The sequence below is a fragment of the Nicotiana sylvestris genome, chromosome 5, assembly GCF_000393655.2.
Source record: "Nicotiana sylvestris chromosome 5, ASM39365v2, whole genome shotgun sequence".
NCBI classification, from domain to species: Eukaryota; Viridiplantae; Streptophyta; class Magnoliopsida; order Solanales; family Solanaceae; genus Nicotiana; species Nicotiana sylvestris.
Genome location: NC_091061.1, coordinates 14,266,092 through 14,338,180, shown reverse-complemented (window position 1 = coordinate 14,338,180; position 72,089 = coordinate 14,266,092). Strand labels below are relative to the sequence as shown.

At 37.8% G+C, this 72,089-nt stretch overlaps 1 protein-coding gene across 2 annotated transcripts; it reads left to right on the top strand.

The window, feature by feature from the left end:
• Positions 1-52,617: 52,617 nt before the first annotated feature.
• On the top strand, positions 52,618-56,843 carry LOC104246138 (uncharacterized). 2 transcript variants are annotated; one of them, XM_009801894.2, is made up of 3 exons: positions 52,618-53,018; positions 53,965-54,716; positions 56,271-56,843. In XM_009801894.2, the coding sequence occupies exons 1-3, from the start codon at positions 52,713-52,715 to the stop codon at positions 56,662-56,664; spliced, it is 1,452 nt and encodes a 483-aa protein (XP_009800196.1). In that variant the 5' UTR covers positions 52,618-52,712; the 3' UTR covers positions 56,665-56,843. The 2 variants fall into 2 exon arrangements, with proteins under 2 accessions (XP_009800196.1, XP_009800197.1); XM_009801895.2 differs by having other exon boundaries at positions 52,655-52,854.
• Positions 56,844-72,089: the final 15,246 nt, after the last annotated feature.

The window sequence follows — 72,089 nt, the reverse complement described above, 5'->3', positions numbered from 1 at the left end:
TTCCTTTTCCTAAGGAAGTTGGACTTGTTGTCCAAAGTAGTTTAGGACTTTATTTCCTTATTTTTTTAGGCACAATTTAGTGACCCCCTCTCTATATAAAGGGGTGTCTTATTTGTTTTTAGACTTAGATTATTCAGACTATTATTAATAAAAATTGTGAGATTTTTCTTGCACTCTTGTGTGGCTACTCTTGGATTTATTCTTCAACTTTCAAGACTCAATTTAAGGTGGTAAGATTAAACTCTTTCGAAATCTTATATCACTTCTAGGTATTCAAGAAAGGTGATAAGTTTAGGCTTATTGTTGTTCTTATTATTCTAAAGGGTCGGGTTTCACAATCTATCTCATGTTTTTATTTCTCTACTAAAGGCGATTAGTTCTTCGTTAGCGAATTATTGTTATTAGGATTCAACTTCAAGAATAGACTTTTTGAATTCAAGAAACTCTTTCTTGAATTCAATCTATCTTTAATTTTCTCCTTTTTCGTTTCTCTATTTTCTTTTAGCTTCTGCGCGTTTCTTGATTTTCTTTAGTAATTCTTGAATCCCCTATTGTGTTGTTATCAAGTGGTATCAGAGCATAGGCTAATCAAGATTTCAATGTTGATAATCTTGGGAGGCTATTGAGCAAAAAAAAAATCAACCCAAAAAAGTGTTATTGCTCAATATTATTTTTAGAATTCAAGTATTATTTGATTTCCAAGTCAAGAAAGGAAATAAGAAAAGGGTATCCTTGTTCTTGAAGATTAAGAAAACTTCTTTCATTATTCTTGTGGGCTTTGGGTTTCCTAAAATTCTTTTCTTTTTTTCTACTAATCAATTCTTATTCTTCCTAGGTTTGGTCATTGACTTTCCTTTCTTTTTCTAACTCCATATTCTTATCACTAAGGTTGTGACTAGTAAGGTTTATTAATAAATCTAAAGATTAACGACCAAGAGTTGCTTTGAGTGGAAAACGGTAAGAGAGGTAAGAGCATTAGAAGGAAAATGCCAAATTTGAAGAGATACATAATTCTTCTAATCTTTGTTCAAGATGTTTCAAACAGGTAGTTATAGTGAAAGGAGGCGAGCTATGACTCAACAACTTGAAAAGTCAAACATACATTATAGCGAATGGAAGAAAGACAATCATAAAGTTATTTTTCAAACAAGAGCTGAAGTGATGTCTACGATTTGTGCCCTTAGAATTGACAAAGAGATTGTCTATAACTCAATTAGCACTTATATGGTTGTGAAATTGAACTTGCCTTGTATTGAGCATATTGAATCGTACATGTTGGGAGGAGTAAAGGTAGATAAAAGAGTGTTATTAGTATTCTCTATTGGAAGGTATGAGGATGTGATCTGGTGTGATGTGATTCCCATGAATAATTATCATATATTGTTGGGAAAACCATGGTATGACTATAGAAGAGCTTCATATAACATGGAAAAAAATGGATACTCTTTTGAGGTTAACGGTAGTAAACTCATTCTTGGACCTTTGACTCCCTCATAAATTGTGAAGATAAAAAAAATTGTTAAAGAAAATATGGAAAATTATGATAGAGAAAATAATGAGAGGAGTAAAGGAGTGAATGTTGACATACCAAGAGAGGAAGAAGGAGAGGTTGTGTTGAGTAAAGAGAGTGGGATGTCAAAGAAGGAAAAGAGTGAGCCTGAGAAGAAAAAAAAAGAGAAGGCCATGAGATAGAAAAAGGCTTTGAGGTAGAGATAGAGAAAAAAGATGGTTTGAGTGAAGACAAAAAAGAAAACCTTGGTGAGAGAAAAGAGGATAAGGATGAGGAAAAAGTTAGTTTTGTGTTAAAAGCCAAAGAGAGTATAAGCAAGAAAAAAAATTCTTTACTTCCTAACCCATTAACTCTTTCTTGTTTTTGTTCTTGTGATTTTGTGCAGCCACGTATTGAAAGACATTTTGAAAGGGGAGGTGAGGCTCAAGAGATGGTGGCAAAGGATCCAATTGGATTCCAAGAAACATCCTCTGAAGAAGGTCCAAATCAGGCAACTTTTGGACCAATTTAGCACCTAAAATGTGTCCAAACTTGCAGCCCATGAAGCCCTACATAAAGCCATATTTTTATAGCATAAAAAGGACTTACTTGATGTCCTAGAATGGTAAAATAGTCGTGCTAGATGCTTAGCGCAATTTGGTGCCAAGTTACTTGCAAATTTCATTCAAGATTTCCAAGATTTTCAAGATTCTATCCAAGATTGGTTTGGGACTTATTTTCATATGTTATGGGACTAAATTTATTGCTTTCCTAGTTATTTAAGGTTATATTTTCCTTTTACTAAGATCTTTGGAATTATTTTCTAAGAATGACTTGGTTTTTGCTTCCTAGTATTTTTCGTTTCCTAAGGAAGTTGGACTTGTTATCCGAAGTAGTTTAGGACTTTATTTCCTTATTTTTTAGGTACAATTTCGTGACCCCCTCTTTATATAAATGGGTGTCTTATTTGTTTTTAGACTTAGATTATTCAGACTATTATAAATAAAAATTGTGAGATATTTCTTGCACTCTTGTGTGTGGCTACCCTTGGATTTATTCTTCAACCTTCAAGATTCAACTTAAGGTGGTAAGATTAAACTCTTTCGAAATCTTAGATCACTTCTAGGTATTCAAGAAAGGTAATAAGTTTAGGCTTATTGTTATTCTTGTTATTCTAAAGGGTTGAGTTTCACAATCTATTTCTTGTTTTTAAGCCTCTACCAAAGGCGGTTAGTTCTTCGTTAGCTAATTGTTATTGTTAGGATTCAATTTCAAGAATAGACTTCTTGAATTCAAGAAACTTTTTCTTGAATTCAATCTATCTTTAATTTCCGCTTTTTTCGTTTCTTTATTTTCTTTTAGCTTTTGCACGTTTCTTGATTTTCTTTAGTAATTCTTGTATTCCTTATCGTGTTGTTATTAGTCCCCTTCTACTGATCCTGCCAGCACTACTAACTATCATGCTGCAGCGCATCCTGCAATAAAAAGGCGATGTGATGAGGATGATCCTTGTAGCGTAACCGGGGGCATGGGATGCACCTCAGGCCAGCGGCTGCATTAAAGCACACAGGCTATGGGACACATTGATTTCTTCTTCTTTTTTTGTATTTTATGTAAACATTATTTTATGTAAATAATAACAACAATTTTTTATGTTTACCTTATATGCGCGTTATGTTTTTATTTCCCAAGTTCTTCTTTATTTTAATACTACAACACAAACACAAACATAGCAACTTAACATAATTTAAATTCAGTACAACTAATGAAAATAGATGACACGGAATACATAAAGATAAAATACTACACTCAACACATACATGTTATTGTTTAGTCACACCTAGTATTCTCTGCTCCAACCACTTAAGTTTCTCTTCCAGCTTATTTTTTTCTTCTTCTGGCTCTTTTAGTTTCTCCTTCAACTGCATAATTTTTCATTTATACATAATCTCATCTGGTTTGTATCTTTTGGTCAAATCAGGATAATACTGCAAAGTTTGTTTGTAGCATTTCTGCTTAAACAGTTCATCAAGCCATACCTCAAAATTGCAATAATTTCCGTTGTTGCCTCCAAACTTGTTCACACACATCCAATATCCGTGGCCAACTTGACCATCATCCCAACAATCCGCCACTATACAACATTTTCCACAATGGCACATTGGTACATAAATGCGTTCAGACATTTGTTAAAGCGGAAAAAAAACTTGCTTTTATGGAAAGTTTTGATATTTGTTATGGCTAAGCGCAGAAAATAACTAGAATGCGCACGTTATTTATAGGAAATGCAACACGCATAACGTAGTATTTATGTTACGTCTCGCATTTTCGTACACTAAAAATTTCATCTTCAGTTAATTGACGTAGACTCGGGAATGATATTATCTTGAGATTAACGTATTTATGCTATTTATAATAAGCGATAAGTAAGTGTCATGAAGGATAAAGGGTACATGAATTAAAGAAAACGAGTTTTGTTGAAAGTGGCCAATTTGGGATAAAATGTGGGTCGAGCGATAATATTCGTTAATTTGGAACTAGTACCATGCAAGGTACCACATGACCACGATAGTGTAATATATAAATTACATTAAAAATGATGAAGAGTAGTATTTTTACGTAATTTGAGATAATATTTAAATTATACGGGTAATTGATTAATTACTGGATAACGGGACATTACCCAGTTAACTAATAAGTGGATAAAAATTAATGAATTAAACGTGGCAAGAAGCCACAAAATTGAAAATGACTAAGTAGTCATTTTTGCCAGATGACTCCTTATGAATACAACCAAGACATGACTTAGATTTAAGTCTTAACAAATAAGACTTGTGATCATTATCTAGGAGACTTAGTAAGCAATTCATGAGATGAAAGCACATTCTATCTTTGGTTTCAAACCAAAGACGTTAGAAGCAGAGTCATTTCATCCAACGTTCAAATCCATATGAATCAAAAGGAATCCAAACATTATTCCTTCCAAACTTCAAAGAAGCAGAAAATGTTTTCCTCTCAATTTCAAGAAACCAAAATTGTTATTTCGTTCCAAAATATTTAGGAACCAGAAACAATTTTTGTCCATGAATTTCTAAGGAGCAGAGGCAAATTTTGTTCAATCAACGAAGGTTTTCCAATGAAATATTATACGGAGTTTTCCCTACCCCAGGTATGTTAAGGCGCTCCCTTCTTTCTTTTGGCATGGTCTAAATTATACTGGAGAAACGAGCAAACACACAGTTTCCACAGATTACTCTATTCATAGAAATAGTAGGGGTGTCTATATTCTTGATTCCCCATGAAAAATATTATTATCTTCTATTCATGGGTCTCAGAACAATACACAGTTGAAAAAGTTTATCCAGGAGGAATAATGAAATTATTACGTATTTTTCATGCATTTCACTTATTTATACATGTGCATTGACCCATGACCAGATGGAATTATATATGCATATATATGTAAATATATGTATATGGGAAATGGGAAAAAGTTATAGCATTATATATGCACCACCACCTGATCAGTTGGTATATATTGATTATGTGCCCACAGTGGCCAAGACGATATGATGGGATGCCCTCAGCAGCTTGATGATATTATGTACACCCATACCTATGCATGACATGATATTTATACGCATGTGCATGACGTTATAAACGTTTTAGAATTTACAAATTATTTAAATTTAAAGACATGTTTCTATATTCCATGTTTCATCTATGTTGGTTACGTACTAATTTTCACGCTTACATACTCAGAACATTTTTCGTACTGACGCCCTATTTTACGGGGCCTACATTATATGCCCGCAGGTGCAGATAGGTAAGATGGCAGTCCCCCTCCTTAGGATACCTGATCAGCGAGAGTTTGCGTGCTCCACTTGATCCGGAGCTACTTTGATTTTGGTACGATACGTTTGTGTGTGTGTGTATATATATATATATATATATATATATATATATATATATAGGTATGACGTGGCTCAGTCTCGTCTTTGTATAGCTGTGTTTCTATTAGAGGTCTGTAGATAGTATGTCTAGTTGGGTTGTATATAGCATTGACGGCTTTCAGTTTTGGATGTGTAGTTGTCTATAGCAGCCTTGCCGGCTCGCCCACTATATTCTACCAGTATACGTACATATGCCTTGAAGGCAGGTTTCTTTCTTGTATATTATTTTTGTAATTCAGCGGCTGTTATTCAGGTTCACATCTTAGACGCATGCTTAGGGTTGTTTGAGAGGTAGGACTCAGGCACCCGCCGCGGCCCATTGGTTTGGATCGTGATAAAAGTGGTATCAAAGCAGTTCTGTCCTAGGGTTATCTTCAGACCGTGTCTAGTAGAGTCTTGTTTATGGGTATGTTGTGCACCACACTTATAGACAGGAGGCTACAAGACATATAGGATGTTATCCTCTCTTCTTATCTTAGATCGTGCAATATAAGCATTAGTGTTCTAACGATGTGTTACGTTTTTAGTGATGCCTCCAAACACTACAACCGCTAGCACGAGTCAGAAGGCTATGAAGGTGTTAGAAAGAGATATAAGTAATACTATAGAGTCAGACCCATCGGAGATCATGGGTTCTATTGAGGAGGATCCATATGAATCATATGTTCGAGCTGTTTCGACCACTCCGGTAGCAGATAGGGTGAGAGAAGTTCCGACCTCATCAAGACCCTAAGTTTCATTATCACAGCCCATTGATCACGGTATGAGGGGAGTAGTGCATGGATTGGAACATCTGGGATTCCCTCATGCTCAAAACTATGTCAAGGTATTTGCGGACACCAGCTCTTCAGAGATTCCAGATAGTCCACAGTCTTGAGAGTCCGTCAATCAAGGTTTGTCGGTGTATGTTATGGGATACGTAGAGGAAGAATATAGTAGTCGGGCCAAGATGAGGAAGTTAACTGATAAGGACATGAAGATTCCACTTCAAAGTGTACCCGATCGAGGCTCTCATATAGGATGAGGCAAGGACCCTCTATTCTAGACTTCCTCCAGATGTTAGCTTTTAGTTGGTAAGCTCCACTTCTTCTTGGAATATTACCAATTCACAGTTCGGCACGTGTTAGGTTTTTTTTATAAGTACGTGGGGAGCTCTATCCCCACTTGTACATATATTATGGTTATGCCTACTTAGAGGTTTTGTAGACATTATCATGTATATAGTTTTGGGTATGAAATTTCTCTGTCTTGGTCAACCCCTATAACGACCCGGCTAGTCGTTTTAAGAATTAACACCTCGATCCCCTATTAACTGCTTTTCCCGTGTTTGTTTCTGTTATTGTGCGTTTCCGAGAGGAATTATTTGGAGTTTCGAAGAGTTTTAGGACACTTAGTCCCTAAATGAGAGCTTGGATTTTTGGAAATTTGGCCGTAGTTAGAACAGTGTGAAGATGATCTTGGAATGGAATTTTGATGGTTTCGTTAGCTCCGTTGGGTGATTTCGGGTTTAGGGGCGTGTTTGGATTGCGTTTTGGAGGTCCATAGCTAATTAGGCTTGAAATGCCGAAAGTTGAATTTTTTAAGTTTCCGATTCGATAGTGAGATTTTGATCCGAGTGCCAGAATGGAATTTCATAAGTTGGAGTAGCTCTGTAGCGTAGAATGTGATGTATGTGCAAAATTTCAGGTCATGCGGATGAGGTTTGATAGACTTTTTGATCGAAAGTGTGATTTGAGAGTTTTTGGAATTCTTAGGCTTGAATCCGATGAAAAATTGGTGTTTTGATGTTGTTTTGAGCGTTCTGAAAATTGGAAAAAGTTTGACTGATGTTTTAGGATTGGTTGGCATGTTTGTTTGAGGTCCCAAGGGCAACGAGTGTGTTTCAGATGCTCAATGGGTCATTCTAGAACTTGTTGGAATTGCTGAACTGTTGGTATCTGGTTTCGTTATATGTGATCGCAATAGTGGGACTGCGATCACATAGGTTTGTTCGTAAGGTTGCAGAATTTTTACTATGCGATCGCCAAGATTGGTCCGCGATCGCGAAGTGTGATAAGCCAAAGCAGTGCGGTCGCGTGAGGCTGTATGCGAACGGACAGTATGGGCGCGTGTGGGGAGGGGTTGAGTGGTTACTCTATGCGAACGTAGTTGGGTGTATGAAATCGCATAGAGGGAGGAGAGCCAGTGTTATGCGAACGCATGTGATGGATCGTGATCGCAATGAAGGATTTATTAAAAAGCTGGGCAGTGTTTTAAAAGCCCAATCTGTGACCCTTCTTCATTTTTCCACCATTTTTGAACGGGATTGAAACTTTTGAGGGAGATGTTTGAGGAAACCAAAGGGTAATCACTGGAGGTAATATTTTAGACTTCATAAATCATTTATATATGAATAAAGGTCTAATTAATGGTGAAATATTAGAAAAAATTAGTACAAAATGGGTAATTAGGGCTTGACATTAAGAGACTTTAAATAGGTATTTGAGGGTCGATTGAACACCGATTTCAGTGTTCTTGTTACGTATAGACTCGTGAGAGTGTGAGAATTCTGAAAATATAAATTTTACCCAATTCTGAGATGTGTGCCCGAGGGGCATTTTGGTTATTTTACCTAATTTTGCATATTAGCTAAGAATTTGTTTGTAAAATCAGTTACTTGAAGTGTTATTTACACTATGCAATTGAATTAAATAGATTTCGGCCATTTGGAGTCAGGTACTCATGGCAAGAACGTGGTTTCAGATTGATTTTGAGCCGGTTCGAGGTAAGCGGCTTGCCTAACCTTGTATGGGGAAAACTCCCCTTAGGATTTGGTATTATTGATATTTGAAATGCCTTGTACGTGAGGTGACGAGTACTACTTGTGCTAATTATTGAAAATACGGTCTTCTTTAAGTAATTTTAATTGTGTTTCTTTTTCCTATTTATACTACTTGCAATTTAAGCATGTTGTTAGCTTAGGGAAAGTATGTCTAATTAACGTAATTACTTTACTTGCTCAACCTACCTTATTTGGATTATGTGCAGCATGCTAGGCTAGAAGTACCCGTTTTACCTTAGTATGGAATTTGAAATGAATTGTGCATTCTTCGTGTTGTTGCTGTGTGTTTACTTTGACAATACGGGACATTATCCTGGTAGATCCCCCTGCACATTTACTTTGGAACTACGGGACTGCACCCGGTAGATTCCCCCTATACTAGATATTTACATTTTGGACTACGGATCGGATTTCCGGTAGATCCCCCGCGCATTATGATTTGGACTACGCGGCTGCACCCGGGAGATCCACTGGATATTATTTTTGGGGACTATAGAACAGTATCCTAAGAGATCCCCAATTGTTATCTCTGTGTTGAGCTATATTCCTTTCCGTGATTATTGTGATTCTGTTCTAGTTGTTGTTGTTCTTTCAATTCTATGTTATTTCTTACTATTGCACTTAATTATATTTTTTTATTCTACACTATTATACCTTATATTTCATTTAATCTCAATACAACCCTGACTTTACTCATCACTACCCGACCGAGGTTAGGCTTAGCACTTACTAAGTACCACTATGGGGTGCTCATGCCCTTTCTGTGGATGTTTTCATGTGCAGATCCAGGTACTTCCATTCAATCTTATCACGCTGGAGACGAGGTGCCTGTAGAGATTCCGAGGTATATCTATCGCGTCAACAGACCGAAGAGACCCTTTCTACTCTCTCTTTTTGTATTAGCCCTTCTGTACTTTCGTTTCTTTGTTAGATATTCTGGAATTAGATGCTTGTAGACATTCAAATCACAAGCCAGTTTATTAGAGTCTCGCGGATCAGTATGGAGACGTCTGTACCTATCTACGAGAGGCTATGTAACTATTAGGAAAATTCCACTTCATTTGACTTCCCTGTCGTGTGAGATTATTGACATCACCAATTCTAAACCTCTGTCTTCAATTCTCTCACAGATGGTGAGGCCATGTACTACCGGAGATGACCAGACACCCGCGCGAGCTGCTACCGAGGAGCCACAAACAGCTCTAGCCTGATCCCAGGCACCTGATACGCCTACTACTACTCCAACACTTCAGGAGACCTTAGCATAGTTCCTAAGCATGTTTGGTACATTGGTTCAGGCAGGGTTGATTCAGGCTGTACCAACTACTTCACAGATCAGGGGAGGGACCCAGACTCCCGACGCCCCCACTCCAGAGTAGCGAGTTCACATTGGTCGGGTTCTAGGTGTCATGGTAACACAGCTTGTGGTCCCAATCTGGCGGGTGGAGAGGACCTCTCGCCGAGTAGAGGACAGGTGGGTCTAGGAGAGAGAAGACAGACGAGTTTAGGAGAGAGAGTGTAGGGAAGCAAGGAGACCTTGTAGACCGGAGAGACAAACTGGTCCTTATTTTGGAGGAAGAGTACGACATGGTAGAGGTTTTGTGGGTTAGCCAGCTCAGTTTGCATGTCAGACTTCACACAGTGTTTCAGGTGTTCAGGGGTCTCAGAGTACCCGTACCGCACAGTTTCCACTGCCACATCAACCGCGAGGTTGATTTGAGTGTGGTGACACACGCCATGTGGTGAGGGATTGTCCTAGACTTTGGAGGAGTGCACCTCTACAGACTTCTCAACCACAACGTGCCCTACAGAGTTCTCAAGTTATGATTACAACATTAGTTGCTACCCCACCTACTTAGCCAGCTATAGGTAGAGGTCGGGGAGGTAGAGGTCGCCCTAGAGGGGGAGGCCAGGCCAGATACTATGCCCTTCTTGCCCGTACCAAGGTTGTTGCCTCCAATTCTATCACCACAGGTATTATACTAGTTTATCACAAAGATGCATCGGTTCTATTCGATCCAGGCTCCACTTATTCTTATGTGTCTTCTTATTTTGCTTCACATTTGGGTGTACCTCGGGATTCTTTAAGTTCTACTATTTATGTTTCTACTCCTGTGGAAGATTCTCTTTTTGTGGACCACGTTTATCGGTCATGTTTGGTTGCTCTTAGTGGTTTTGAGACTAGAGCCAATTTATTGTTACTCAGCATGGTAAATTTTGATGTTATCTTGGGCATGGACTGGTTGTCGCCCCATTATGCTATTCTTGATTGTCATGCCAAAACCGTGACGCTGGCTATGCCAAGTGTACCGCATGTTGAGAGGAGGGGTGCTTTAGATCACACTCCCAAAAGAGTTATTTCTTTCCTTAAGGCTCAGTGAATGGTTGAGAAGGGTTGTGATGCATATCTAGCTTATGTGAGAGATGCCAGTATTGATACCCCTACAGTTGATTCAGTCCCAGTAGTACGGGATTTTTTTGATGTGTTTCCAACTGATCTTCCGGGCATGTCGCCCGATAGAGATATTGATTTTGGCATTGATATGTTCTCGGGCACTCAGCCAATTTCTATTCCTCCATATTGTATGGCTCCTCCTTAGTTGAAGGAGTTGAAGGATCAGTTACAGGAATTCTTGATAAGGGTTTCATTCGGCCTAGTGTGTCACCTTGGGGTGCACCAATTCTATTTGTGAAGAAGAAGGATGGCACTATGAGGATGTGCATTGATTATAGGCAGTTGAATAAAGTAACAATTAAGAAGAAGTATCATCTGCCTCGCATTGATGATTTGTTTGACCAGCTTCAGGGAGTGAGGGTGTTCTCCAAGATTGATCTTCGTTCAGGTTATCACCAGTTGAAGATCATGGACTCGGATATTCTTAAGACAGCTTTCAGGACCCGATAAGATCATTATGAGTTCTTGGTGATGTCTTTTGGGTTGACCAATGCCCCAGCAATGTTCATGCATTTGATGAACAGCGTGTTCTGGCCTTATCTTGACTCGTTTGTCAAAGTTTTATTGATGATATTCTGGTGTACTCGCGTAGTCAGGAGTAGTACACGGAGCATTTGAGAGTTGTGTTTTAGAGATTAAGGGAGGAGAAGCTTTATGCAAAGTTCTCCAAGTGTGAGTTTTGGCTAAGTTCAGTGGCTTCTTGGAGCATGTGGTGTCCAGTGAGGGTATTCAGGTGGATCCGAAGAAGATAAAGGTAGTTCAGAGTTGGCCCAGACCGTCCTCAGCTACATAGATTCGCAGCTTTCTTGGTTTGGCGGGTTATTACTGCCAGTTTGTTCAGGGATTCTCATCTATCGCATCGCCCTTGACCAAGTTGACTCAAAAATGTGCTCTATTCAGGTGGTCGGATGAGTGTGAGGAGAGATTTCAAAAGCTCAAGACAGCGTTGACCACAACTCTAGTGTTAGTTTTACCATAAGCTTCAGGTTCATATATGGTGTATTGTGATTCTTCGAGAGTTGGTATTGGGTGTGTGTTGATGCAGGAGGGTAGAGTTATTGCTTATGCTTCGTGTCAGTTGAAGCCCCATGAGAAGAACTACCCTGTTCATGATTTGGAGTTGGTTTCCATTGTTCACGCATTGAAGATTTGGAGGCATTATTTGTATGGTATGTCTTGTGACATATTTGTTGATCATCGTATCCTCCAGCACTTGTTCAAGCAGAACGGTCTCAATTTGAGGCAGCGAAGATGGTTGGAGTTGCTAAAGGATTATGATATTACTATTTTGTACCATCTGGGGAAGGCCACTATGGTGGCCGATGCCTTGAGTAGGAAGGCGGTGAGTATGGGGAGTTTAGCATATAATCCAGTTGGGGAGAGACCTCTTGCAATTGATGTTCAGGCCTTGGCCAATCGGTTCGTGAGGTTAGATATTTCGGAGCCCAGTCGGGTATTAGCTTGAGTGGTTTCTCGGTCTTCCTTATTTGATCGTATCAGGGAGCACCGGTATGATGACCCTCATTTGCTTGTCCTTAAGGACAAGGTTCAGCATGGTGATGCCAGAGATGTGACTATTGGTGATAATGGGGTATTGAGGATGCCGGGTCGGATTTGTGTACACAATATTGATGGGCTTCGGGAGTTGATTCTAGAGGAGGCCTATAGTTCGCAGTATCCCATCCATCCGAGTGCCACAACGATGTACCAGGATTTGAGGCAGCACTATTGATATAGGTGGATAAAGAAAGATATAGTTGGTTTTATAGCTCGGTGCCTTAATTTTTAGCAGGTGAAGTATGAGCACCAGAGACCGGGTGGGTTGCTTTAGTAGATAGAGGTTCCGGAGTGGAAGTGGGAGCGGATCACCATGGACTTTGTAGGTGGGCTCCCATGGATTTTGAGAAAGTTCTATACTATTTTGGTGATTGTGGATCGGCTGACCAACCGCGCACTTCATTCCTGTGTGTACTACCTATTCTTCGAAGAGGTTGGCAGAGATTTATATTGGGAGATTGTTTGTCTGCATGGTATTCCAGTATCCATCATTTTAGATAGAGGTACTCAGTTCACATTACGGTTCTGGAGGGCCGTACAACATAAATTGAGCACTCGGGTAGAGTTGAGTACAACATTTCACCCTCAGACGAACGAACAGTCTGAGCACACTATTCATATTCTTTAGGATATGCTCCATGCATGTGTGATTTATTTTGAAGGGTCTTGGGATCAGTTTTTGCCGTGGGCGGAGTTTGCCTACAAAAACAGCTATCAATCCAACATTCAAATGGCACTGTATAAGGCTTTATATGGTAGGCGGTGTAGATCTCCGGTAGGTTAGTTTGAGCCGGGAGAGGCCATATTATTAGGCACAGACTTGGTTCAGATGCTTTGGAGAAGGTTAAGGTGATTCAGGATAGACACCATACAGCCTAGTCCATATAGAAGAGTTACACGGACCGGAAGGTTCGTGATGTTTCCTATATAGTTGGAGAGCGGGTTCTGCTTCGGGTTTTGCCTATGATGGGCATTATGAGGTTTGGGAAGAAAGAGAAGTTGAGTCCGAGCACTACTAAAAAAACCAGGGTTTAGCGACGGACAAAATCTGTAGCTAAACAGAAAAATCCGTTGCTAATCTCATTTAGCGACGGATTAGCGATGGATTATCAAAAGATTTTTCTAGCAACGAGCATTTTAGCGACAGATTAGCGACGACGTTCGTAGCTAAATCCAGTTTTTTTTGTAGTGGAGGTTTATTAGTCCTTTTGAGATATTGAGACGTGTTGGGGAGGTTGCTTATGAGCTTGCCTTACCTCCTAGCTTGGTAGGAGTTCATCCGGTAATTCATATTTCGATGCTCCGGAGGTATCACGGTGATCCGTCGTACGTGTTGGGTTTTAGTTTAGTTCAATTGGACAAGGATCTATCTTATGTTAAGGAGCCAGTGGCAATATTGGGCAGGCAGGTTCGAAAGCTGAGATGAAAGAAAATTGCTTCAGTAAAGATTCAGTGGCGGGGACCTGGGAGACCAAGCAGGATATGCGCAGCCGTTACCCTCATATTTTCACTACTTCAGGTACGTCCATATGCTCGTTCAAGGACAAACAAATGTTTAAGTGTGGGAGGATGTAATGGCCCAGCCGATCGTTTTAAGAAATAAAGCCCCGATCCTCTATTAATTGCTTTTCCCGTATTTATTTCTATTATTGTGAGTTGCCGGGAGAAATTATTTGAAGTTTTGGAAATTTGACCATAGTCGGAACAGTGTAAAGACGAGCTCAGAATGGAATTTTGATGGTTCCGTTAGCTCCTTTAGGTGATTTTGGGTTTAGGGGCGTGTTCGGATTATGTTTTGGAGGTCCGTAGCTAATTTAGGCTTGAAATGCCGAAAGTTGAATTTTATAAGTTTCCGGTTCGATAGTGAGATTTTGATTCGAGGGTCGGGATGGAATTCCGTAAGTTGGAGTAGCTCCGTAGCATTGAATGTGATGTGTGTGTAAAATTTTAGGTCATTCGGACTAGGTTTGATAGACTTTTTGATCGAAAGCGTGATTTGAGAGTTTTTGGAATTCTTAGGCTTGAATTCGATGAAAAATTGGTGTTTTGATGTTGTTTTGAGCGTTCTAAAGATTGGAACAAGTTTGAATGATGTTATAGGATTGGTTGGCATGTTTGGTTTAGGTCCCAAGGGCCTCGGGTGTGTTTCAGATGCTCAACGGGTCATTTTGGAACTTGTTGGAATTGCTGAACTACTGGTATCTGGTTTCCTTATATGCAATCGCAATAGTGGGGCTGCGATCGTATAGGTTTGTTGGTGAGGAGGCAGAATTTGTGCTATGCGATCGCCAGGAATGGTCAGTGATCGCAAAGTGTGAGAAGCCAAAGCAGTGCAGTCGCATGAGGTTGTACGTGAACGCACCGTGTGGGCGCGTGTGGCAGGGGGGTTTGAGTGGTTACTCTATGCGAACGTGGTTGGGTGTATGCGATCGCATAGAGGGAAGAGAACCAGTGCTATGCTAATGCATGTGATGGATCGCGATCGCAATGAAGGATTTGTTAAAAAGCTGGGTAGTGTTTTAAAAGCCCAATCCGCGACCCTTCTTCATTTTCCACCATTTTTGAACGGGATTGAAGCTTTTGAGTGAGATTTTTGAGGAAAGCAAAGGGGAATCACTTAGAGGTAACATTTTTGACTTCATAATTCATTTATATGTGATTAAAGATCTAATTACTGGTGAAAAATTAGGAAAAATTAGTGCAAAATGGGTAATTAGGGCTTGAGATTAAGAGACCTCAAAATGGGTATTTGAGGAGTCAATTGAACTCCAATTTCAGTGTTTTTGTTATGTATAGACTCGTGAGAGTGTGAGGATTTTAAAAATGTAAAGTTTACCCGATTCCAAGATACGGTCTTGAGGGGAGTTTTGGTTATTTTATCTAATTTCACGTATTAGCATAGAATTTATTTGTAGAATCAGTTAATTGAAATATTAATTACATTATGCAATTGAATTGAATAGATTTGGGCTATTTGGAGTCGAGTACTCGTGGCAAGAACATGATTTCGGATTGATTTTAAGCCGGCCCAAGGTAAGTGGCTTGCCTAACCTTGTGGGGGGGAAACTCCCCTTAGGATTTGGTATTATTGATATTTGAAATGTCTTGTACGTGAGGTGACGAGTGCGTACTTGTGCTAATTGTTGAAAATTTAATTTTATTTAAGTATATTTAATTGTGTTTCTTTTTTCTTTTTATACTATTTGCAATTTAAGCCTATTGTTAGCTTAGGGAAAGCATGTCTAATTGACTTAATTGCTTTACTTGCTCAACCTGCCTTATTTGGTTTATGTGCAGCATGCTAGGCTAGAAGTACCTGTTTTACCTTAGTATGGAATTTGAAATGAATTATGCATTCTTCGCGTTGTTGTTGTGTGTTTACTTTGGGACTATGGGACGGAATCCAAGTAGATCCCCCCTCCCCCTGTCTGTTTACTTTGGGACTACGGATTTGTATTCTGGTAGATCCCCTTGCACATTTACTTTGGAACTACGGGACTGCACCTAGTAGATTCCCCATGTACTGGATATTTACATTTGGAACTACGGATCGGATTTTTTGTAGATCCCCCGTGCATTATGAGTTGGACTATGGGACTGCACCCGGGAGATCCACTGGATATTTATTTTTGGGGACTACAGGACGGTATCCTGAGAGATCCCCGATTGTTATCTCTGTGTTGAGTTGTATTCCTTTCCGTGATTATTGTGACTCTATTCTAGTTATTGTTGTTCTTTCTATTCTATGTTATTTCTTATTGTTGCATGTAATTATACTGTCTTATTCTACACTGTTATATTTTATATTTCATTTAATCTCAATAGGGCCCTGACTTTCCTCGTCACTACCCGATCGAGGTTAGGCTTGGCACTTACTGAGTACCGTTGTGGTATACTCATGCCCTTTATGCGCATGTTTTTCATGTACAGATCCAGTTACTTCCACTTAGTCTTATCATTCTTAAGATAAGGCGCCTGTTGAGACTCCGAGGTATATCTTCCGCGTCCGCAGACCAAAAAGCCCTTTCTACTCTCCCTTTTATATCAGCCCTTCTGTACTTTCGTTTCTTTGTTAGATATTCTGGAGTTAGATGCTTGTAGACATTCAAAGACTTGTGATCATGAGATTCCGTGTTTTGGGAAATGTTATTAGTTTCGGAGTTTTTATTGTGTACGTCAAGCGGCACTTTAAAATATTGTTTTATTTCACTATTTCAGTTTTTAATTATTTCTTCCGCAAATTGGGTTATTTTCCGCATTGTTAGGCTTACTTAGTCGTAGAGACTAGGTGCCGTCACGATGGTTCACGGAGGGTGAACCAGGATCGTGACAACCCTTATGTATATAAACCTTTTTTTTAAATTAGTTATGCGAGTTATGTTTTAATATTGATACCTATATATACGAATGTAGTCTGAAATGACCCCTGATAGATTTGAGAATAAACAAGGATAAGGTACGTGGTGCTCGGTTGGTAAAACTTGATATTATAATAGGTATGGATTGATTAGCCTTTTGTTATGCTAACATCAAATATAGATCAAAGGTGGTTTGATTTCAGTTTACAGGAAAGCCTATTTTAGAATGGAAAAGTAATACCGCATCGCCAAGAAGCAAATTTATCTCCTATCTCAAGGCAAGGAAGTTAATCAGAAAGGACTATATTTATCACTGAGTTTGGGTTTGGGATGTGGAAGTAGAGTTACCAACCATTCAGTCCATCCCTGTGGTGAATGAGTTTCCTAATATTTTCCCCGGTGAGCTTCCGGGTCTCCCGCCAGAGCGATAAATTGAGTTTGCCATTGACCTACTACCGGATACTCATCCAATATCTATTCCTCCCTATAGAATGGCCACCACAGAGCTGAAAGAGTTGAAAGAACAATTAAAGGACTTACTTGAAAAAGGCTTTATCAAACCTAGTACATCACCGTAGGGAGCACCTGTGTTGTTTGTGAGGAATAAAGATGATTCCTTACAAATGTGTATTGATTATAGACAGTTGAATAAGGTAACGATCAAGAATAAATACCCACTATCGAGAATTGATGATTTATTTGATCGGTTACAAGTTGTCAAGTGTTTTTCAAATATAGACTTGAGGTCCGGGTACCATCAGGTAAGGGTTAAGGAAGAAGATATTCCGAAGGTAACATACAGGACCAGGTATGGGCACATCAAGTTTCATATTATGACGTTCAGTTAAACCAATACCCAGCAGTATTCATAAATTAGATAAACCGTGTGTTCAGACCCTTTTTAGACTTGTTTGTAATCATATTTATTGATGATATATTGGTATATTCTCGTTCAGAGGCTGAGCATGCAGATCAACTACATATTGTGCTCAGAGTTCTACAAAAAGGGAAGTTGTATGCAAAATTTTCGAAATGTGAATTCTGGTTGAACTTTGTAGCTTTCCTTGGGCATGTTATTTCGGGTGAAGGTATCCAGGTGGATACACAAAAGATTGAGGTAGTAAAGACTTGGCCTAGACCCACAACATCGATGAAGGTTCGTAGCTTCTCCATTTGGCAGGTCATTACAGGAAATTTGTAACGGAATTTTCTTCTCTTCTAAGGACCTTCGACCAAAGTGGTATGTGGTGTCTCGCTTAATATTCTGGAATAACATAAGGAAATCTATGATGCAAGTAAGTTGAAGAAAGGTTGCAAATAAATATAAATAGATATGTGTAGGTCGCAAGCTAAAGTATGGTAGAGCGACAAGGTTCTAGGAAGACAAGAGGAAGGATAAGAAAAGATGAGTAAAAAGGTAACAAGAATGGATAAGTCCTTGGGAATAAGTTCATAAGAGAGCTGATGGTTTCTCTAAGTTATAGAAGGCTCAGTATAGCCCGAATGACTCGAATGAGTCTAAGACTAGTAACGTTTAGAATAGATGAAATGTTGCCCTAATAGTGGGATAAGGGCGCAATTGTGATGGATAAAAGATGAAGTTTAGGCCTCTGAAGAGGGGAATTTCCTAAATTGTACAAGATTAGGATAACCATGTAAGTTAAATCATAAGGGAACTAGGTTTTAATTGACCAACGCTTGCAAACGGAGTTTCCAGGCCTTAAAGGACATATTAACTTCAGCACCGGTTCTAATGCTCCCAGAAGGGATAGATGGTTATGTGATCTATTGTGACGTTTCAGGCGTTGGGTTGGGTTGTGTGCTGATGCAGCATAGTAAGGTTGTGGCTTATGCTTCTATACAACTAAGAAAGCACGAGAAGAACTACCCGACCCACGATTTAGAGTTAGCTGTGGTGATTCATGCACTAAAGATGTAGAGGCACTACTTGTATGGCATTCATGATGATATCTATACGGACCATAGGAGCCTCCAATACATCTTCAAGCAAAAGGAATTGAATCTTCATCAAAGGAGATGGTTGGAGCTACTTAAAGATTGTGACGTTGATATTTTATACCATCTGGGGAAGGTGAACGTAGTAGCCAATGCCCTCAGCTGTAGATCTACTGTAGCCTGTCGTATTTACATCCAAAAAAGAGGGGAATAGCCCATGAGGTTTATTAGCTAGCTAGTCTTGGAGTTTGGTTACTAGACTTAGGTGATATTTCTTCAGGATACGGTAACATCCTCTTTAGTAACTGAAGTAAAGGAACGCCAGTACGAGGATCCTGTGTTAATTCATTATAGAGATACCACTGTTCAGAAGGAGAAGACGCAGTTTAAAATATGTGCCTAATGTTGCAAGGCTGCATCGGCAGGTTATGGGAGAAACTCACTATTCTCGTTATTCTATCCATCCAGGAGCAACAAAGATGTATCATGATATCAGGAAAGTATACTGGTGGGACAGAATGAAAAAAGATATAGCAGAGTTTGTTGCTCAGTGTCCTAACTATCAGCAGGTTTATTGGGGTTGGCTAGTGAAAAGGGAATGGGGTGATTATGCATGCTTTAGCTAGCAGAAGGGTAGATAACATGTCTATAGGATCTATTTCGATTCAAACGTGTTTATTAGATAATATGCCTATAGGATCTGCTTTAGTTTTATAAATTCTGCATGCATCACTTTCACACAATTAGAAGTCGTACCTATAGGATCCAAAATCAGTCTCATAATTAGATATCATTCCTAAAGGGTGTAAAGTAATTGAAGTCCAGTTTCCATTACGGCATGTATTTAAATTCGTCTCCTTAGAAATCATGCCTATAGGGATTTCGCTTTGATTTAACAAATCATGTTTGCTTCATCTCATGTTCAATTAGAAATCATGCCTATAAGATCGAAATCAGCTTTTAATAATTAGATATCATGCCTATAGGATTTAAAATCAACTGTAATAGAAATCAAGCCTATGGAATCAGAAACTAGTTTAGTTAAAAACTAGTTTGACTCGTACCTATCTCCCAAATCAGATTAAATAACCTCCTCTTTCGTGCTAATCAATATCACTAGAAAGCACGCCTATAGAGTCCAAATCGCATGTTTAAATATTGTTTACTGCTTTATTGATAATAGATATCATGCCCATAAAACATCACTATCACACGCCTAGGCAAGACTTAGGTAATAATTCGAATGAAATTGAAATTGCCTCTGTTTAAACAGCAACTGCTACAACCAGCAGGCAGGCCTGATTCGGACTTCTTATCTGAGTTATGTAATAAATTTGGTTCTGCTTCAATAACTCAAACACCCTGCTTTAGTATTTTAAATTCAGACTTTAACTGTGTTTAAGTCATGCTATTTATATGCATTATTTGCGGAGGTATACATGAGCCTTCTAATTGTATACATATTTCCCCTTAAAATACAGTCCTACGTGTTTTGTAGGTCGCCTTAGCCTTTTTATCTTTAAACCCAAGAATCATCCCAAAACCTTCCCCTTATAGGAATAGTAGTCCTAAATTCCTCCAGGAATTATAGGAATAGGACGGGTAACAGCATGCAATAGAGGTCGAGACCAATCCTCGCTTTATTATTTTAACGGGGTGGGAAGGGTAGATATGGATATGATGACCGGTGCGCTAATACTACGTGTATCCCCTCTTTTGAGTAGTGTCATACCGGGTATTGCATTGAGGTGATCCATATTACAAACAAACCTAGGACCCCTTTTATATTCACAAGCATGTTTTTGTTGTATCTTTTTTTAATCGTTTTCCAAACGTTTGTGTATTTAAACTTAATCCCCTATTACTTGAGCCTTTATTTATTTACCTGTTAATTGCATAAATTCAAAAAAAACTATCTGGCCGGGAACCACACTAGTGGATCCTGAGGGATGCCTAACACTTTCCCCTTGGGATAATTTCAAACCCTTACCCAATCTCATGTTATCAAACATAGTTGTAGTTGAACCTTATAGGTGCCCTAATGTACCTTTAAATCGTTAGGTGGCGACTTTTCAAATATCCAATTCCCAAAAAGGAAATGAGTCATCACACCCCATGAATGTCGAAACCCGAAACTCCTCTCCGACGGAAGGGAAAAAGGGGGGCACGACACATGGCTGATAAACTCGACGACAACGTAAGTCTGTAAGCCACCTCTACCACTTGATCAAGAATCTCAAACGGGCCAATGAACCTAGGTTTAAGCTTTCCCTTCTTTACAAATCTCATCACGCTCTTTGTAGGGGATACCCGAAGCAACACCCGTTCGCCGACCATGAATGCCACATCACGAACCTTACGGTCGACATAACTCTTTTGTATGGACTAAGCTGTACGAAGCCTATCCTAAATGATCCTGACCTTGTCCAAGACATCCTGTACTAGATCCGTACCCAACAACTGAGCCTCTCCCGGCTCAAACCACCCAACCGGCAATCGACACCGCCTACCATATAAAGCCTCATATGGAGCCATTTGAATGCTCGACTAGTAACTGTTGTTGTAGGCAAACTCCGCTAAAGAAAAAAACTGATCCCACGAGCCTCCAAAGTCAATAATACAAGCTCGAAGAATATCCTCCAAAATCTAAATAGTACGCTCGGACTGCCCGTTCATCTTAGGATAAAATGTTGTGTTCAACTCGACCCGTGTGCCTAACTCACGCTGAATTGCCCTCCAGAAATGTGAGGTAAACTGCGTACCTTGATCAGAAATGATAGACACGGGCACACTATAAAGACGAACAATCTCACGGATATAGATCTCAGCTAACCTCTTGGAAGAATAAGAGACTGCCACAGGAATGAAATGCGCTGACTTGGTCTGCCTATCAACAATAAGCCACATTGCATCGAACTTCCTCTAAGTCCATGAGAGTCCAACAACAAAGTCCATAGTGATATGCTCCCACTTACACTCGGGAAGCTTAATCCTCTAAAACAAACCACCAGGTCTCTAATGATTGTACTTTACCTGCTGACAATTCAAACACCGAGCCAAATATGCAACAATATCCTTCTTCATCATCCTCCACCGATAATGCTGATGCAAATTCTGATATATCTTAGCGGCGCCCGGATGAATAGAGTACCGGGAACTATGGGCCTCCTCTAGAATCAACTCTCGAAGTCTATCCACATTAGGCACACAAATACGACTCTGCATCCTCAAAACCCCATCATCCCCAATTGTGACATGCTTGGCACCACTCTGCTGCACCGTGTCCTTTAGGACACACAAATGGGAATCATCATGCTGCCAATCTCGAATATGCTCCAATAATGAAGAATGAGCGACTATGCAAGCTAACACGCAGCTGGGCTTAGAGACATCCAACCTCACGAACTGATTGGCCAATGCCTGAACATCCAAAGCAAGCGGCCTCTCACCGACCAAAATATACGCAAGACTGCCATACTGGCTAACTTTCTACCTAAAGCATCGGCCACTACATTGGCCTTCCCTGAATGATATAAGATAGTGATATCATAGTCCTTCAGTAGCTCCAACCGCCTTCTCTCCCTCAAGTTTAGCTCCTTCTTCTTGAACAAGTATTGCAAACTCTTGTGATCTATGAACACCTCACATGATACGCCATATAAATAGTGCCTCCAAATCTTCAATACGTGAACAATGGCTGCTAACTCCAAATCATGAACTAGTAATTCTTCTCATGAATCTTCAGTTGTCTCGAGCAATGACCTTGCCATCCTGCATCAACACTGCACCAAGTCCAATACGAGATGCGTCACAATAAACTGTATATGGACCTGAACCTATAGGCAAAACCAACATTGTGTCGTAGTCAAAGCTATCTTGAGCTTTTGAAAGCATGCCTCACACTCGTCCGACCACCAGAACTAGGCACCCTTCTGGGTCAACCTGGTCATCGGGGCTGCAATAGATGAGAACCCCTCCACAAACTGACGGTAATAACCGGCCAAACCCAAGAAACTCTAGATCTCTGTAGCTTATATGGGTCTAGCTAGTCCTTGACTACCTCTATCTTCTTTGGATCTACCTAAATACCCTCTGCTGATACAACATGACCCAAGAAAGCAACTGATCCCAACCAAAACTCGCACTTCGAAAACTTAGCATACACCTACCTATCTCTCAAAGTCTGAAGAACAACTCTCAAATGCTGCTCATGCTCCTTCCGGCTGTGGGAATAAATCAAAATATCATCAATAAAGACTATCACGAATGAATCCAAGTAAGGCTTGAACACTCGGTTCATCAAATCCATGAAAGTTGCTGGGGCATTTGTCAACCCAAATGGAATCACCAAGAACTCATAGTGCCCGTACCGAGTGCGAAAAGTTGTCTTAGGGATATCGGATGCCCTAATCCTCAACTAATGGTAGCCAGATCTCAAGTCAATCTTCGACCTTAGCACCCTGAAGCTGATCAAACAAACCATCAATCATCGGTAATGGATACTTATTCTTGATGGTAACCTTGTTCAACTGACTGTAATCTATACATATTCTCATCGATCCGTCCTTCTTCTTAACAAACAACACTAGCGCACCCCAAGGCGAGACACTAGGTCTAATAAAGCCCTTATCAAGCAAGTCTTGCAACTGCTCCTTCAATTCCTTCAACTCAGGCGGGGCCATATGATACGGCAGAATAGAAATGGGCTGAGTAACCAGAGCAAAATCAATTCAGAAGTTAATATCCCTTTCTGGTGGCATATTCGGCAGGTCCAAAGGAAAAACCTCAGGAAACTCACAAACAACAGGCATAGAATCCATAGAAGAAACCTCAGCACTAGAATCACGAACATATGCTAAATAGACCAAACACTCCTTCTCGACCATATGTCGAGCCTTCATATATGAGATAACACTATGAGTAGAATGAACAAGAGTCCCTCTCCACTCTAAACGAGGCAACCCCGGAAAGGCTAAGGTCACAGTCTTGGCATGACTGTCCAAGATAGCATGGTAAGGTGATAACCAGTCCATCCCCAATATGAGATCAAAATCAACCATATCCAAAAGTAACAAATCTACACGAGTCTCAAGACCCCAAATCACAACTATACATGAACGATGGACACGATCTACCATAATAGAATCACCCACCGATGTAGACACATATATAGGAGCACTCAAGGAATCACTAGGCATGACCAGATACAGTGCAAAATAAGATGACACATAGGAGTATGTAGTTCCTGGATCAAATAGAACTGAAGCATCTCTACTACAAACCAGAACAGTACCTGTGATAACTGCATCAAAAGCCTCAGTCTCACGCCTGGCTGGAAGAGCATAACATCGGGGTTGGGCCGCACTCTGAACTACATCTCTGGGATGGCCTGCTGCTGATTAGCCTCTACCTCTAGCGGCCTGACCTCCACCTCTAATACCTCACCTACACCTCTAGCACCTCTACCTCCACCTCTATCTGGCTGAGCGGACTGTGGAACACTCGGTGCCTAAACCATGGCACGGGAACCCTGATGCTGAGTGCTACTCGATGCTTGAGGGAAAAATCTAGAAATATGTCCCATATTTCCACAAGTATAACAAGCCCTCGGCTACTGAGACTGCTCACCCTGATGACCTAAATGACCACCCCTAAAATCTGGAGCGGGGTTGCACTAATAGGAGCTGGTGGTGCACTATAGGACTGATGATCAGAATACTGCATATAAGAACTATGGCCACTTGAAGCACCGTGTGAAACCTGAAGTGCTGACTAAAAAGGCCTAGGAGGATTGCCTCTACAAAAGAATCCCTGCCTCCAAACGAGGCACCACTAAATCTGCCTGAATGACGAAGCCTCTTGTTAGACCCCTGACTACCCCCTGTGACAGAACCATCTCAACCCTCCTGGCCATATTAGCCACATCTTGAAAGGAAATCTCACTCCCCGTCTCCTTATCCATCTGAAGTTGAATAGGCTAAATGAGTCCCTCAATGAACCTCCTTACTCTCTCTCTCTCTCTCTCTCTCTCTATGGGAAGTATAAGAAGAGCATGACGGGACAAATTAATAAACCTTGTCTCGTACTGAGTAACAATCATAGAACCCTGCTGGAGACACTCAAACTCCCTCCAATAGCTCTCCCTCTGAGTGATCGGAAGAAAATTCTCCAAAAATAGCTAAGAAAACTGATCCCAAGTCAAAGCTAGTGACCCAACTAGTCTAGACAAATAATAATCTCTCCACCATGTCTTGGCGGATCTAGATAAATGAAAAGCAGCAAAGTCAACCTCATTGGTCTCTACTATCCCTATGTTCCTAAGAACCTCATGACAACTTTCTAAATAATCCTGGGGATCCTCAGAAGATGCATCGTTATAAGTGGTAGTGAAGAGCTTGGTGAACCTGTCCAATCTCCACAAAGTATCAGCAGACATTACTGGCCCCTCTTCGGTCTGTGCCATAATACTAGGTTGAACTACCCCAACTAGCTGAGCTTTTGGGGTCATAAACTGGGGAGCCATCTACTCTGGAGTGGAGTAGCAGGAGTCTGGGCTCCTCCTCCAACCTGAGAGGCGGCTGGTGCCACAAGAAGTAAGCCTGCCTAGGCGACACTCTCCATAAATCCCACTAGACGGACCAGAGCTGGCCCTACTGGAACTAACTGGGCTGGAACCTCCTCATCAAACTCAACTTGAGGCTCCGCCGCTGGTGCTGCTGCTCGAGCTTTGGGCTGAGCTCTGCCTTTACCTCGGGCCCTAGCATGGCCTCGGCCTCTGACCCTTGTAGGAGCTGCTACTGGGGGATCGGGCTGCTGGTCAACTGATGAAGCTATACGTGTTCTCACCATCTATGAGAGAACATAGTAGAAGTTCAATTAGCATTGAGAAATCAAATCGCACGATAAGAAAGAATAGATGTGAAGTTTTTCCTAACTCTATAGCCTCTTGGGGATAATTACAGACTTCTCCATACCGATCCCTCAGACTCTACTAAGCTTGTCTGTGAATTGCGAGACATAAGCAACCTAGAGCTCTGATACCAACTTGTCACAACCCGGATTTCCCATCCTCAGGAATCGTGATAGCGCCTACTAATGAAAGCTAGGCAAGCCAATCATTCCAGCTATTTACCTTTTTCCATTTTTTAATCCTTTAACAGTTATGAATCAACATTTTATAAATAGCGGAATTAAATAAGAGGATGAAGAAAATTAACCATTTAAGTATTATCAATACAAATACTTAAACATAGACTACCCAGAACTGGTGTCATAATTTCACAGACTGTCTAGGAATACTACATATAATAGTCCTAAAGATAAATACAACGATGTCTCTGAAATACATAAAAAATAGAATGGAAGGATAGAAGGAGACGCCAAGGCCTACTGATGCATACAGGACTAATTCGGGTCTCCGAATGGACTGAAGGCAGCAACCCCAAGCTAAGGTCCGTATGCTCCAATACCAGGATCTTTACAAAAAAGTGTAGAGTGTAGTATCAGCACAACCGACCCCATATGTTGGTAAGTGCCTAGCCTAACCTTGGCGAAGTAGTGACAAGGCTGGACCAGACTACCAAATAAACCTGTGCAGTTAAATCATATACAGCGGAAAAATAAAGGGAAAACTTTACAATTAAAGACAGGAAGGGGGAATCATGCTGCAGGGAACAACAAGTATCAGCAGAAAACCAACAGTAAAATGTAGAGATCATCACAACTCAATTATCACCAAAAATATAGAAATCAAAGACAAGTGAACGACATCACCCTTCGTGCTTTTACTCTTGTCCGCACCATAAAAATCAATATAATTGGCACGTCATCACTCTTCGTGCTTTTACCTCACATAATCATGGCACGGAATGATCCTTCATGCATTATCACTTATATCATGTGACAAAAGTGTACATCGCGCGGCACGGCATCGCCCTTCATGCTTTAACACTATCTCACAAATATCATGCATGGCATCACCCTTCGTGCCTTAACACTCTCTAACAATATCATGCACGGCATCACCCTTTGTGTTTTAACACTCTTCCTATCCAAACAACAATCACAAAGAAATAAGGGCAAGGGAATCAATAAAATCACAACACAATCCCGGCAAGGGAACAATAGTATAACAACCATATCCCGGCAAGGGAAACAATATCAAAAGCAATAACATCCCGGCAAGGGAGATAACATCAAAAGTAACAACATCCTGGTAAGGAGACAATATCATAAACCTATTCTCTTTTTCACATTTACTTCACAACTCAATTCACAACTTAAGCCAATGCTCTACAACGTTCAATTGCCAATAATATTCCCACAAATCCTTTTACAACTTTAGTCAACGCTCTTCAATGTTCAATTACCAATATTACTTCCACAAGCCTTATTCAACAATAGATATCATCATATAAAACATAAACGGAGTCACATTATTCATAGTATAAGACTCACGGGCATTCTTGATTCTAATGTATAGATACTCGTCACCATGCATATACGTCGTACTCAACAATTAACACATAGCAAATAGGACACAACTCCTAATCCCTCAAGCTAAGGTTAGACCAAACACTTACCTCGATGCCACGAACACAATTCAAGCCTCAACTACCACTTTACCTCTTGATTCCACCACCAATTCGCTTGTATCTAGCAACAAGTTACTTAACTATATCAATAAATGCTAAACGAATCAATTCTAATGCATGAAAATAAGTTTTCTAAAGTTTTTTCCAAAAAGTCAAAAATCAATCCCGAACCCACATGGTCAAAACCCGAGGTTCGAACCAAAATCCGATTACCCATTTACCCATAAACTCAAATATATAATTTGTTTTGAAATAGGACCTCAAATCGAGGTCCAAATCCCCAAAAATCAAAAATCCCATGTTCTACCCAAAACACCTAATTTCCCCCATGAAAGTCATTGATTGTGAGTTGAAATCACGTAAAACGATGGATTATATTGAAAGAAATGAGTTAGAAATGACTTATAAATGATTTAGAAGAGTAGTTTTCTTTGAAAAATCGCCCAAAGGTGTTTAAGTTTTGAGAAGGTTTGAAAAATGAATGAAAATGCATCTAAGTCTCAGTTAACTGGTCTCTGATGTCACAATTGCTACTAGAGTTCGTAATTACGAACCCTGAAGAAGAATGCTTTCTTCACAAATGCGAAGAAATTGTCGCATTTGAGACCACTCAAAAATCTAGAAGGCTTCGCATTTGCGAGATATATGCTACGTTTGCGACTCTGTTCCTTCCGCATTTGAGATCAAATGGTAGCATTTGTGATCAAGGCCTGCCCAGACCATCTTTGCATTTGCGATAAATCTTTTCATTTGCGATCCAGGCGAAACTTGCAGACCTGCAACACACCAGCAATTTCCTAAGTCTAAATTTCACTCTATGACCTATCCAAAACTTACCCGAGCCCTCCGGGCTCTAAACCAAACATGCACACAAGTCCAAAAATTTCATACGGTATTGCTCTTACGATCAAATCATCAAAATAAAATCAATAACTATGAATTTAGTATCAAAATCAAAGAAAATCTCATGAACTCTTAAGTTCAAGTTTTAACAGCCGATGGTCCGATTCACGTCATATCAAGTCCATTTCTTACCAAACTTTACAGGCTCAACTTAAATCCCATATAAGACGTGTACCAGGCTTCGGAACTAAAATACGGGCCCGAAACCATCAAATTCAATTACATTCAAATTTCCAAAAAACTCTAAAAATTTAAGTTACACAATTTTCTTTAAAAATTTATTTCTCGGGCTTGGGACCTCGGAATTCAATTCTGGGCATACGCCCAAGTCCCATATTTTCAAATTATGGCTCCAGGTCCATTTATCCAAAATATTAACTGAAGTAAACCTAAATTTATTTTAAAAGCAAAATTCATCATTTTTCATAGATTTTCACATAATGGCTTTTCGGACACATGTCCAGATTGTGCACGCAAATCGAGGTGTGATAAAAAGGAGGTTTTAAGGCCTTGGAACACAGAATTTATTTCCAAAATAAGTGATAACTTTTTGGGTCCTCACACTATTGAAGCAAAAGTTACAAATTAACCTGCTTTAGATTCATGTATGCCCAATTTAAAAGATGAAACCATAATCATCTTAAATGACTTAAAAGTGAAGTATCTGTTTCTCATTACTGTCAAAATGCAATTATTGTTTCATCATATATATCGTATGAAAAGTCAAGAGAGGAAAACAAGATTCCCCATATTATAGTTCTTGGCCATCAAAAGTCTAAATGCCAACCAAGATCAAAATAAAAAAATATAGCCCAGCTTATTTCATGAATTCCTCCTTAGTTACATGATAATTAACGGCTTGAAGAAAACTTATATATATTCAACATTTTTACACCCTTTAGAAATTTGTTTCTACAAATTTTACAGATTTTCATTCTAATTAACACTGAAGCTTGATATTCTCACTTTTTTATGAACAGAACACGACTTTATTTACATCATGTATAAGCAAATAATGAATTAAGTATTTCTATTTTCTTTGATTTTGATTTCATATTGTAATGACTTGATCGATCATTTTGAGCATTTGCACTTCGCTCGATAGTTTGAGGGCATAAGTAGCTCCGTATGATGTATTATGACTTATGTGAATCATTGGTTTTGTTTTTCAAGTTATTCAGAATCGATTTAAAAGAATGAATTTCATTGTTGAAGCTTTAAGTTGGAAAAGTTGACCCAGTTTGACTTTTTAGCATTTGAATTCAAATTGAAGTTTTGATGATTCCTTTAGGTCTGGATTGTGATTTTGGAAAGGGGGTATGCCGGAATTTGTAATTGGATATTTCTAGAAGGATCCGACACTAATTGGCGAAAGTTGGAAATTTGAAGGTTTGTAAAGTTCATAAGTTTGACCGGAAGTTGACTTGGAGGATTTCAAACTCGGATTGAGGTTTCGGGAATTGGAATAGTTTTGTTATATTATTTGGTACTTGTGTGCAAAATTTGAGTTCATTCCGGGTTGATTTGATATATTCCGGCGCGAGTTTTGGAAGTTGAAAGTTCAAAGTTCATTTAAGTTTGATTTGAGGTGCAATTTGTTGTTACAATGTTTTTATATGCAATTTGATGCCTCGAGTAGGTTATCCTTATGTTATTTGACTAGTTGGTATATTCAGAAGGGGTACCGAGTGGCTCGGGGGAATTTCAGACGAGGTTCGGTTCGATTGGATCATTTTTGGTTGGGCTGCTTGGCAGGGCTTCTGATGTAACTGCACCTGTGAAATCATGGGTGCAGGCCAGAGCCGCAAAAAAAGCATCATAATCGCAGAAGCGAAAGTGCTACTGGGAGTAGGAGTCCGCAGAAGGGGAGGTTTCTTCGTATCTAAGAAGGTGTGATGCGGTGAGTTTGGGCGTAGAAGCGATTGTGAGTGCAGAAATGTAATTTAGACTCGCACTTGCGTCTGCACAGTAGCGGAGTTTTTACCACAGGTGCGAAGGCAAGCCTCTAGTACTCCTTCGTTGAAGTATGATTTTGGTCATAAAAGCAACACCGTAGAAGCAGCTAATGTGTCGCAGGTGTGAAAATGTTGGGCAGAAGCTATAAATCGAGGTTTTTTGGTTCTTTCATCATATTTTAAGATTTCGGGCTCGAAGTGAACCAATTTTGGAGGTAAATTTCATCACAAGGATTGAGGTAAGTATTATTTATTCGATTTTGATTATATTTCGTAATTCTACCTTCGTTTTTGATAATCAAATTACGAATTTCAAAGAGAAATTGGGTGTTTTAGCCAAAAGTTTCATAGAGTGAGTTTTTGAGTTTTAAGCATCAATTCGGAGTCAAATTTTAGTGAAACTAGTGTTGTTAGACTCGTAATTAAATGGATTGTCGGATTTTATAAGTTTTGTCAAGTTCCGAGTTGCGGGCCCGGGTAGAACTTTTTGGTCGATTTTGGGCTTTTGATTAAAGATTCGACCTTTATAAACTGAGTTTGTTTCCTTTGGCATTATTTGATGTATTTGAGTTTCTTGTGACTAGTTTCAAACCATTCGGAGGTAGGTACGCGCATGATGGCATTTTAGGGCATCGTTTGGCTTGCCAGTGTTGGATTTGCCTTATTCGAGGTAAGTAACACTTCTAAACTTGGTACTGAGGGTATGAAACCTCGAATTACATGTTATGTGTTTGGTGTTGAGGTGCCGCACATGCTAGATGATGGTCATGTGACCGTGCACCGTGTGAATTGTGACTCCGTTATTTCTATGGTACTGTGTAGTTATATGATCTTATCTGTAACCATGAAATCTCTATATACTAGAGCTTTTGAGATGTGATTCATGTTAGAAACTTTGTCTAGGCTGCATGCTTATTCTGTCGGGACCCACCGAGGTCATTTCTAATGTTGATTTATTTGCTTACATTGCAATTACATACTCAGTCATCGCATTCATTTGCATACCACATCTCAATCTCTGTCACAATTTATTGATACATCACATCATCATTTTTGGGCTGATTTTCATGACATTGTGAGCCGTATAGACTGGAGAGATTGATGATTGAGCAAGGTCAGGGGCTTGATTGTGAGGATATTAATTTATGATGGGAGCGGGCTGCACGCTGCAACAGATGTTATTGATTCATGCCATGATTGGCTTATTATAGCTCTTGGGTTGAAGGAGCCCCTCTAGAGTCTGTACACACCCAAGTGAGCGCAAGTACCTACTGAGTGCGAGTGCTGAGCGATTGGGTGGATTGAGTGACTATGAGGACTGAGTGACTGGGAGGACTGAGTGACTGGAATGACTGACTGACTTGATACTCTGAGAATAAGCATCTAGTTTTATCACTAAGTTACATCGTATTTGACATGTACACTTGACATACAAATATAGAGATGCATTTTTCTCATGTTGTACGGTATCACGTCATTCGTACTTCCCCTACACATTGACATGTAGGCTTAGAGATGTACTTTTCTCATGCGATTTGATAATGAAACATCTTGTCTATTATTGAAAAGTTTTGGAAAAAATCATAGTTTTACAAACCTACTCATATTTTGGTAATTTCAATAAAAGAATTGGGTTTTCAATGATATACTTGAAAAGTATGACTATTTTCTAGAACTATGAACGAGCCGAGCATTTTACTCATACTACACTTTTGCACCTTGCATGTAGATTTTTTTGGATGTTTGTTGTTGTGTATGACGGAAGCTAGCATTGAAGATGTACCTACATTCCCGTTATAACTGCCTCTTGTTCATGGTAGCCCTAGACTTATGAAAATCTAGTTATGTATATTCGGACAGATGATGTATTTATTTCATACTAGCTTTGTAAACTCTAAATCTTAGAAACCCATTATTTGTACTACTAGTTCTTGGAAATTCTTGTATAAAAGTAGTTTTATTATCATTTCTTTCTTAAAAAATCTCATTAATTTGGATAGCTGTTAATTGGCTTACCTAGAAGGTTGGGTTAGGTGCCATCACGACTAGTTAGATTTTGGGCTGTGACAAGTTGGTATCAGAGCTATAAGTTCATAGGTTCTATAAGTCATGAGCAAGTATAGTAGAGTCTTGCAGATCGGTATAATGACGTCCATACCTATCTTCGAAAGGCTACAGGGCATTTAGGATAATTTTCCATCTTTCTTTCCTTATCATGTAGAATTGATTTAGCTTGAAACATAACTCTTTGAATTCCTTCCACACATTCGTCCGCGCATGTGAGTGCTCGGTATCAGTTGTACGTCGATAGCTTATGATTACATGGATGATGTGAGATATGATTTATGTGCGTTGATGGTGGTCCAGTCTAGAGAACTTGAGGCCGGGTTTTGATTGTAGCTTGAGCAAGGGGATTGTGCACGTGATTTTTGTCATGACCCAAAAATCCACTAAAGGTCGTGATGGCGCCGGACATCACTGTCAGGCAAGCTAACAACAATTTACTAGCAATTTCTCATTTATTTATTCTGAAATCATTTCCTTTAAATAATTAAATAATAAATAATAAACTCCACTGAATAAATGAGTATATCTTTATAAAATTTAACTACTGAAAAATCTTGTAATCATCCCAGAATCCGGTGTCACAAGTGCATGAGCATCTACTAGTGAATGAAATAAAATACAACGACTGTCCGGAATACAAGTAGATAGAAACGAAAATACTATACAGTACTTTGAAGGAGACTCTGCTGACTACGGGGTGTCTTGAAAATGCAACTCACCTTAGTCTCCGTACTAACTATGCCGCTATGCCTCTAAGCCACTAGCCACACATAAACCTGTGCAACAAAAATGCACAGCAAGTGTAGTATGAGTATGAAAACAACATGTACCCAATGAGTATCCTGTCTAATCTTGAAGAAATAGAGACGAGAGGTCGACTTCGATACTTACTAGTGGTCCAATAGTAATATATTATTAATGCGAGTAATCATGTAGTTATTAAGAACTGCAGTAATTTCAAATAAGTCACGAACAGGTAAAAGTTTCTTTTTGTATTAAAAATCTCCGGATTCATAATCTATTAATTTTCAATTATCTCGAGCCAGGGAGGGCAAATATCAATATTGATAAATCTCAAGGCAAGCAATGCAAGCATGCTCAAATTATGCCGAGGTCGTACGGCCCGATCCAATAATATTTGAATTATGCACTACTAGAGGGTCGAATGGCACGAACAATAGATGCATCTATTTAATCTGCTGAGGCGTTCGGGCCTTTCCAAAATTAAACACATACAAATAGTCAATCAAGAAGTCACAAGGAATAATTATCCAAAGAAAAGCCAATTCTCTTTTAAAAATTTTATAAAAAAATAAAGTTCAATCCTTTTAGGAATTCATTTACCAATTCGATAGAATTTAAGCAATTCATCTGTCAATAAGGTTATAAATATTTCAAGTATAGCATGCTTTTGGGCCCTAGACTACCCGGACTTACATATAATAGTAGCTACGCACGGACGCACATCACCTCGTGCGTACGTAGCCCCCACAAATAGGAGCACATAACCAATTATTTCACCTATAGGGACAATTTTGTGATGACCCGGCCAGTCGTCTCATGAGTTACCACTCTGTTTCCCTATTTTTGCTTTGTTATGCTTCATTATCTGTGTCTTGTGATATCGGGTTGGTCGGATTAAGTCCGAAAGGAGTTTGGTGAAGTTTGAGATACTTAGTCTCTTTTAAGAAGGTTTAAGTTAGAAAAGTCAACCGAATGTTGACTTATGTGTTAGAGGGCTCGGATGTGAGTTATGATGGTTCGATTAGCTTTAGGAGGTGATTTATGGCTTAGGAGTGTGATCAAAATAGGTTTCGGAGGTTCGGAGTAGAATTAGGCTTGAATTGGCGAAGTTGATATTTTGGCAATTTCCGGTTGATAGGTGAGATTTTGATATAAGGATCGGAATAGAATTCCGAGAGTTGCAGTAGCTTTGTTATGTCATTTGGGATGTGTGTGCAAAATTTCAGGTCATTCGGACGTGGTTTGGTTGGGTTTATGATCAAAAGCGTATTTCAAAAGATTTTAGAAACTTAGGCCTGAATTCGATGTGATTTGGTAGATTTGATATTGTTTGAGGTATTTGGATGATTGGAGCAAGTTTGAATAAGGTATTGAGTTATATTGGTGCTTTCGATTGAGGTCCCGGGGGCCTCAGGGTGATTTCAAATGGTTAACGAAAGAGTTGAAGTGTAATTGCAGCTACTGAAGTTGTTGCTTCTGGTGTTTTCACACCTGCGGTTTGGGGACCGCAGGTGCAGTGTCACATATGTGGGGGAAGAACCGCGGAAGCCGTTTTGGGATAAAAGTCTGGGACCGTAGATGCGGTAGAGGGCCCGCACCTGCCGAGCCACAGATGCGGTTTTGGCCCCTTAAGAGAATTCCGAAGAAGCGGAGGGTAGACCGCAAATGCGGTACCGCAGATGCGGTTAAAGTGTCGCAAATGTGCAAAGGACTAGGGAGAAGGTATATATTTCTTCCTTCGTGATTTTTGAAAGGTTTAACAATTTTTGAACTCGGAATTGGGAGCTTTGGGCGATCTTGAAGAGAGAAATAATTATTTTGGACTTAAAACACATTTCTATGGTAGAATTTCATGAATTAAGGCTGTAATTAATGGGATTAAAGGGTTAAAATGGAGGATTAGGGCTTGAGTTTAAGAGACATTTAATGGAGGATTTGATGGGTCATTTGAACTCCGATTTTTGTATTCTTGGTATGTATGGACTTGTGGGGAGATGAGGAATCTATTGGTGTAAAATTTCTGAGTTTCAAGAAGTGGGCTCGGGGCTCGAGTTTTACTAATTTCGGGATTTTTGATATTTTTTGATTGTTTTTGCGTGGGCTTTGTTCCCTTGGCATATTGTGACGTATTCGTTCTGATTTTGGATAGATTCGATGCGAGTGGAGGCCGATTTGAGAGGCAAAGATGTCGTGGAGTAGTATTTTCATCAGTTCGAGGTAATTAACCATTGTAAATCTGGAACTGAGGGTACAAAACCCTAGTATTTGACTTGTTTTGATAAATGCGGTGATGCACATGCTAGGTGACGAGTGTGTGGGCGTGCACTGGAAGGGATTGTGATTTGTTCCGTCCCGTAGCGACTATTAAGCCGAGTATTTAATTTGGAATCTTATATTATTCCGTACTTTAGTCATTTATACTGTATTATGGGTTGTATGCCATGTTTGGGGCCTTGTGCCGACCTGTTGAGACCCTTAGGGGCATTTTTACTATTTTTCCTCACTTTACTTGTTGAAAGCATATCCTCAGTCATGTTTTACCTGTTTAAATGTTTAAAGCTTTTACCACTCCACTTCTAAATGTGAGGACTGTTTGGGATAAGTTCCCTAATTTCTATTGTTATGACCTAGAGGCCGTGAGGTTAATGACTGAGAGAGGTTGAGATCGGGCTGCATGCCGCAACGGTTACTATGATTTATGTCATTATGAGGTATATATGAGTTGAGTGCTGAAAGTGAGTACTAAGTGACGAGAGTTGAGTCCCGAGTGACTGAGAGGCTGCCCGAAGGCCCATATTCTGAGTGATTCTTTGCCCGAGAGGCCCTGTTATGCTGTTTTCACTATTTCACTCTTCTTTTTAACTAAGCCTCTATTGGAAATACTGCTAAGAATATGATTTCAAGTTTTAAACTAAAGGTGTAGATTTTATGACGAAACTGGTTTTAAACTGTTAAGTTGAGCTATTATCCTGTTGCTATTTCCAGTTATATGTTTTAATTGCTCGTCACTATCTTCAGTCTTTATTTACTTTAGTTACTTACTGAGTTGGCGTACTCACGTTACTCCCTGTACCATGTGTTCAGATCCAGGAGCCTGTGTGGCCGAGTGAGCATTCTTCAGCTGGTTCAGCTTCTGTTGGGGGATTCCGAGGTAGCTGCATGACGTTCGCAACCCTGAATTCTCCCCTCTATCTTATTATTTCTGCATTTCTAGACTATCTATTTAGTAGGTTATTCAGACTGGTAATTAGAGGCTCTAGACTCGTGACACCAGATCATTTCGGCTGTGTAGTTATTATCATTTTGACTTCCGCATATTTTCTGTTATTCTACACGTTTTTATGAAATCAGTATTTAAAACTCGTGTTGAAATGGTTTATTACTAACAGAATGGGTTGTGGTTAGTTGACTAGTTGGCTTGCCTAGTAATGTGATAGGCGTCATCACGACCGGTATTTGGGATCGAGACAAGTTGGTATCAGAGCCTAGGTTACATAGGCCTCGCGAGTCATGAGCCGATTTAGAAGAGTCTCGTGGATTGGTACGGAGACGTCTGTATTTATCCTTGAGAGGCTGTAGAACCTTTAGGAAAAACTTCATATTCTTGAAACTCTTGTCGTGCGAACTTGTTGCTCCGAGTATTAAACTTCTATTATTCTATTCTCTCACAGATGGTGAGGACACGAGCTACCGAACGAGGTGGACAACCACCAGTACTACCAGTTGAGGCCACCAGAGGCCGAGGTTGCGGTCCAGGCTATGGCAGGGGCAGAGCAGCTAGAGTAGCACCGGCAGACCCACCAGCTGCCCCAGTTCCCGATCAGGTCCCAGTTGTGGACGCTGCAGCAGCACTAGTGCAGGCACCAGCTGTGCCTATCATGATTTCAGGCCTTCAGGAGGCCTTAGCTCAGATCTTGCCAGTGTGTATCGGTTTGGCACAGGCGGTTTTAGCTACTACGACCGCAGCTACTTCCCAGGCTGGGGGAGGCACCCAGACTCCTATTGCTCGCACACCTGAGTAGGTAGTGCAAGGATTACAGACATCGGGGGTACCTCCAGCTTAGCCAGTTGCACCAACTCAGGAGTTTGTAGTACCAGCTATGCCTGATGATGAACAGAGTCGACTTGAGAGGTTTGGTAGGCTCCAGCCTCCGTCATTTAGTGGTGTAGAGGGCGAGAATGCCCAGGGTTTTCTAGATAAGTGCTATCAGATGTTTCGGACAGTAGGGATTCTTGAGACTAGTGGTGTGGCATTTACCACCTTTCAGTTTTCTAGGGCTGCCTTCACTTGGTGGGAGGCGTATAAGAGGCGTAGGCCTATTGGTGCAGCGCCACTTACTTGGTAGCAGTTCTCTATTCTTTTTCTAGAGAAGTATGTACCACAGTCGCGCCAAGAGGAGCCGTGAAGACAGTTTGAGCAGCTACGTTAGGGGGAGATTACGGTGACGCAGTATGAGATACGATTCTATGAGTTAGCCCATAATGTGGTTTGGATGGTTCCCACAGATCGAGAGGAGGATTAGAAGGTTTGTTGATTGCCTCACGTATCATCTTCGGATTCTCATGACTAGAGAGAGGATGACAGGGGCTACTTTGAGGAGGTTATTGATATTGCCCGTGAGGTTGAGATGGTTCACCGGCATGAGCGAGAGGAGAGGGAGTCCAAGAGGCCTCGGGGATCTGGTAGTTTCAGCAGTGCTCCTTCGAGGGGTCAGTTCCAGCAGGGCAGAGGTCGTTCCTCCAGACAGGACCATTCAGCTCACCCAGGTTACTGTGGGGCATCTTTGGGTCATGGTTATCATGGATCTTAGCAGGGCCAGTCATCACTTAGTGCCCTCTCAGCTCAGAGCTCATCTCGTGCTCTATCAGTCCAGGGTTCTTCCATGCCAGGTCCTTCTACTGGTCATTCTGGTGCCAGGGGTTCCTTTCAATTCCTATCTCCAACACCGGGGAGTTGTTATGAGTGTAGAGAGTTTAGGCATATGAGGAGGTAGAGTCCTCGTCTTCGTGATGGTCAGTCTAAACAGAGGGATTAGCCCTCGACTTCTGCTCCAGTTACTTCACCACCCACCCAGCTAGGGGTGGAGGTCAGGTAGTCAGGGGCCGCCCTAGAGGGGGAGGTCGATCAGGTGGTGGTCAGGCTCGTTTCTGTGCCCTTACAGGTAGATCAGATGTTGCTGCTTCAGATGCTGTAATTTTAGGTATTGTTTCAGTCTGCCATAGAGATGCCTCTAATTATTTGATCCCGGTTCCACCTTTTCTTATGTGTCCTCGTATTTTGCTCATTATTTGGGTACACCCTATGAGTTTCTTGCCTTACTTGTTCATGTATCTACCCCAGTGGGCGATACCGTTGTTGCATACCATGTGTACCGGTCGTGTATGGTGACTATTGGGGGTCTGGAGACCTGAGTAGATCTGTTATTATTGAGCATGGTGGATTTTGATGTCATTTTGGGCATGGATTGGTTATATACGTGTCGTGCTATTCTGGACTGTCATGCTAAGACAGTCACTTTGGCTATGCCGAGTGTGCCACGAATTGAGTGGCGAGGTGTAACTGATTATGTCCCTACTAGAGTGATCTCTTTCTTGAAGGCCCAGCGTATGATTGGGAAGGGTTGTCTTTCATATCTAGCATTTGTAAGGGATGTCGATCTGAGACTCCCAGTATTGATTCCATTCCAGTTGTGAGGGATTTTCCCGATGTGTTTCCTGCAGACCTGTCGGGCATGCCACCGGACAGGGATATTGATTTTGGTATTGACCTGGTGCCAGACACTCAACCCATTTCTATTCCGTCGTATCGTATGGCACTAGCGGAGTTGAAGGAGTTAAAGGAGCAGCTTCAGGGACTCCTTGATAAAGGGTTCATTCAGCCTAGTGTGTCACCTTGGGGTGTGCCAGTCCTGTTTGTGAAGAAGAAGGATGGCGCAATGAGAATGTGCATTGATTATAGGCAGTTGAACAAGGTAACAATTAAAAACTAGTATCCTTTGCCTCGCATTGATAATTTGTTTGACCAGCTTTAGGGAGCGAGAGTGTTCTCCAAGATTGATCTCCGTTCGGGCTATCACTAGTTAAAGATTAGGGATTTAGATATACTTAAGACGGCTTTCACGACTTGATATGGTCATTACAAGTTCTTGGTGATGTCTTTTGGGCTGACCAATGCCCCAGCAGCGTTCATGCATTTGATGAACAGCATGTTCCGGCCTTATCTTGATTCATTTGCCATAGTCTTCATTGACGATATTCTGGTGTATTTGCGTAGTCAGGAGGAGCACGTGGAGAATTTCAGTGTGGTATTGCAGAGATTGAGTGAGGAGAAACTTTATGCAAAATTCTCCAAGTGTGAGTTTTGGCTTAGTTCAATGGATTTCTTGGGGCATGTGGTGTCCAGCGAGGGTATTCAGGTTGATCCAAAGATGATAGAGGCGGTTTACAGTTGACCTAGGCCATCCTCAGCCACAGAGATCCGCAACTTTCTTGGTTTGGCAGGCTATTATTGCTAGTTTGTTCAGGGATTCTCATATATCACATTGCCCTTGACCAAGTTGACTAAGAAGGGTGCTCCATTTGTATGGTCGAACGAGTATGAGGAGAGCTTTCAAAAGCTTAAGACAGCTTTAACCACAGCTCCAGTATTGGTCTTGCCATCAGTTTCAGGTTCCTATACTGTGTATTGTGATGCTTCGAGAGTTAGGATTGGTTGTGTGTTGATGCAGGAGGGTAGAGTTATTGCATATGCTTCTCGTCAGTTGAAGCCCCATGAGTAGAACTATCTCGTTCATGATTTGGAGTTGGCTGCCATAGTTCATGCATTGAAGATTTGGAGGCATTACTTGTATGGCGTATCTTGTGAGGTGTTCACTGATCATTGCAGTCTTCAGGATTTGTTCAAGCAAAAGGATCTTAATTTGAGGCAGCGGAGATGGTTGGAGTTGCTTAAGTATTATGATATTACTATATAGTACCATCCGGGAAAGGCCAATGTGGTGGCCGATGACTTGAGTCGAAAGGCAATGAGTATGGGGAGTTTGGCATATATTCCAGTTGGGGAGAGACCTCTTGCAGTTGATGTTCAGGCCTTGGCCAATCGGTTTGTGAGATTAGATATTTCAGAGCCCAGTCGAGTATTAGCTTGTGTGGTTTCTCGGTCTTTCTTATATGAGCGCATCAGAGAGTGCCAGTATGTTGATCCGCATTTACTTGTCCTTAGGGACAGAGTTCAGCATGATGATGCTAGGAATGTGACCATTGGTGATGATAGGGTGTTGAGGATGCAGGGCCAGATTTGCATGCCCAATCTGGATAGGCTTCGGGAGTTGATTCTGGATGAGGCCCATAGCTCGTGGTATTCCATTCATTCGGGCACCACGAATATATATCAGGATTTTAGGTAGCACTATTGGTGGAGAAGAATGAAGAAAGATATTGTGGGATTTGTGGCTCGGTGCCTCAATTGTCAGCAGGTGAAATATGAGCATCAGAGATCGGGTGGTTTGCTTCAGCAGATGGATATTCCTGAGTGAAAGTGAGAGAGGATCACTATGGACTTTGTTGTTGGACTTCCACAGACTTTGAAGAAGTTTGACGCTATTTGGGTGATTGTGGATCGGCTGACCAAGTCCGCGCACTTCATTCCTGTGTGTACTACCTATTCTTTAGAGCGGTTGGCAGGGATCTATATCTGAGAGATTGTTCACTTGCATGGTATCCCAGTTGCCATCATTTCAGATAGAGGTACTTAGTTTACTTTGCAGTTTTGGAGAGCCGTGCAGAGAGAGTTGGGTACTCAGGTAGAGTTGAGCACAGTTTTTCACCCTCAGACGGACGGGCAGTCTAAGCGTACTATTCAGATATTGGAGGACATGTTGCGTACTTGTGTTATTGATTTCGGAGGATCATGGGATGAGTTTCTACAGCTTGCAGAGTTTGCTTATAACAACAGCTACCAGTCGAGTATTCAGATGGCTCCATATGAGGCTTTGTATGGGAGGCGGTGTAGATCTCCAGTTGGTTGGTTCGAGCCCGGTGAGGCTACGCTATTGGGGACTGATTTGGTACAGGATGCTTTGGAGAAGGTGAAGGTTATTCAGGAGAGTCTTCGTACAGTGCAGTCGAGGCAAAAGAGTTATGCTGATAGGAAGTTTCGAGATGTGTCCTACATGGTTGGTGAGAAGGTTCTATTGAAGGTTTCACCCATGAAGGGTGTTATGAGATTTGGGAAGAAAGGGAAATTGAGTCCTCGGTTCATTGGGCCTTTTGAGGTTCTTCAGAGTATTGGGGGAGGTGGCTTATGAGCTTGCTTTGCCACCCAGCTTGTCGAGTGTGCATCCGATATTCCATGTTTCTATGCTACGAAAGTATATGGGGGATCCGTCTCATGTTTTGGACTTCATCACGGTTCAGTTGGATAATGATTTGACCTATGATGTGGATCTAGTATCCATATTGGGTCGTCAGATTCGGAAGTTGAGGTCAAAGAATATAGCTTCAGTGAAAGTGCAATGGAGAGGTTGGCTCGTGGAGGAGGCTACCTGGGAGATCGAGCAGGAGATGCAGAGCAGATATCCTCACCTGTTTGAGGCTTCAGGTATACTTCTTGACTCTTTCGAGGATGAACGTTTGTTTATGTTGGGGAGGATGTGATGACCCGACCAATCATCTCATGCGTTACCGCTCCGTTTTCCCTATTTCTGCTTTGTTATGCTTCGTTATCTGTGTCTTATGGTATCGGGTTGATCAGATTGAGTACAGAAGGAGTTTGGTTAAGTTTGAGACACTTAGTCTCTTTTAAGAAGGTTTAAGTTAGAAAAGTCAACTGGATGTTGACTTATGTATTAGAGGGCTCAGATGTGAGTTCCGATGGTTCGGTTAGCTTCGGGAGCTGATTTATGACATAGGAGTTTGATCGTAATGGATTTCTTAGGTTCGGAGTATAATTAGGCTTGAATTGGCGAAGTTGATATTTTGGCAATTTCCGATTGATAGGTGAGATCTTGATATAAGGGTCGGAATGGAATTCCGAGAGTTGTAGTAGCTTTGTTATGTCATTTGGGATGTGTGTGCAAAATTTTAGGCCATTCAGACGTGGTTTGGTTGGGTTTTTGATCAAAAGCATATTTCGAAAGATTTTAGAAACTTAGGCCTAAATCCGATGTGATTTGGGAGATTTGATGTTGTTTGAGGTGTTTTGATGATTGGAGCAAGTTTGAATAAGGTATTGGGTTATGTTGGTGCTTTTGGTTGAGGTCCCGGGGGCCTCGAGGTGATTTCAGATGGTTAACCAAAGAGTTGAAGTATAATTGCAGCTACTGAAGTTGTTGTTTCCGGTGTTTTCGCACCTGCGGTTTGGGGACCGCATGTGCAGTGTCGCATATGCGGGGGAAGAACCGCAGAAGCAGTTTTAGGATAAAAGTTTGGGGCCGCCGATGCAGTAGAGAGCCCGCACCTGTGGAGTCGCGGATGAGGCGAGCGCATCGCAGATGCGGTTTTGGTCCCTTAAGGGAATTCCACAGAAGCGGAGGGTAGACCGCAAATGCAGTACCGCAGATGCGGTTAAAGTGTCGCAGATGCGAAAAGGACTAGGCAAAAAGTATATATTTTTTCCTTCGCGATTTTTGAAGGGTTTAACATTTCTGAACTCGGAATTGGGAGCTTTGGGCGATTTTGAACAGAGAAATCAAAGAGAGTTTGAGGTATGGATTTTGGACTTAAAACACATTTCTATGGTAGAATTTCATGGATTAATGCTGTAATTAATGGGATTAAAGGGTTAAAAATGGAGGATTAAGGCTTGAGTTTAAGAGACCTTTAATGGAGGATTTGAGGGGTCATTTGAACTCCAATTTTTGTATTCTTGGTATGTATGGACTCGTGGGGAGATGAGGAATCTATTGGTGTAAAAAAATTTGAGTTTAGAGAAGTGGGCCCGGGGCTCGGGTTTTACTAATTTTTGGTACTTTTCGATTGTTTTTGCTTGGGCTTTGTTCCCTTGGCATATTGTGACGTATTCGTTCTGATTTTGGATATATTCGACGCGAGTGGAGGCCGATTCGGAGGCAAAGGTGTCACGAAGTAATATTTTCATTGGTTCGAGGTAAGTAACCATTGTAAATCTGGAACTGAGGGTACAAAACCCCGATATTTGACTTGTTTTGATAAATGCGGTGACGCACATGCTAAGTGACGAGCGTGTGGGAGTGCACCGGTAGGGATTGTGACTTGGTCTATCTCGTAGCGGCTATTAATCCATGTATTTGATTTCGAAACTTATATTATTTTGTATTTTAGTCATTTATATTGTATTATGGGTTGTATGCCGTGTTTGGGGCCCTGTGCCGACCTGTTGAGACCCTTAGGGGCATTTTTACTGTTTTTCCTCACTTTACTTGCTGAAAGCATATCCTCAGTCATGTTTTACCTGTTTAAATGTTTAAAGATGATTTTATCACTCCACTTCTAAATGTGAGGACTGTTTGGGCTGAGTTCCCTAATTTCTATTGTTATGACCGAGAGGTTGTGAGGTTAATGACTGAGAGATGCAGCGATACTTATATGGATCGGGATGCATGCAGCAGCGATATATATATTAGATCGGGTTGCACGCCGCAGCGATATGACGCTTGGGTTGTAGGAGCCCCTTCGGAGTCTGCACACCTCCAGTGAGCGTAGTCGACTATAAATACATGGATCGGGCTACACGCCGCAGCGGTTACTATGATTTCTGTCATTATGAGTTATATATGAGCCGAGTGCTGAAAGTGAGTACTAAGTGACGAGAGTTGAGTCCCGAGTGACTGAGAGGTTACCCGAGGGGCCATATTTTGAGTGATTCCTTGCCCGAGAGGCTTTGTTATGTTGTTTTCACTGTTTCACTCTTCTTTTTAACAAAGCCTCTGTTGGAAATACTGCTAAGAATATGATTTAAAGTTTTAAACTGAAGGTGTGGATTTTATGACGAAACTGGTTTTAAACTGTTAAGTTGAGCTATTATCCTGTTGCTATTTCCAGTTATATGTTTTAACTGGTCGTCACTATCTTCAGTGTTTATTTACTTTAGTTACTTACTAAGTTGGCATACTCACGTTACTCCCTGCACCATGTGTGCAGATCCAGTAGCCCGTGTGGCCGAGTGAGCATTCTTTAGCTGGTTCAGCTTCTGTTGGGGGATTCCGAGGTAGCTGCATGGCGTTCGCAACCCTGAATTCTCCCCTCTATCTTATTATTTTCCGCATTTCTAGACTATCTATGTAGTAGGTTGTTCAGACTTGTAATTAGAGGCTCTAGACTCGTGACACTAGATCATTTGGGCTGTGTAGTTATTGTCATTTTAACTTCCGCATATTTTCTATTATGCTACACATTTATTATGAATTTAGTATTTAAAAGTCGTGTTAAAATGGTTTATTACTAAAGGAATGGATTATGGTTAGTTGACTGGTTGGCTTGCCTAGTAATGTGATAGGCGCCATCACGACTGGTATTTGGTGTCGTGACAAATTCCCTCTTACAATGTTAGAAAGGAGACTCACCTCGCTCCAAAGATCCATAACCGGCATTCCACGCACTTCCAAAGACCCACATCGATGCTAAATGCTCCAAAATTAGTCAATAATTATTCAAATCCATTAATATATGTTCAATTTCTAATTATAATCCAATTTATAATAATTCCTAACCCCGATCGAAAAATTGACAAAATTTCCCTCGGGCCCACATGCCCGGATTCCGAAAATTTTCGAAGATATAGTTTACCCATGAACTCACGAACTCTAATATATGATTTTCTCTTAATTTCATATCCAAAATTACGGTCAAAATCCAAGAATATGAATTTTCTAGGTTTTCCTCAAACCCCCAAATTTCTACCAATTTACATGCTAAAATCCATACATAATCAATATATTTAACTCAAGATGGGTGGGGTTAGCTTACCTTGTCGTTGATGATGAAATCCCCCTGTTGAAACCCTCTAAGAATCGCCCAAGTCAAGAGAAAAATGAGAGAAAACGGCCAAATCCTAATTTTTAAAACACTCACTGCCTCCAATCCTTTCGCATATGCGGTCTATTGACTGTTTCTACGGTCCCGAAGGTGTGGACCAATTGCCGCTTCTATGGTCTTCCCCCAAGCCTTCAACTTCCGCATCTGTGCTTCTCCTTCTGCATGTGCGGTCCTGCATCTGCGGCAAAATGATCGCATCTGCGGTCCCAGCCCAGCTGTCCATTTCTGCTTTTACGGCACAAAGGTCACTTCCGCGGCCCTAGTTTCGCAGGTTCAGTTACACCAGCAACTAGCAACTTCAGCCTTCTCCAAAATTCCATTTTCGATCCGTTAACCACTCGGAATCCACCCGAGGCCCTCGGGACCCCAACCAATCATACCAACCAGTCCCAAAACACAGTACAGACTTGCTCGAGGCCTCAAATCATGACAAACAATGCTAAAACCACGAATCGACCTGTAATCCAAGCTTTATGAACTTTAGAATTTCAAACTTCTACTTTCGATGTTTAAACTTATCAAATCACGTCCGATTGACTTCAAGTTTTATGCACCAACCATATTTGACATTACGGACATACTCCAACTTTCGGAATCAGATTCCGCCCCCAATATCAAAAAGTCCACTTCCGGTCAAACTTCTCAAAAACCTTCAATTTCTATCTTTAGCCAAATAACCCCAAAATGGCCCACGGACCTCCGAATTCACTTTCGATCACGCTCCCAACACCTGAATCACCATACAGAGCTACTCCTAGACTCGAAATCCCAAACAGACATCGATAACACTGAAATGTACTTCAACCCAAACTTATAAAATTTCTTCCAAAATGCTAACTTCCACAATAGGCACAATTGGGAATTTTCAGGATTTGTATATGGCTAGAATCTGAGATTTACTTGGATGGTTCAATGTAGGCCTTTGTGCTAGATTCCAAGCAAATCCAAAAGAGTCTCACTTGACGGCTGTCAAGAGAATCTTGAGATACCTAAAAGGCACCACTGATGCTGGTTATATAGGTTTTCTTGCGAATAGAAAGATCACGTCAGGTATGACATACTTTCTTGGCTCATGTCTTGTGTCTTGGGCCACCAAAAAGTCAAACTTTTTGGCCTTGTCTACTGTTGAAGCTGAGTATGTGGATGCTACCTCATGTTGTGCTCAATTTTTGTGTATCAAACAATAATTGATGGACTTTGAAATTGATGTAGGTTGTATCCCCATCTTTTGTGACAATACTAGTATGACCAAGAACCCAGTTCATCACAAAGGAACTAAGCACATAGTTGTTAGGCATCAATTTTGGAGGGATAACTATGAGAAAGGTTTGATCACTGTGGAATTTTGCGCTACTGACAAGCAAATAGCTGACATCTTTATAAAAGCTCTAAGTGGAGATCACTTTAAAAGGAACATGTTAGAATTAGAGATCATTAAGATCACCTAAAAGGAACTTGTTCTAACTCAATAATTTGTTAGATAATTTGTTAATTTTGTAAATAATTAGATTAGATATTGCTAGATCTCATGCTTTCATTAAGTATACTCTTGTGCCATGTGCTAAAATATCTCACTGATCTCTAATGATATTACCCTTATTTTCTTGAAAAATTCAGTGGTATGTATTCTCCACTTCACATATTTTGAAATAACTGTAATTGGATCATGGTAAAAAAGGGAGTGTCGTTTAATCCCAACCTCCTTTAAGCCTATCCGTTACAAACAATCCAGTTTCACTAAGTAGTCCCACGTGCCATAGTTGCCTAGAATCTAGGGAAGAGTCCCACATCTATTCAAACTGACATTCCCATGATGATTAGACTTCTAAACTCCGAAAAGCAGTTGTTACCCACTCCAACTCTTCCCTCTTTAAATTTATTGGACTTTAGCCATTAGTTCACTTCTGATCTTGAAGAAAATTCAATATGCCAAAATTCTCTCAACTTTCTCTCATCTCTTCTACACTCATCTAATGGGAAACCCTTCTGAAAATCCCAAAGTGACAGAAAACCCTTCTTCACCACCCAAAGAACTATCACCCACATATTCAACCACCCCTACCCCCAAGAAAGGACATGTTAAGATGATTGTTCGTAAAGCGGTCGCTGGCAGTGAACAAATCAAGAAAATAAATGAGAAATTGAAAGCAAGCCAGATAGAGAAGTCCCAAAAATTAGATGAATCTTCAAGTCTGCAACTGAGGGGGAAGAACCCATTTTCATCTGAAATAGAACAAGTATCTTCTAGGCTAGAAATCTCATCTGAAGTTATTTCTGATGTGGCTAAAATTATGGAGAAATGGTTAGTTCTTGTTGGTACTATTTCTAGTGTAGAGTCTGAATCTACTAAAACTGGTGGTAAAAATAAAAAGGGAAAAGAAAAAGATAGTGAGGGTAAAACATGAGATGTAAGGAGAAAGGGAGAAGTTAAAATTGCCCGGCCTAGAAAACCTACCTACCTCACTTGCCATCACCAAGAAATTTGTGGACAGACACTTAGAGCTACAACCCAGGGCTGTTTATAAAAGTGAAATGAAACATGCCCACAAAGACTCTTTGAATTTGTCAACAAAGTAGTTCTGCCTAGACATGAGAGAAGGCATATTGCTACTTTTATGGACCTGGTCCTTATAGAGTGCTTGGATAGTGGGAGGCAGATCAACTGACCGGAGTTTATAATCCAGCTCCTCTATAGGGTAGTTTCTGGCACTAAAAATCATGTCATACCCTATGTGTTTATACTCACTGCTCTGTTTGCTCACTTCAAGGTTCACCTAAAGAAATGTGATGTTAGCACAAGTAAAGATCAGTTTGGGGCCAACACTTTGATTGCCTGTAAATATGAAATCCTTGCTGCTCCCAATGAACCTAGTTCATCCAACAGGGTACCTTGTAAGTAGCAAAGTGAGAGCTTTGGAGCAGAGAATGGAGCTAAGGATTCTGAGATTGAGAGGCTGAAAAACAGGTTGGCTGAAGTAGAAATTAAGAGGGATACTCTCATGTCTGAGCTTGCAAAGGAGAAAGAGAAGAATGAAGGCATTCTTCAAGACATGTTGAAGCTGCTTCAGGACAGTAACCAAGAACCTGATCCTTCCAAGCTTTATACTCTTCCTAGCCTAGTTTGTAACCAGTGACCCGAGCGAGATGTTTCTTTTTGGCTTTTTTTTGTTCATGGTTCAATACCTTTATTTCTTTTTATGCTTTGTGGATGAATCTTATCAATGATGATCAGCGCTTTTGTTCTAATCATTTGTTGATATTTCTTAGATGACTAATATCCTTAAATTGATAAGAAAACTTGAATTCTTGATTGCATTTGAAGTAGCCTCAGTAGCAATGAGTAAGATCTGCTAAAATCTGGTTATACAACTTAATTATGCAACTTTTCGATGATGCCAAAAGAGGAAAGATAGGTTGTGCTTTTTCTTTGGATTGTGATATTTATACCTAATGAACCTGGTCATTGATGATTTGTGACTTTAAAATGGAAAGTATTCTAACATTGTGTTGATGATGAGTTGAGTTGAAATAAGTTTCTTTCTTATGAAAAGCACAGAGTTTGTCATCATCAAAAAGGGGAAATTTGTTAGCTTGAGTAAGTTTTTCTTTGATGATTGACAAAGGAACACATTCATGAACCACGTCCATATACAGTGTACACAGGACACATGCAGATTCAAGCACAAGTCATGCACGTGAATGAGATAAGCATAAGTGGTTATATCTAATGCGTGCACGTGAATGAGATAAGCATAAGCGATTATATGTTATGTGTCATTCTTTCCTCAGTGCAGTCTCGGCCTTTCTGAGTTAGGGGGTTTCTTTCTCTCTCTTCGAAAAGTGTTTCTCTACATTGTCTCTTTCCTTATTACCCCACCCCAGCAGTAAGGTGTGGCTTAGGTCAACTAATACAAAAATCTATTTTCGTTCGATCGACAGAATCAATTGTACTTTCACTACTGTGGACCGGTTTTCATAGAGAACCTTTGGGCAACAACAACTATTGGCTAATTGATAAGGAAAAGGGCTCCTTACTTTAAGAGAAATCTATCCTAAATAAGGGAGGAGTTAGAGGTTGAAGATAACTAGAACTCTTCCACCATTGAAGAGTATAGCATTAGAACCTTAGTTATGTCTTACTCTACTAACTCTATAAATATCAGTGGTATTCTCTTTTATAGGTGACAAAAAAATACTGAAGTTAAGCAAGAAGTGAGAGCAAAATAGCAAGAAATTTTGCAAGCAATTCCTCTGTGTTTCAAATGTACAAACCTGAAGCTACATGAACCAGATAAAAAATCAGTTCCAAGTGTCTGTATTTTATTCTAGTTCAATTGTAGTAGGGCTTTTGAGTTGTACCTTTCAGCTTTCTCTAGAAGCATTTGTACTAGGTACTTTGAGTTGTATTGTTCAAGTTAGAATTAACTTGAAGTTGTCACAACAGCCTGAGGCTGGTTTTCACAAAGGATTAGTGGTAATCTTTAGGTTTACAAGAGTTTTGTAAAAACTGTTGTTTGGCTTAGTGATATAGTAAAGTGTTGGCAAAAATCCCACTGGAAAGTAGGTCGTGGTTTTTCACCTTTTTAGTCGGGTGTTGTCCACGTAAAAATACATGTTTTCTTTACTTTTTGTATTTATTATTCCACAACTGTAAGGAACTCGTAGATGAACTAGGTCCTTCTATAATCTATGCACATAAAAAATTGGACATCGCACAAATCACTCCCCCTCTTACGTGATATTGAAGCATAAAATATCATACTTCCTCCGTCTGAAATTATCTGTCGTGTTTCTCTTTTACACGCCCCTTAAAAATATTAATTAGGAGGGGACTATTTTACCCTTATTTATTAACATATGTACTTATTATTCTATCCATCCCATTGACAATCTTTCACACACTACATGTGTGAGTCCAATTCTCAATGTTTTACCCTTACTCTTCAATTCTCTCATGTAATAATAGAAATAATAAAAGATTCAAATACTAACGAATAATTTTCAGAAATTAAGTTTTTTTTTCTTTTTGGTAAATAATTTTTTTTATCAGGGAAAGATGTTGTTATACAAATAGAAACCCCTACAGCATGATCAGGAAACTCAAGTTGTAGTAAACTACTCAAATTGGTATATTTATAACTTGTATCTCCTATTACAACAGTCACAGCTACCAATTCATTGTTCCCCATTTGCTAGAAATATTAATTATAGAAGAGGGCTATAAAATGCCCCTAAGGTATTAAAATGACTCAATTTTTCCCTTCTTCCACCTATTGCGCCATAAATGCCCTTGACGTTAGTTTTTGTCTTAAAAATGCCCTTTACACTAATTGCTGACTTTTTGATCGAGTGAAATTTTATAAAATACATGTGGCACTATTCTATTGGTTCGTATTTTACGGATAATTTTTCTTAGACCCGTATCTGCCCTAAATATTTGACTATCCCATAAAACATTATCTTCTTCTCAACAACTCCAATGTCCAACTATTTCTCCTCCAAAATCAACTTATCATCTGTGCCTTTTTATTTTTCTCCCTACTCTTTTTCATTAAACCCATCAATCTCTTTTACCACAATCAACATGTTTAGAACAATCCTTTTATTCTTTTGCTTAGTTCTTCTAGAGAATCCCAGAAGTTGATTAGTTATAGACTTAGTACATCAGTCATGGCTAAATTCTTGTCATACATAACGCTTACAAATCAACGGATTAATCAAGATTTTAAATATATTGTCTTATTTCTTAAATACTATTAATAAACAAAAATTCATTCTTTGATAGAACACCACCCAGAGCTACAAAAAAAAAAGGAAACTTGAAGCCAGAACTGATACTTAGAGCAGATCCAAAAAAAAAAAATTCTCAAAACTAAAATCTTTTTATACTTTAATTACACTACAAACTTATTACTATACCCTTATAAAAAATATATTTGAATAATATATTGTAAATGAGCTTAGAAAGTAAAGTCTCACTTGACAAATAAATCAATTAAACTGAAGATAAAGATGAACTTTGAATCAAGAATCAAAAGATCAGCTATAGAGGATTGAATCAGCATACTAATGACATGAAAAAATTTCGAGTCTTCTTTTAGTAACTTTGCTCTGTTTTCTTTTTAGTCTACAGGTCATATATGGTGTTAATCTTGAAGCTTTAAATTAACAAAGAAAAACTAGCAGGACATTATAAAAATCTTAATTTTGACATGCAAATATATTTACAAGTTCGAAAATTATGAAAAATCTGACGAAATTTGTATCAAGAAAATTTGCGATGAATCAATCTCCCTGCAAGGTATTTGTAAGTTTGTCTCAAAGGATAATGTCTTTCTTCTTGGCAGACAATCTTAGGCTGATGCGAAAAAATTATGTTAATAATCAACAAGAGACATGAAGATTTCTATCTTAAAAATTTGGGTTAAATCTATGGGATGGATCTAATAAAATTATCCTTAAATACGAACCAATAGAATAGTGCCACGTGTATTTTATAAAATCTCACTTGGTCAAAAAGTCAACAGTTAGTGTAAAGGGCATTTTTAAGACAAAAACTAACGTTAAAGACATTATGGCCCAATAGGTGGAAGGAGGGCAAAATTGAACCATTTTCAATAATTTAAGGACATTTTTGGCCCTTTTCCGGCAAATCTAACTTAGATTAGCTCACCAATTAGTTGGCGCTTCTGATTGGTCCAAAACATCATAATAAAAGCCCAGCTGTCTCCTCTTTCTTACCATATAAATAAAGCATTTAAGAAAGTGATAAAAACAAAACAAAAAAATCCAATTAGAAACTATACCATATATCCACTGGCAATTATATAGGCCCCAGCCCCCACATGTCCATTTCTCATATAAATTTCCACGTGGAGTTCCTTTTCATCCAAATCTTCCGAAATATTTTCCAAAACAGGAAATAACATAAATAATCCCTTATTTTGCGAGGTTGCTTCAAAATAATCCTTTAGATATTTTTGAATAGTTTTGAACCTTTAAATTTATAAAAAAAAATAAGATCTTTTATTAGTCTTCGTCAAAATATTTAACAAAATTTTAACGGGAACTTTGGAAAAAGGACGTGAGACAGCAACTCGCATTTGGAGGTGTATTTTTTTGTGGATTATGTTATTTTTTGTCTATTTTTGGTGTCTGGTGCAATTTTAGTGTCCAGCTTATGAAATTTAACCAAACTTTTTTGAATTCTTTTGTTATGATTGTCGTTAAATCAAACAACTAAAGTTTATTAAATAGTTGATAGAGATAACACATAATAACGTAATAAACCCAAGAGTAATTTCACAAGTGGGATTTAGGGAGGGTAGTATGACCTAACCTTTACCTTGAGAAAGATAGAGATATTATTTTCGATAGTTCCTCAACTCCGTAAAAGTATAATCAAGACATTATTAAAGAGAAAAACAATAGTGAATAAAATAATAGAAAAACAGTAACAACAAAAAGAAAATGAGATGACCGACATAAAACTAACAAGGTTTTTTGGTTTTTACAAACTTGTTTTTAGTTTTATGATCCTATCTCTATTTTTACATATGAAAGTAAGAGATCTATTTTTACACATAAGAGATCTAAAAAGGTCATTTTATTCAATTCAAAATTGTAAAGAGTATAACTAACAGGAATTATAACAAAGTGTTCAAATTTGACAAAAATCATTTTTGTCATTTTCTCTTTAAAAAGTGAGCATTTATTACCAACATTTCCCGATTTACGTCTTTTGATTCTCAGACCAAAAGCGGTGGCTAAGCCAAGTCAACAACCTCAACCGTTCATAATCTACTTACCCCATTTCATTTTTTCCTCCAAATTTCACCTGAAAAAAAAATGGTGGAGCTAAAGAACCTCCGATCAAACACATTAACACTTGTACTTGTAAATCTTGCTAGTATAATGGAGAAAGCTGATGAATCTTTATTACCTGGAGTTTACAACGAAGTTGGCAAAGATTTACATACTGACCCAACTGGTCTTGGTTCTTTAACTCTTTTCAGATCATTAGTTCAGTGTCTTTGTTATCCTTTAGCTGCATATTTTGCTGCTCGTTATAACAGAGCTCATGTTATTGCTATTGGTGCTTTTCTTTGGTCTGCTGCTACTTTCCTTTGTGCTATCTCCTCTACTTTTACTCAGGTTAATAATTTAATTCTCTATATATGCTGTTCAAATTGAGAAATGAGTCATAACCCAGTTGATAATTTACGAAATTAGTGTTGTTTTGGGGGTTTTCTTGGTTTATTAGTGTTCGGGGGCGAATTCGAAATTTAAATTTGATGTGTTGACCTTTAGGGTCTTACCAGTGAACCTGTGCTTAGCTTGAGCGGGGCTATCGGAAACAGTCCCTCTACCTTCGCAAAGTAGGGCTAAGGGTGCGTACGCGCTACCCTCCCCAGACCCTACTCGTGGGATTAGATTACACTGAGTTGTTATTGTTGTTGTTATATATATATGTATTAAATTCAAGAAATGGTTTTTTTAAAAAGTTTTGAATAGGGAATTAAAAAAATATAGAGGTTTTTCCGCAGATTGGTGTTATTGGGAATTAATTATCTGATGGCATTGAACTAACATTTGAGGAATTGCAGAAATGGACTCTATTTTCGTTAGAAATGGAAAGTTTGATGCAAGATGTCTCTGTATGACCCATAGGTCACAGGTTCGAGCAGTGGAAGCAGCCACTAATTCTTGCATTAAGTAGGTTGTCTACCTCACACCCTTCGGGTGCGACCCTTTCCGGACCCCGCGTGAATGCAAGATGCTTTGTGCACCGGGTTGCCCTTTAGTGTAGGGGAGGGGAGATTGAGAGGGTTGTATGGATTTCTATGCTTTTTGTATAAGGGTTATGGGTGGAGAGTGTAATAACTTGATATTAATTGAATGTTGTCTCTGTGTTTATTAGGAGCTAATGACAATAGACTATCAGAATTAAGCCTAAAGGAACTTTCTTTTTTGGATAAGTTGCATTTAGGAATTTATCCTATTGTCGTGCCATTAAATGAAGCACGACAATAGAAATGTTATCTTTCTTGAATTTGAGCTGTATATGGTTACACTCTAGCAATCTCATGTTGTTTGACAGATAGCAATTTCTAGAGGATTGAATGGAATAGGACTTGCCATAGTCGTGCCAGCGATCCAATCTCTAGTTGCTGACTCAACCAATGAAAGTAACCGCGGTACAGCTTTCGGATGGCTACAACTAACTGCAAATTTTGGCTCCACTCTTGGAGGAGCAATATCTGTGCTGTTAGCCGAAACATCATTCATAGGGATCCCCGGCTGGAGAATCTCGTTCCATCTGGTTGGTACGATAAGTGTTGCTGTTGGTATTTTGGTCAGTCTCTTTGCCATCGATCCCCGCTTTCTTGACAATGATGGCAATGCAAAAGATCAACCTCCACAGCGACCGTTTCAAGAAGAAGTGAGAGAACTGCTAAAAGAAGCAAAAGCAGTTATGAAAGTTCTGTCGTTCCAATTACTTATTGCCCAAGGGATTTCTGGATCATTCCCCTGGTCGTCACTGTCATTCGCCCCTATGTGGTTAGAGCTTATTGGCTTCTCTCACAAGACAACAGCCCTCCTCTGGACTTTGTTTAATGTTGCTAGCTCGCTTGGTGGATTGTTTGGAGGAATAATGGGGGATGTCCTAGCCAAGCGCTTTCCTAATTCTGGTAGAATTATTTTAGCTCAGATAAGCTCTGGCTCCGCAGTTCCTTTAGCTGCAATTTTACTGCTGCTATTGCCTTATGATCCTTCAACAGCTGTGATGCATGGCTTCGTCATGCTCGTCATGGGATTAATGATATCGTGGAATGCTCCAGCAACTAACAAGTACGTCTCCTTTGATCCACTTTATAGTAACTAGCGGATTGTCCTCTTCCCTTTTCTATGCGGATGGGCGGGGCACAGTGTAGCTACTGTCACACAACATGAAACTAGTAACTAAATTATAGCATAGTACTAACACTAGTATCTAAACAAACTATAAATTGACTTCACATAGTCATATGACCATCCTTGTGAAGTTGTGATTCCAAATTTTGAACTAATTGATAAATGAAACCTATTAGAATGCTCCTGCGTTGCTCCTCATCTCCTCTTCCAACCTGTTTTATTTTTCCTTTCAAATGTCACGATTGGCTCTAGCTGTATCTGCTCCCAAAAAATTCTCGTTGTGCTCATTTTCATGTTCAGTGAAAGGTGACATATTTAGGACCAAGTCAAAACTTGTGGACGTTGAACTCGCCCTAGTTGTGCAATTTTGGACCATTATCATGTTTACCAAATATTATTACATGATTGTCTGTCTATTGGAAACAACCTCTCGTCCTCCTAGGGTAGGAGATGATGACTCTGAGAGTTATACCAGTGACATTGGGGGAGAGTGACCTATAATGAAACTTAAGGATTGAGTCATTTCCTAAAGCAGATATGGATCTCTAGGCCTGGGGAAATTCCCTGGTCCTACTTTGGGAAGTGCAGTTTCGATATGGATTTTGAATCAAGTCTGAATCCTCTTTGTTTCTTCTCTAACTAAAATTTGAGAAGGGGAGCCTTAGCATAACCGGTAAAATACTGTCATGTGACCAGGAGGTCATGGGTTCGAGCTGTGGATACAACCTCTTACAAAAATACAGGGTAAGTCATGATTTAAGCTCCAAAGCAAAAGCTTCGTCCGAAACAGTTTACCCTGAGATTTGATCTCACATATAGTGGCTTACACATAAACAACTTTCAATTGACGTTGTTGCCTTTTAAGTCATCTCCGATTCTATCATATATGCCGTAATCTAAACTCATATCTAGTATGTGATTGATCTCAGAACACTCAAGAGATCAATCTAGCTTCTTTTATTTTGCACTTCTGCACGGCGTTTTTGTTTATTGATCTTTTTCATCAAACCATTACCACTCTTTGTGCCCTTTTCAGAATTCCATATTACAGTCAAACTTCTCTATAACACTGTCGTTTGTTCCGATATTTTTTGGCCGCTACAGTGAAGTATTGTTATAGACGACATATATTATAACATAATATAAAAATCGGTTCCGAGAAAAACTTGGCAGATGCTGTTATAGGGATGCCTTTGCGTCTTGGTTAAGCTTTCTTGTGCAGACAATTTTAGACATATGTTTCCGCACCAGGGGTGCTGAGGAGCACATATAGGTGCATTCACACAATACTTATATGGCTAACAGCAAACATGATTCTGCGCCTATGCTTTCTGCTTCGACATCTTACAGTTGGTCTTTCTCGATTTACTTCATTACAATCTGTTGCATTTTTGCCTGTCCTACTGCATAATTTCATTGTTGAAGCCTCTACAGATAGTGAAATTTTACCTGAAAGGTTTGCTAAAAGTACTCATCTTTCTATGTATGCAGTCCGATATTTGCAGAAATAGTTCCTGAGAGATCTCGAACAAGCATTTATGCTCTGGATCGTTCGTTTGAGAACATAATATCATCATTCGCTCCTCCATTAGTTGGCATTTTAGCTCAACAAGTTTTTGGTTTTAAACCAATTCCAAAGGGATCAACAGGCTCAGAGGAAATTGCAACAGATAGACAGAATGCTGCCTCACTTGCCAAGGCACTCTACACTGCAATAGGCATTCCAATTGCACTTTGTTGCTTCTTCTATTCCTTCCTCTATTGCACATATCCGCGAGACAGAGATCGTGCCACGTTGCAACAGACTGAGGAAATGGACAATTCTCCACCTGAAGAACGACAAGCCTTACTAGAGAACGAGCAAAGACTTCTTTCAGTTAGTTGAATATTTTGACAAGATTTCATACATATTTTTCTATGTACATAGAATCCAACATATGCAGAAACACACTTCTTTCTATATTCTTTGGCTTCTCGCTGTATATATACATATATATTGGATTGGCAACAAAAATTTATATTCTTCTACTCAAAGATGGGAGGTTTTTTACAAATATCCACCTTTAGGGCTGTTATTTAGAATATAGCCAACGTTTGCATCTTCTTGTCCTTATCTGCTATGCAATTTCAGTTTATACTATTGGTTTCACAGTTTATTACTTTATTATATGTGCAGTTTTAGTGGATTTACCAAAACATATAGAGATTTTGTATCGAAACTATTAGGTTCTATCGAATTTGTTCGTAGGATGTTGTTACATTTATTACGTACTAGTTATAAGGTACGCGTTTTGCGCGTGTACCTTAGTTTAATAAGTATAAACTTAAAAAAAATCACATAATATATTAATCTATGTATTTTTTTCCGTTCAATATATTAATCACATAATGTATTTCTAAAATTTGATGTTGAGTTTTTTACAATGCTTGATTGTCAACAGTTTATTCTTATATAAGACTATTGTTGGAGCAGTAGCGCATCTATTAATGATTTCAACATGTAATAGGCAACTTAATTCCTAGAAGTTTTAGGAAAAGACATAATTAATTTGCTAAGTTTATAGATTTTATAGGTCTTTTCGTCCACAAGAATTTTATTTATCAAATTAAATAAAAAAGGTAGAAGAATGAGAATGAATAAGTTTCATAATGATACTTGTAAAATAAAAGAGTTCTTCTATTGTAATAAAAACTATGGCACATAAGCAGACAAAGAAAACTACAGAAAAGATATAACTCAGAAGTGATTCATCTACCACTTACAAAAGAATTGTCAAAATACTTAATAGCTCCATGGTCTTCAATGCTTCGTTCATTTAAATTCCAAAACCTTTTATCAATTCATGAAGGTCCAAACGATGTGACTGATTTTTGTGTAACAAAATTAATTGAAGGGGTAAGGGAATATTAAGCCATCTAAGATATGCAAATATCTAACTGGCACCTTCTAGTTGGACGATGTTATAATTGACAACAAGTTGAAAGCCAAGGAGATATATATGTCATTATCCTATGTTTGTTAGGTTTGGGTAGAAATTGTTAAATGCAACATTAGACGAATTCAACAGTATTCATGTCCACAAATTCTTTTATTTCTGAACAAATTTGTGGAGAAAGCCGCAGACAATATGAACCATATTTGTGGAGAAAGCACACAATTGCTCAGCTATCGATTTTTTTAGCTATTTTACATTTAAAATCTTTCCTTTCATTTAAATTCAAATCTTTCCCTAAGTATTCAATTAACTCATTATGTATTGTTGTCCTTCTATTAGAAAACTCTTACCCTTATTTTTAGGGTTTTCATATCGTTTCAATATTAAGTTGAATTAATTTTGAATTCCTAAATATTAGGGAGATAATAAAATGATTAATTCTAAATATTAGAAAAATAATTTAAATGACTATTTTGTCTAGTGTGGAATTTATTTTTAAAGGGTAGAAAAGGTGAACGACATTTCGCTAAGTGCCTTCGTGCTTTTAATATAGTATAGATAAGCAGTGGCGGAGCCACATGCACCAAATGGTGTCAATCGACACCCCTTTGCCAGAAAATTACACTATCTAACTAGATAATTTTTTTAAAAATATGCATATATAGTATATAATGACACCCCTTGACTTCTTGGTGAGTTTGTTTCTTTACATATACTATTAGGGGTGTACAAAGGAAACCGACAAACCGCACCAACCCGATAATCCGAGTCAAATCGAGAAAAAAAATCCGACTATGGTTTGGTGTTGGAGAAAAAAACCCGACCATAACTGGTTTGGTTTGGTTTTAACTAAAGAAAGTCAAACCGAAACCAAACCAACCCAACATTATATATATAGAAAGTTTAGATATATTTAATATATAAATATATTTATTGTGATGTAATTTATAAATATTTCTTAAAAAAATCATAATTTTATCTTTTAAGGTATTATTTTAAGGTAGGACATAGAACTTTCGACAGTTCCAATAAGTTTTATAGCCATTAATATTAGTAAATTAAATAACGTTAACAAAAGCCCAAACCAAAATCAAATCAATATTAATGCTAACAAAAGACATTCAATTCAAAGTCAATACTACGAACGGGAATGTATTGAACATCTATTTTTTGTTTTGCAATAATTTAGATAAAAATGCATAACCTATTTTTATCTTTTCTTTAGCGTTTAGTCATGTAATTAATACTCCCTTATTAGTCTACTTATTTTAGCATGACTTAGTACTTTTAGATTATGTTTATTTTTATTATGGTTTTTTAATTAGCAATACTTATGTCACATAATTTTATTATTTTTATTGTTGAATATTTTAGGATAATGCCATGACACATCTCTCATATTTTGTATTATTTGCTTGAAAAATACTTTATATAGTTGTATCTTACTAGGATTAAAGAAATATTTTGAGCACAAGTTATATGTTTTGTTCTACGAAGATTTTACCGGGATAAAAACCCGAAAAACTCGAAAACCCGAAAAACCCCGAGAAAAATCGAGAATGAAAAACCCGAGTTTTATTGGTTTGATTTGGTCTTTAAATTTAATAACCCGATACAATTGGTAGGGTTTAGTAATCATAAAATCCAAACCAACCCGACCTATGTACACTCCTATATACTATATAATGCCACTGCGTACAAGTGCCATGACGCCGAACCAAGAATAAACTTTCTTTTTCTCTTTGCTTCTTTTTGCTAATGGAATAGAAATAGTAATGAATCGATAATTTAAACATCATAAATTTTGAATAAATATTGTGTTTTGAAATTTATATTTAATTCTATTTATAACTATTTTTCCCACGTATATATAAAAACTTCCACCTCCAAGCATGAATAGTTAAATCCGCCGCAGAATAGGCAATGGCGAACCTAGAGCATTGAATATGAGTTTTCGAGAACCCAGTAACTTTTGTGTAGGCCTGTATTTATATAAAGAAATCAACTAAATATTTATAAATATTTAACTGTGAACCTAGTTATTATTGTATATTAATTTGAAATTACGATAGAATAAACTTCAAATTTTGGGATCGCCTTTGAAATAGGGAAGATGGCGCAGACATTAGCACACGAAAAATCAGAAAGCGTACTGAATTCTTATTGTATGATTCTAAAACGTCAAAAAAACGAAGAATAGTTATGGCAAAGCCATGACTATGGACGTCGTTGTTGCATTAAATTTAAATTGCATGTTATTACATTATATTTACACTTCAGTTAACAGAGCTTTGTTGCTCCAGTCTTGGGCTAGCTCAATTTCATAAAACTACATGAAGATATTAATTAAGGATTTCGACATTTCAAAGCATCAATTAATTAATTAATTAATTATAATTATCTTGACGCACTTTAAGATAGTTGATTTTGTCCTTAAGGAAGGTTAAAAGAAAAAGAAAAGAAAAGCATCTCTTTTTGAATAAAAAAGATATTACTCTCTCCCGTTCACTTTAATTGATTTCTAGCGATTTTTTTGTGATCCACAATATTTGATTTTTTTTCAAATATCAAGAAGGATTAACTTTTTTTTCAAAGTTGCCCTTGGAGTAAAGACCTTATGAGTATTTGTTATATTTTTAATGAATAATTAAGATTAATATGATCAATTTTATTGTTTATTAATGCTAGAAGGTGATTTTTTAATAAATATAAAAACAGTCAAAAAATCAATTAAAATAGATCGGAGGATTGCTAATGATGTTTGCAGGCGCACTTCTCGTTAATTATCCCAAGACAAGGCATGGAAAGATGTATCCATATGTTTTAACATTTGCACATTATTTTGTTAATATGCGAAAATTCCTATCATTATCATTGCAAAATTCAAAATCCCTTTCTCTTTAAACATTATTAGATCAAGTTTGCATACAATAACAATTAATTTTCACTAACATACCTAATATAATAAATTAAAAATGAAATAACTAAATAGCATTGTCATCATTAATATTTAAATTACAATAATAACATAAATATATTTTACACTACCAATGTGGACCCTTGTAGTAATAGGTGCAAAAGCAGCCAAAAAGTTCCCCGCACTCTCAACTTATATGATTAATTCCATAACGTTCTGCACAATAATTGCCACAATTTTCGTCGGAAAAACACCATCCATAATCATTAACACCATTCTCTACAATGTTCTTACCTTTGCCTTCTGCCCAGGGTGGCTCAAGAACATCGGAAGCCTAAAAACAATTTTTTTTGAGACCTTAAATTTAAAAGAAAAAATATATATATATAAAAACTTGATTCATATGTCAAACTATAGTTGACATATGTGAATTCTTATAAATGATGAAAAAAACAACATACTACTATGAGGTTAAAATATAAAATAATAAATTTTAGAACAATAATCGGAAGTTATAACAATAAAATCTAATTCTAGTCCATAACTTGATATCAGAATAAAATTTCACTCTTGTTGCAATGCTTGAACGAATGAAAAAGAAGCAATTTTAATTTTTTTATTGTCTTTTGCATCCTTAAAAATTCATCCGCACTGAGAGTTTATACTTAACTATGTATTTAACGTTAAAAATATAATGAACAAACTAAAGTGATAATAAATATCACTCAACCATGGTTAAGTGTTAAAAATTATATATGCAAGACAAAATTCTTATATTCATTGGCTTGGTATAAACATCCGATGCAAATAAATTTTTATCATCTTGCATCCTTATTATTTTTAGAGAATAGACAACTTAGTAAGAGGAAAAGAAAGAATATAAAATATAAATTTATTATGAGAAAGAAAAAAGATATATTAATATTAGTATGTAAATTTACTACTACTCGCCACGAATCATATTGGCTAAATAATACTCTTCCTTAGAAAATAATTATATACTCTTTTACCATAAATATTCAATGTATTTTGAAAAATAATTATCATATAATTAGCCTATTATTAATTAAAAATGGGCCCCTAAATATTTGGGGCCTAAAGCCATTGCTTCATTAGCTTTACCTAATGGGCGGCACTGCTTCTGTCAATTTTGCATCCAAAAACAAAGAACACGGAAAAAAAAAAACAGAAATACCTTGATTTACAACAAGTAATTAAAAAATAATCACAGTTTCAAAATTAAATGAAATTTAGCTACTTTTTTATGTAAAAATAATATTTGAACAAAATTAAATGAAATTTAGCTACTTTTTTATGTAAAAATAATATTTGAACAAAAATGCCTTTAAAAATCCAGAAATATTTTTGCATAATATGCCGGAGTTCGAATTTTACATATAAGACTTCAGCATAATGTCCTGAAGTTCCAACTGAAAGTTTATATGTAGAAGCTTCATAATCCAACATATTATGCTGGAACTTTCTGTGTTTCAGCTAGGGTATTTTTGTCCAGATTTTATCTCTGAATAAAATAGTGTCTATTTTTTAATAACTTTACAAACGCTGGCAGTTTTGGCTAGCCCATGCTATTTTCACAAAGCAAAACTAACAACTACGAAAATTCTTTTTTATACCTCAGAATTAAGCAATTATATGATTCAAAAGTAAATAAAGTACGAGCTTTCATCATATATTTTAGTAATAATTTTTGCTTCAATATCAAATCAAAATCATAGACATAACCAAACAATTACCTAGTGATGCAAAGGCTGAAATCAAACATATCAGAAGGACAAAAAGTCGTGATGTAGTCATTATTTCTTCTTCTGGTTGAAGGGAATGTTTCTAAATGTAATGTATATAAGATAAGATAGTTTAAGCTTTCTCTCAGATATTAAACCAATACTTAAATAATTAAAGTCTAATTAATTCTTCTAATCTTCCGTTTCAGTTAATTTAATGTGACTCCAAGTTTCATCAATTTTGGAACAATTAAGACATACTGTATGATTTAAAAAAATAATAATATGAGAATGTGAAACATTACCATTTACCTCAGTGGATACAGCCCACAAAGCCCACAAAAAGAAAAAAGGTAGTTGTAAAACCTTGCGAGTCACTGCTGACTACAGTACAAAAAATTCAGATAAGAAATATGAGGCATTAACCTTCTTTTTCCTTAAGAAATGTAGCCTTACAACTTGTTTGTGTATTATATCGTATTGTTACTTTAAATATAATATTTACTTTGATTGTTACTTAAAATCGTATTGTATCGTATCGTTAAATCCATTGTTACATAATGACGAAAAGTGTCACTTTATAGAACGACAAATTTGGTGTGTGGCCAATTGTTGGATTATATGTCACTGCGGAAGCAATCACAGTATCATATTCACGTGTGAATTAAACAATTAGCACATACGGAGATTATTCGAGTTACCTCTTGAAGCGTGAACAAAGTAAATCGATATCCTTCTCCAGTTCCAGAGTTGCAAGACCTCAGCAAACTTCCACAGTCTTCTACTATGTTACCCAAATAAAATCGGAAATAGAGAACTTCGGGTGGGCGAAATTCAAGGAAGAAAAACGTGTGTTTTTTCAGTGTAAAAAACGGCCAGCCATATACCATGTATATATAGCTACGTTTTTTAGGTTAAAACCATTTTCCAAAACCTGTTTGATTTTCTTCTTCCACTAAGGAAAGGTTTCCTTTCTTTCCTATTATTTAGGCACAGTAGGGACCACAAAATTTAATTAACAACGCTTCCTATTATGGAATTAATTTTGAAATTTGAAATTAATTTCTTCCATAATAAATTACGAGTTATTCCACTAAAAATTTGTAATTTCACTCCTTAGTTCAATTTCGAAATTCTTCTATAAAATCTTATTTAATTCTCCATGTTAAGATTCAGATACTAACCAATCAAATTAAATTACAGACAATTTAATTTATTGATTACTTCCTTTAGACTTTCACTTAACTTATTTCATGTGTCGGATACAAAATCCACCGGCCGTGTTTACACATGAAAATTTATAAGCTTTTATAAAGGAGTATCATCAATCTCAAAAATTGAGACATGGATTCTATCAACTAATTATTATCGCCAATGTATATCATTATTGTCCAACTTACCAGACTTATTGACCCACGATAGAATCTATATATATAACTAATAATAATTATATCAAGATTAAGAGTATAAGTACATTGAATGAACTAGAGAAATAATTTTATTAAGTTAGTATAAAATACTTATCTCTACTTGATCCGTTCAATACATACAAAATGTACTAGCACAAGAAGTTGGAATTAGATCATTCCCATAATCAAGATAAATTATATTTAATCTTGTGCTATAACCATTTCGATGGCTTGTCCAATTCCATCATTAGATTGTGAACATAAACTTTATGACTTATAAGAACCAATGATTTAATCTTCCGTGTATAAGGTAAACTCTATACACTAAATCATCTACTATATAAGCAATGGACACACAAACAAATACATGATCAATTTAAAATAAAACTTCATTGAATTGAATAAATAAATAAATAATTATTCCATAAAGAATACTATAACAATACGCATGGCTTATAGTATATCCTAACAGTAGCGTCGTTTCCTTGCTTTATTCTTATCTCATCTTGCCCTTTATTATTATTAAATAATTATATTTTATCCTTTACCCTATTTTTAATATAATAATTCTACTTCGTATCCTATTTTTTCTTAATAATGTTGCAAGTTTATTTTTCCTATTGTTGGTGCATTAAACGACGACAAACGATACAATTTATCCAAACGTTGTATTCATCATATAATACAATATATACGATACAATATAATACAATACGATACATTATGAAATAATATGTAACAACAATCCAAATAAGTTGTTAATTAATAAGTCTTTATAGGTAGAGGTGAAACCAGGATTTGTAATTTACGGCTTCGATATTCTAGTTATTCTAAATTACTGGGTTCTAAATTAATAATTTTTATATATTCTATAAATTTTTTAAAACAAATATAAAGTTTGAATTAATACTAACGGGGTTCGGCCGAACTCATAGTCGACATTCTAGCTCCACCCTGTTTATACGGAGTACTTGATATTTTTTGTTTTCAAAGACTCTTGAGAGAAACAACAATTTCTCTCCAATCTCAATCAAACCTTTCTATCCCAATGGCCAACTACTTATTCCCATGCAAATAACCATATTTGTTTCCTATATTGGCACAAACCTTTCTGTCCCTCAATTCTTGTTACGTCCACCGCTCCTCAATCTCGCGTGGAGGAGCGGATTTCACCCGTCGGAAACAATAACAACAACAACGACAAATTTTCTTCGGCAGCGTCGCTCCGGCTAGCTCTCCCACCGGACCGATCGTCGGACACCTACATTGTCCAAATTCCACGAGATCAAGTTTATCGTATACCACCACCAGAAAACACAAAAATCGTGGAAAATCATCGTAAACCTAATAATAATTATCAAAGCAAGAGAAAATTTGGATGTTGTTGTTGGATCCTATTAGGGTTACTTATATTTGGTATCATTATTGGTGTTATAATTTGGGTTATTCACATGTTGTACATCCCTAAATGTCCTAATTTTTCTATTTTCGGTATCGATCTCAAGAATGTTACGGACCCTATTAGTCATGGTCATGGCCAAAAAAATCCACCTCAGCAACATTCGAGGTTCAAGATTGATCTGAAAGTGAAAATATAAATGAAAGAATGGATGTATCATTTGGTGAAGGGAAAGAAGGGAAAGCTACTCTTATTTTCAAGAAACATGATATTGGACAAGGGAAATATCCATCAATTTCACAAAAAGCTGAGGTTTCTAATAATGTTCATCTTAATCTTGATTTTGGTTCTAATGGAAAATTGCCTGGTGATTTTATTAAAAGTCTTGAAGATGAGAAGAAGCCAATAATAATGACGTTGATGATTTATGTGAAATGGAGATTAAGAGTAGGGTTAAAAATATGAAGAAAGATTTGACAATTACTTGTGATTTTGACGTTGAAGGGTTGACAAAGAAATCCAAGATTTTGGCCGATAAGTGTATAACGGATTTCTAATGCGTTAAAAATAACAGGTGAAATGGAAATTTTAACAGTATTTGATTTTCTTCATGGTTATGTAGCATGAATTTTCATTATCATGCAATATCTATCTATCATGATTTGTTGTAATTGTACCCTCTTTACTCTCTATTTTAAATTATTTTTTGACTAATCTACACATTTATGGAATTACACTGAATTTATTGTTGTTATTGTCATATCCGCCAAATTTTCTTCATTTTTTCCAATTTATATAGGTGTCAATTTTTTGTACAATGTATCTTACTTGACTTCTATATTGGATGAAGTAACGTTCTCTCTTTCCCCCCTTATAGGCATTGCAAAATTTGCTCCCTTCAGATACTCTCTTTCGTCTTCTTGAGTCGAGGGTCTATCGAAAACAATTTTTCTACTCTCTCGGGGTAGGGGTAAAGTCTACGTACACACTACCCTCCCCATACCCCACTAGTGAAATATTACTGGGTCGTTGTTGTTGTCGTGTCTCTGGGCTCTGACTTGATTAATAATTCTTCAACTTGATAATGTTAATTGTTTTTAAGCATGGTTTAGTCAGTTTTCTCTTGTAATCTAGGAGGAATGCTCGAACCTGTATAAGTAATAAAATCATGGACCAACATTACCTGTCAGCCCAAACTATTTGGGTCAGGGCCCATGTTAGATGAAAAGAAAATTCTATTCTCTCGTAGCGTTTAGCTGTTATGTAGTTATTGGAAGGCAACACGGTTTGTCACTTAAAGCTCATATTTCGTCACAAAAGGTTTTTGTGACGAAAAACAATTCGTCAATCATTTGTCTTTAAAGAGGGTCGTAAAAGGGTGTGGTGAGATGGTTTGAATTCCTTGATCTTTATTTAGAAGTTTTAGGTTCGATTACTAAAAATGAAGAACCTCTTGATAAGTTATTCTTCTTCTTCTTCTTTTTTTTTTTTTTTTGGTGGGTGTGGCTAGTATGAATTTACATTTTAAATTAAGTAATACTAAGCTGCATCACTACAAAATGTGACTCTTCTACTAGGGGCAATTCTTGAAGAGTAAAAGTCACAGTTTATGAACAAAATGAGGGCCTGAATGAAAAAGACATGCCTGTTCTGATACAAAGTAGTTAGAACCTCAAAGATCATATATCGTACAAATTATTGAAGACATCTGAGGGACTTTGTCATTTTTGAAAAATTCAGTATTGCTCCAACTAGGGGTGTACATAGGTCGGGTTAGTTCGGATTTTCTAATTACCAAACCAAACCAATTGTATCGGGTTATTAAATCTAAAGACCAAACCAAACAATAAAAGTCGGGTTCTCGATTTTTCTCGGTTTTTCGGATTTTCGGGTTTTTTTCCATAAAGTGTTCATAGCATCCAAATATTTCTTTAATCCTAGTAAGATAGAGCTATATAAGGTGCTTTCAATAAAATTACATAAATTTGAGATGCGTCATGGCATTGTACTAAAATATTCAACAATAAAGCTAATAAAATCGCATAAAATAAGTATAATAATAAGTCATAATGAAAACAAACATAATTTAAAATTACTAATAAGTTGCTAAAATAAGTACGACAAATAAGTACTATTATTATTTACATGACTAAACACTAAAAGAAAAATAAGTTATGCATTTTATCTAAACCACGGAAAACCTAAAAAATAAATATCCAACACTATTTTCATTCATAGTACAATTAAACGGAATGTCTTTTATTAGCATTACTATTAATTTGATATTGATTTAGGATTTATTTGAGTTACTAACATTTATGAGCTATAAAACTTATTGGATTATCCAAAAATTATAAGTCCAAGCTTGAAATAATATGTGAAAAGATAAAACTATGAAAAAGCTTAAGAAATATTTATAAATTACACTACAATAAATATTTTTATGTATTAAATATATTTAAAACGTCTATACATATAATGTCGGGTTGGGTTGGTTTCGGTTTGACTTTTTTTAGTTAAAATCAAACCAAACCAAATATGATCGGGTTTTTTCTCCAATACCAAACCATAGTTGGGTTTTTTTTCGGTTTAACCCGGATTATCGGGTTGGTGCGGTCTATCGATTTTATCTGTACAACCCTAGCTCCAACATGATTTCTACTTTTTACACAATAGTACTCTGTTCATCTCAATTTATGTGACGGTATTTGATTGGTATGGAGTTTAAAAGGAATAGAAAGACTTTTAAAACTTGTGGTTAAAATAAGGTATAGCAATTTGTATGGCTATAAATTATCTTATTTTTGAATAAAATAAAATTTTTAAAAGTTAACTTATTTTTAAATAAAGAAATATGATATTCTTTTGTTGTGGGTGCGTTAGAAGACAAACAAGGAACGGGTGGTCCAGGTAAAAATTTAGGAATAAATGCTTACATACATAATATACACAAGACACACAAGTAGGATAGGAATTAATGCTCATTCATTGAATGTTTGGAAATTCCTTGTTATTAAAGTCGAATATGGAATATCTACCACTCTATACTTTCTTTAATTAATAAAGGATCTAGGCTTTTCATTTTGGGCACCTTAATTTTTCTCCAATTGATTCACTTTAGACTGACTTTTATTTTGTATTGCCAACCAGTTTTAACTTCCCAACTGCCAAACTGCCTGCACTTCCTCAAAAGAAAATTCAAAGAGGGCTTAAATTACAGTTAAAATTCTAGAGACACCTCCATTTTAAGGGGAAAAAAGAAGAAGAAGAAAAGATTGAGTTGCGTACATTCCTCAAAATTGAAGGATGAAGATCAAGGTATAGGAAGCAGGGTCGGAGCTAGCTCAGCGAGTACGGGTTCAGCCGAATCCAGTCTCTTGGGTTCAATCCATGTATTTATCTTTAAAAATTCATTAAATATGTACAAATTATTAATTTAGAACCCAATAACGTAAAAGGACTAGTACCCCGAACCCATAAACTTCACCTCTGATAGGAAGTCCTAAAAAATGTAAATAGTGGCGGAAGTAGGATGGAGTAAGGGGGTTAAAAAAAAGTTAAAAAATTAAAGGAAATTGTGGCCAGTGACTTCACAAAGGTTTTGAACCTCCTTGATCACTAAGCTATGCTTTTGAGTTGTCTCAAGAGAATTCAAAACATAATATATAGAAGTAAAAAAAAACAGATTTTGCTTTATATATATAGTGTAATTTTTCAGCGAAGGGGCTTCGGGTGAACCCCCTTCCGCGCTCCTAAATCCGCCCCTGGTTGTGATTATATTTTTCTTGAGCCGAGGGTCTATCCGAAACAGCTTTTCTACCTTCAAAACGTATGGATAAGATCACACCCGCGTACATACTACCCCTTCCAGACTTCATTTATGAAATTTCACTGGGTATATTTCTGCTGCTATTGTAGGCTAACATCTCGATTAATGAAGCATTCGCACAATGCACTTTTTATGCCTTCAACTATTCGCCATATACACCCCAATAATAATTTTACGCCTTGCATTGTTTATCTTTTATGTCATAAAACATTTCTTTCAAAAGTTTTTAATTATTTTACTACAGAATGATGTTTAATTGATAGGGTGCTTAACAGTTTGGAATAGGAGTAACTGTCCTTTTAACTTCTTTAGCTTTAATATATCTATCCTTATTAATTAGCAAAAACAAAACCAAAAAAAAAAAAAAAAAAAAAGTGCTGACATGGAAGCCCATCATGCTGACCTGGTAGCATGTAGGTAGGGTCCACGACCTCATCATCAACTGTTTCTGTTGGAAATGGCCAAATTTAAAGTTAGTTGCTTCTTTAGCCCCTTTTCTTGTTTTGATTAATCAGTAAAAGTTAATTGCTTAAAGCTACTACTTTAAGATGACTAAAGAATGTGTACGTGTCATTGTCCAAACCACATTCAATCTTCTTGGTTAAAAAGGAATTAAAAAAGAAGAAGAAGATATTCCAAAAGAAATTAGTCAAAACTCAAGGGTAATAATTATAGGTTTCATGGTTAAAAATAAAAATGGAACAACTACCACCCTAAATCCTAATGAAGGCTATGTCATATATTTAAACAAATCAACTTAAGGTTAAAATATGAATTTATATTATATAAACTAAATTGTGTAATGAACTTCTTTACACCATTAATTCAATAGAATTTAATCTCTAATTAATTCATAGAGTATACTAATATATTTTGAAAGTCACTTTATGGTGTACTGTCCTTAATATGACAAGGAGCTCTGTGTACAAAAAGGAAAAAAAGGAAGAAAAGGAGTAGAAGATAAAAAGGGACTAGACGTGGCAAAAAAAAAAAAAAACCAAAGCTTGAAATCATTTCTCTTTCTTAACTCGCATGAAGATAATATTTGCTTTCAATTATAATGGAATAGGAAAATTGTGGCCCAGTGGTTAATATAATAAAGTGAATTGAATATCGTGAGTTTTTAGGTTTAAATTTTAGAGAAAACTTAAATACTAGGTGATTTTTTTTTAGAGGTACAAGTTTTGGTGAACAGAGTTACCGAAATATGTGTTGAGTGTTGACACTATACAAAAAGCTATAATTAGCAACGAACTTTGGCACAAATCTGTCGCTAAATGGCATGTACCTAACAGAATTTCTTTATAATATGTCGCTAATCCATCGATAAATAGGACTAGTAACGGAATTTTAATTTCTGTGTTGCTGTAAAATTTGTACGTCGCTAATTTCTCTTCTTTTTTTTTTAGTATGGTGGGAGGTAGCGAATATTCCATTACAATAAATTTGAGATTCTTGCCGAATCCGAGTTTGCTGCTCCAACCATTACCAAACTAATACCTATTCCGTTTAGTACTTCAGGTGCTTATGTTGCGTATAATGTTAATCCCGTAGCGGATCAATTCCAACGAGCCTTTCAAACTAGTACTATTAGTAATCGACTCTATAGCTTCTTCAATAAACGCTGGTTTTTCGATCAAGTTTTGAATGACTTTCTAGTCAGATCGTTCCTGCGTTTCGGATATGAAGTCTCCTTCGAAGCTTTAGTTTTATGTACGTGTAAGCTGACATGATACTACAATATTTAAATATTTTAAAAGAAAAAAAAAGAGCTTAAGGATAAGAGGATACCGTTATCCGTAGGATGGATTGATATATTCTTGTGGTAATGACTAATGACCGTTACCATGATGATAAATATATTCAAGATAAATCTGTGTTTTTGGATAATAAAGGATAAGGATTATTCTTACCTAGTTCTGTTATTAGCTCACTAAAAGGAAAGAGAATGGTCGACGTAAAATAGACAATTTTTAGAAAGAAGCTAACATGGTGAAAGGTGTCTATCTCCTTTTTATGGGTTTTATCTATCTGATCTACAGGTAATATAGGCACTTTTTTATCTCTATGATCCACGCAATACATAATCTTGATATAGGCACTTTCTCTTTTGCATCTCTAGTGTCTACTCTTATCCGATTCTAATAGATGATTTCTGAGTTCCTTGGTTTCGTTTTAATCAAACAAAAAAAAAAAATGGTTAAGATTCTATAGTATTTAACCGTAAATATTAGTTTATGAGACTTATGAGATTCTCTTTAGGAAAAGTGAATCTGCAGCAACTACGATTTATGTTATCGATGGCCGGAAAACCTCACGAAGTGGATGAACTCCCTTTATTCACAGCCTTGTAATCCGTCATATATTGATGGGAAAAACATATCTTTTCTAACACCCTTAATGGGGTATATATATATAGGAGTATGATTTAGGAGGAGGACAGGCCTAATGGAAAAATTAGCGGCCCTTATGGGTGGACCAGATTCATCAATAACAATATTCCAACAGATTCCTTTTCCCTCTTTACTTTTCTTTCTCTACTATAAGGAACTTTTCAGATTAGGAAACAAAAAGTTTATCCATGTTTTTAATTCCAATAATTTTTTATAGAATGATGATTTATCTTAAGAATTATCTGGTAAGAAAAGTCCAAATTATTATAAACCATCCAACGAATGCCAAGTTTCTAGTTGGAATAGACAAAATAAATTATACGCCACATCTGTTGTCCTATCGAAAATAGGAAGTCTGATTCAAGATTGCTTCTCTTTACTCTTTACCCGACATGAATACGCAAGTCATTCGAAGTTTGTAGTTTTATCAACAACAACAAACTCAGTGTACCTTTATCAATAGAAATTTAAACAATATCGACAGATGACTAAAATCATTTCAGCATTAATCTAAGTTCTCGAAATGTAGACGGAGAATATTTCAATAAGTAGTGCTTTATCCTCATAATGAACTCGATACAGATTCGTAAATTTGTAAATTAATCGAGCTAAAAAATTTTGAATGGTTAAACTAAAAAAAAGAAAAAGGAAGAAAACATTCCTCGATTCTCATGGACCAAGTGAT

Bases quoted from the DNA above. Each gene is read 5' to 3' on its own strand.
- LOC104246138 (XM_009801894.2), top strand. From the start codon at position 52,713: ATGGTGGAGCTAAAGAACCTCCGATCAAACACATTAACACTTGTACTT. The intron at 53,019-53,964 runs GTTAATAATTTA...GTTGTTTGACAG, and splicing joins TCTCCTCTACTTTTACTCAG to ATAGCAATTTCTAGAGGATT. The intron at 54,717-56,270 runs GTACGTCTCCTT...CTATGTATGCAG, and splicing joins AATGCTCCAGCAACTAACAA to TCCGATATTTGCAGAAATAG.